This window comes from Diceros bicornis, chromosome 9, assembly GCF_020826845.1.
Source record: "Diceros bicornis minor isolate mBicDic1 chromosome 9, mDicBic1.mat.cur, whole genome shotgun sequence".
In the NCBI taxonomy this organism is placed as follows: Eukaryota; Metazoa; Chordata; class Mammalia; order Perissodactyla; family Rhinocerotidae; genus Diceros; species Diceros bicornis.
Genome location: NC_080748.1, coordinates 54,355,134 through 54,427,222, shown reverse-complemented (window position 1 = coordinate 54,427,222; position 72,089 = coordinate 54,355,134).

Sequence of the window (72,089 nt, the reverse complement as noted above, 5' to 3'; positions counted from 1 at the left end):
TGGAAAGGAAGAATTGCCTTCAAGAGGCATCATAGGCACATCATTTTAACAGGGTTACATTATGAGATGTTTTAACATGCTTTCCTCTCTCAAGTTTGCTTTTCCATGACTTTCCCCATATTCAGCCAGACACAGACATTTGACTTAAGAATTATTAGGATTGTAATAGTAGGAGGGAAAGAGAAATAAAAAGGCAATGTGAGCCCTTAACCATTAAAAGAGAATGTTGACAATATTTTTAAAGACTAGCTCTGTTACACCAAGACTACTTATGAAAGAGAAATGGAATGAAACCTGGAAAGGCTGTTCACTTTTGCAAGAGAGACTGTTGTGAACTCGAAGGAGCTGCATTAAACAGGAAGAGGTTACTTACCTCAAACTGGTGATTTTAAGTACTCCCAACACTCCCCTCTCACCCACCACCATCACCAGAATAAGTTGTGAGATCAAAAGTGATACTAGAACTATATAGAATATAAAGCTACATGTTCATTGCACATAATCAAACTGCTACATAATCAACAGCATATGCTAACTGATTAGATGGAATGGGAGTAAAGAGTAATGAGTCAGAGGAATAAAAGTTACAGCAACATCCAGACTTTTGGACCTGGGTTAATCAAGTTAGGGAACAAGGTAGAGAAGTGAGACTGATAGAATCTCTTTAGAGCTGTTGACTCTAAAGTACCAACATGGCCCAGCAGGCAGCTGGAACTAGGAGTCTGGGTGGTGGTCTCTACTGGGGAGTCATTCCATCAAATTGGCGATTGAAGCTGAAAGTAAATGAAATTTACTTCTGTCTTAGTTCGGGCTGCTATAACATAGACTAGATAGCTTAACAACAAATATTTAATTCCTAGATCAAGGTGCCAGCAGATTCAGGGCTTGGTTAGGGCCCTCTTCCTGGCTTGCAGATGGCCACCATCTCTCTGTGTGCTCACACAACCTCTTCTTTTTGCACATGTGGAGAGAGATCTCTCTGTCTTCCTCTTCTTATTAAACCCATCATGGGGGCCCCACCCTCATGAACTCATCTAAACCTAATTACCTACCGATGACTCTACCTCCAAATACTGTCACATTGGGGGTTAGGGCTTCAACATATGAATTGGGGGGGACACAAATATTCAGTCCATAACACCTCCCCTGGAATAAAGTACAGGAGGAAGAGAAAAGAAATATGAGAGAATATTCATAAAAGCACGTCTTTAGGATGTGTGTGGGGTGGTGAGGTGGGGGATGGCCAAGATGAGACGCTAAAAAGGACTAAGAAGAATCAATCAGAGGAGGAACAGAGAACTGCAAGAGTGAGGTGTGAAAAGAATCAAAGGAAAAGAGAGCACTGAGTCAGAGGAGGTAGTTAACCGGGCCAAATGTTGCAGAGAAGGTAAATATGAAAAGGACTGGAAAAGGCCACAGGTTGTGGCTGCTAATAAGTCAGTGGTGATATTATTTAATATTCTTTAAACCTTAACACTGCCGGATGCTATCTTAATTGTTCTTCTTTTAATTATAGTATTATGTAGGCACCATAAAAATGCTTTACCTAAGTCAGCTTTGCCCTCTGGTTCCCTATCTCAGGGATAAAATATAACGCAGGTTTAGTCATTCAGCTAGCTTATGAACATGTTGGGAAATTAAATTAACGCTTTCAGGTCAGCGCTGCTCTAGTGACCAAAATAATGGTCTTGAGTCCTGTCCAAGTTAACCAAGCTTCCCACGTGCTTAATTAATGGACAGTTTGAATAGTGTTTGCAATCGGACATTTCCTCGTGCTCTGAGTTCCTCCCTGGCAATAAGTTTTCTACAAAGGTATCAATTAGTGACCTGCAACCAGTAAATGGATTTCTCATTCCAGCTTTCACCAAATGACCCCTAAATTTACAATTGCTATAATCAGTTACTATGTTGTATACATAGTACTTAGAAACTGTCTTCATGTAATATTTGGAAATTACTTCTTGCTGGCATTATTAACTTGAATTTGAAATCTTCAATTAAAATTTCAAAAAGCATTCCTTTACCCTTTTTAAAAAGCCAAACAAACAGGTCAATTGTTGAAGACAACCCAACAAAAGGAGAGCTTGCAAAATAATCCTATGGTTGTAGCATCACGTAAAAACAGCACTCGTGATTTTAGTTCTTAATGTGAATCATATTTTAAAACAAACATAAGGAGAGGGCTTGCTGTCATGAATATAAGATAGCAGTTAATTCTAGATTGAGTGAATTCTAGCTCAGCTGTTGAATACCTTCAGATAATTGTACTTACTGTTGATTTTTTACTAAATGAAGTGAAGAAAAAGGAGAAATATGCCTTAAAGTATTTTCAAAAATAGAAAACTTAACATCAGTACTATTTTTCAGGAACTGTAAATTGGATTTGATAGTTCTTATAGACAATATAAATAAGCCAAGATATGGTAAATATTCAAAACATTACAGCATTGCTGTTTTTAAACATTCTCGTTTGCCTTTTTCTCCACAAACAATAATTTTATGCTTATGAGGATACCAATTGTACATATTATCTAGTTGCTATAGGAATCAAATAAGATAATACTTATGAAGGCATTTTGTAAACCACAGCACATCATAAACAGGTAAGTTGTTTTAATCATCGTAACTTGGTTGGGACCATCCGTTATGGCATGAATTCTCAGAGGGATGGAGGTGAGGCGCTGTGAAACTATTGCTCTTGTGAGAAATACAGGTAGAAATTACAAGCTTCTCCACAGCCCAGTGAACCATGATCTTGGAGTTCACTCATCACTCTTAGAAGCTGCGTTCTCCCCCTCCTTTCTCTCCCATACCTCTTTCTCTTCCCCTGCTTTCTTCTCTATCTATAACTGATTGATTGTTAAGGCTCCAGTGACTTTAATTAGGCTCTCCCTCTGGCCTATCCTCCAGCTCTAAAATCTAGAGGAGTAGTTAGGCTATTTATTTATTTATACTTGGATTTTTCCCACCCTAAAGGGCTTAGAGTTCCTAAGAGGTTAAATTATTTGTATGAGCATATTTCATTATTCAAATTATATGCATGACACGGAGCCCAGAAAGGTATCACTGCACAGAGACTAGCTCTTGCATTAAACCCATCCAGTGACTATATCCCTGGGCATAGAATCACTGCCATTTTAATAAAAAGAATGTGCTGCCACTTTTGAGGCTTTTTTACATGTCAAACACCATACTAGATTATTTACTTAATTGTCTCAGTTGAAATTCTCAATAACCCTGCAAAGGAAATTTTATTAGCCACATTGTAGAGATAGGGAACTGAGGCTCAGTAAAACTAAGGTAATTTGCCCCAAACCATGAACCGGGTAATGAACAGGGACAAGATTCACACTTAATTCTGGCTGACATCAAAACCATTACATCACATTAGGGGAGTTTGTTTTTTTGTTTTTTATGAAATCATTCACTACATTTAAACTCTGATGGACTTATGAGCATAAAGCAACATCATAATCCTCTTAATGCTGCACAGAGGATCATTTGGTCTAATACTGTAAATAATCTACTGTGTGTGATAATTTCTAGATTTCTCTTTTCTTCCTGAGGCTTAATTTTAGTTATATCACTCCCCATAACACAATCTGTTGAACTTCCCTATTTCCTCACATTTCACCTTATGTGAGGACCTTACTAGTACTCTGCCTCCACTGTTCCTGCCCTCACTAAGGGCTCTCCCCGGTTTACCAGGGAGCCTACACAGAGCTTCTGTTCAAGGCTCCCTCGCCCTGAAGAACTCATCTTACCTAGAACAATGCTCCCCATTCCTCTCCACAAAATGTTTTCTTTTCCTGTTAGTTTGGCTTATCTTATATACAGACTTTGAAAATTCCGTTTTCTTGTAAATTGTTTGCTATTTCTTGAATCTTTTCTCTCCTTCTTTGCACTGTCACACAATTCCTTCAGAATTTTCTGTAACTCTATTCAAGGACAATCATTAGTTGATAATGAAACAGCAAATGGTTAGCCATTGATGATTAAGCAGCTAGTAACTATGGGGGATTGGAATTGGCCAACTCAAAATATGTCTCTGCCTGAAAGACACTTTGACCCCCACTCCCACTAACTGACCAAAAGAGTTTGGGATGGGATGCCTGCCCCCAGAACAGGTCATCACCATAGACATCTCTGGGTATCTGGGATAGTCCTCGCTAAGCCCATTCTTAGTTCTGGTTACCTCTTGTAAGAGACATTTACATTTGTAAAGGAAATCTCCATTTGTAAAGGTATCTTCTTCCCTGTACCAGGAAGAAGAGGGGGGATGGCCTTATCTAGAAACTTATCAGAATGGAAGGCGAGGACTTAAATCTGCATGATAATCTTACCCATTGTTAACTGTGTTGTTTAGGCAATATGCTATCTGACTCCCACTAGGTTCCTATAGATAACATCTCCCTGGAGCCTGGGTCACCTGGTAATGGGCATTTGAGCTATTTTTTTCAGGAATTGGAACCCCTTGTCCACTTCAGGCTGGTTGAGACCACCAACCCATCAACTGGGCCCATGCAGACATATGTCCTATACGCAACCTTTTGACATCAAGAGGTTGAAACTCCACTCTCAGGGCATGCTAATGCCGCCATTCTGTGAATATGCATCTTACAAAGAGTCATGAAGCCTGACTACACTTGCACGTATCACCAATTACCTCAGTTCTCCTCACCCCCAATCATTTCAGACCACATTGCTCCCTACCTCGTAAATATCCCTGAGTCCCTATTTTCAGGGAAGCCGATTTGAGATTGATTCTCCCGTTTCCTCACTTGGCTGCCTTGTGATTAATAAACCCTCTCTGTCTGCTGCAATCTCGTCATCTCAGTGTTTGGTTTTTTGGGTGATAGGCAAAAATGGATCTGGTGCAGTAACAACTATTCAATGATTTTGCATGAATTATTTTTATGTACTTTTATCTCTCTCATTTCTCCTTTTACCTGTGAACTTTTCAAATAGCAGAAGCTACTATTTCTGCAACTTTCCACGATTTCCAAAACATTTATTTGCCTTTAACGAGTACCTCAATGTTGATGACAATAGAGCAACTCACAGCATAAAATCATAAGTTTTATTTCTAATACAACTAACACTCAAATTAACAAGACTTGTAGGTATATCAAGGTTTTTCCAAATCTCATAAAAAACAAGGAAAAAAATACATGCAGTCATGGGGTCTACTTCTCTTTAAAAATTTAGCATGCATTCTATTTGAATGCAATATCCAACTTGACTACCTGAGGAACAGAGGGTATTTGTCACTTTATATATTACAAAAGAAGATAAACTTCTCAACGTCTGTATTCTCCTTTCTATTGTCACTCTTTTGATGACATGAAAGATACTCAGTAAAATTTGACATGATTTTCCAGATATTGTCATAAAAACTATGGGGTTAATTTTTTCCCATTTGTTCAGGTAAAGTGAACTGAGTCTGTTTTCCCATTTTGCAATTTTCTAACTTAGTTGCAGGGTGATGTCAAATTGTAGAAACTCTGAGACATAATCAGCCACTTAGAAAAGCAACCCATGTAAAGTTATAAGTAGGGTGTAAATCCCTGACAATATGAACTACTTCATCTAAGCTTAAACTGATGGTAGACATTTACCAAGAACAAAACTGGCTGCCAAAAAAGCATCTCCAGCCCTGGTAGGAGTAGGGTATGCTGAGTCAGGTTCACCACCTGTATGTACCTTCCCAGGATGCTCATATTCCCTCTACAGGTCTTTTTTTTAAAAAGCCACTGAGTCATCCACCCAAAATCTGAGCATTGAACCAAAACCACAAATTTTGAGTTTCTTAGACACACCTTTCTCCCTCTATCCACTCCTTCCTCAAGCAATGTAATTCACAGTAGTTAGCCACGGCTTCACTAAATGTCTATTCAATTTCACACAAGGTAAAGAGGTGTGCTCAGGAATAGACCCCTCCACTCCATCCTTTTTTTCACTGATGGTTCTCCTGAGATTGTCCTCCACTGGCCATGATGACATCTGCTGGTGAAGGGTAGTTGAAATAAATAATAGTTGAGGAAACCCCACTGAAAAGCTAAGCACACAAACTAGGATATAGTAAGAAATAAAAAAAGTGTCCATTTGTTTTGGAAAAGACTAGCTCTTTGTTCACAAAATCCATTCCTCTTTCCTGGTAACACATATAGAACTCATTTTCCAACTCTCCTTACTGCTAAATTTTACCATGAGACTGAATCTGAGGCTCTAGAATGTGGTCAGAAATAGTGTATACCACTTCCAGGTGTCTCCTATGCAATTCCCCATGGCTTTGCCCCACCAGGTAGCTGGAATGGAGATGACCTTCCAGGGCACATGTTCAATATGATAGATCCACATGAAGGCAGGAGCCTGGGTCCATGATTTATCTCTTCAAGGGAATCCACCCAATAGCAAGAGCCACACGGGACTGTTATATGAGGAGAACTAAAACTTTTAAACTGTCTTAAGCTATGGAAGTGAGGAATTTAGTCTATCAGAGTCTACTATTTTAATTAATACAAAATTTGTACCCTGAAGTGAGATGCTTCCATAGCAAAAATCTAAAATATGAGGCATTAGCTTAGTGCTCAGATGTTGGCAGGAAACTGATATCAGAGACTTGGAAAATGGAGACCCATGTTATGCAGGGGCAAAGCATTTGGTAAAGATGCTTCTGCTTTTGAATGGCCAAAGTATATTGACCCATTCCTCAGATAAAAATGAAAATCCAGACAACAATTACCTGAAAGCACTAGGGAGTGAACAAAAGTGAGTAGAATCTGGAAAGGAGTCAACACTTGGAAGAAGAGAATGGCCTCAAAAAGAATGTTCCATTTTTAAGGCTTTTAGCCTAAGAATAGGCTTCAGTGGGTGATGTGTCGAGTAACTAAAACTGTGACAGAAAACTCACAGTCATTCTAGGATGAAGAACCAGTGGAAAGATTTGGGGCAACCACACCTGCTGCAGAGTGAGGAGTAATCTTGGGAAGAATAGATCCTGAGAGGTGGAACCTCAAATTCTGTTCTGCCCAAATATCTGACTCACCTCTGAACCATACATATATGGGGAAGACACTAAGCAGCGAAACTAATGATTAAAGACCTGGAATTTTAACTTCTACCCAAGAGATGGAGTTTTCAGTTTCAGTGCAACCAAAATACCACTATCAAAAAAAAAAAAAATTGGAAAAAAAAAATCAAGATTTGGCAAAGCAATATGATAGCATCCAGTGTCTCCACACAAACCATTCAAAATATCCAAGATACAATCTCAAAATATTCAAAATATAAAGAAACAAGGAGACATAACCCATTCTTAAGAGAAAAGACAATCAGTGGAGACTGACTTTGAGATGACCCAGCTGTTAGATTTAGCAAACAAGAATTTTAAAACAGCTATCATAGCTTAGCTCATAGATGTGAAGAAAAATGATGTGAAGATAAGTAAAAGTATAAAAATCTCAGCAGAGAAATAGATACTATAAGAAAGACTCTATGGAAATTCTGGAACTGAAAAAGTTATCTGAAATTAAAAATGCACTGGATGGGCTTAACAGCGGAATGGAGAGGGCAGAGGAGTCACTGAACTTGAAGGGAGATCAACAAAAATCATTCAATCTGAAAAACAGAAAAAAGATTTAAAGAAAATGAAAATAGTCTTAGAAACCTGGAGAGCAGTATCAAAAGGTAGAATATATGTGTAATTAGAGCCCCAGAAGGAGATAAAAAATAGGACAGGGCAAATATTTGAAGAAATCATGGCAAAAATTTTCCTAAATTTTGTAAATTTTCATAAATTTACAGATTCAACAAGTTTGACAAAGCCCAAGAAAGATAAATGCACATATAACCACATGTAGGCTTATCATAGTCAAACTGCTAGCCACAGAGAAAGAGAAAATCTTGAAAACAGCCAGGGAAAAATGACACATTACATACAGGGGAACAACAATTCCAATGACCTCAGACTTTTTATCAGAAACAATGGAGGCCAGGAGACAGTGCAACAACATTTTTAAAATGTTGAAAAACGTGGCAGGATGGGGGTGGTGGTAAACCTGTCAGCCTAGAATCTAGTGAATCCTTCAAGACTGAAGGCAAAATAAAGACATTTTCAGATAAAAATAAACTAAGAAAAAACATCCAGTAAAACTGTCATCTGTGATGAAATGGAGGGCAGATCACATGCCTACTATGCCTAAGACCTAGGAGAAGTGGTAGGAGTTAGAGTAATAATGTATACCTGCTCTTGTTTTATTCTTTCAGCAAAGTATTACAAGGAAGATATAAACTCAGGAGAGAATTGGCTGGTTTGCAAGCAAAAATGAAAGAGAATAGGAAAAACCTAGAAATTTAAGACTTTTAAAGGTTAGAGCAGCTAGCTGGAATTTGAGTGGAGAAAGAAAATTCTATTTCGTTAAACCACTGAGATTTAGAAATTTTTCTGTAACAGCAGTTAGATGTACCATAATTAATAGCAATAATAAATTTCTTTCACTTGAAGAGTGTATGTCTGTGTGTGTGGATAAATCAGGGTAAAGAGTTTAGAAATTCTAGGTTGCTTATACCACCTCATTCTTTGACACTATTTTATGTTCATTTAGTACTTGTGAGAATTGAGACAATTTTATATAATCTTGTAATAATTTTCAGATTTATGTTCCTATACCCCTATTTAAATCACTACTGTATATAGAAAGACACAGTTTAATATATGGTGTTGACACAAATATAATAAATGAAAAAAAGAAACCTATTAGACCTAAAATAAGAGCAAATAACCGTCTTAAGATGGGCTTTTTACTACATCATTACCTACAGGGTAAACGGTGTTTTCATATAGACTTGCCTATTGAGATTTAGACTAAAAATGAAGGCTCAACTTTGGAAAATAGTCGTAAAAGATTGTGTTAAAAGCAAAGGAACGGACTGTTTTGTTGATGCAATTTGTTTCTTCAAATAAATCTGTTCTTCAAAGATAATGTGAATAATATATTCAAATTGAATAGTTTTTTTCAATTATTCAAAAAATAATCTTATTCCTTTAAAAATAAAATTGTTTATTTTTCAAGTACAGTGAATAATCATGTTTATTCCTACATATTCTCTCCTCTTCTAAATAATCCAAAGCCCTGGACATTTGTAAGAAAAATAGCTCTCACTTTTAGCGTCTATAAACTGCTTTCTCCAAATGGAAGTTTAGTTAATCCTCACTATTCTGTGAAGCACATAAACCAAGAAATAGTGTTAAACTACTATATAATAGAAGAGAAATATGGCCTCATCACTTAATAGGGCTCTAATTTCTAATTAATCAAATATCACCAGTTGAGTGACGAGTCTGAATTCATGAAACATGAAATAGTTTTATTTTTCTGTAGTGGCTGCTCTCTTTCCTCCATCAGGTAGCTATAATAGCTGTCCAATCAGGTCTAGTATTAAGAACTAATCTAATGCAAAATCTCACTTTCATCTCCTCTGATCTCCCTGACTCAAGCTTTGCCTGTGCTAGAGGAAATTTTCTAAGGGAGGAGGTATAGATGCTTCTTTTACAGTCCTAGCTCCTCCATGTTAGCAGTGGGGAAAACTATAGGCGGAAGGCAAAAAGCCTTTTTCCTTAAATGAGAATGCAATCTGTTGGGTTGCTCTTGTTTCAAATGTCCATTTATAGCCCATCAGTGACAGATACGGAATGCTCTCAAATTTTTTTGTAGAAACCTTGTGGGTTTCCCAGCATGGGACATGTGACTGTGCCATGAAGCTCTCCACTCATCCCTTTTGAATTACCTGCTACCTAACAGTCCTGGACACTTGTAAGCCCCCTGGCATAAAGGATAGTGTAGCAAGACAGCCTGTGGGAGTGGAGGTACGAGGCAGAATCCCTTGCCCCGGACCAAATTGCAAGTGGATTCAACAAATAGAGATTTTCCTAGTGGACTCCAGCTACTGCTTAGTGGTGAAACTAAATTTCTGTTTGAGCTAAAAATTCCAAATTTACAATGCCAAGATGTTTCAATTTGTTGTAAACTATTTTTAGAATTTTTTTCAAAATGTTGTGCCAAAGTGCTAAACTAGAAAAATGAAATATTTTAAAATATTTCCTGTAATGACCAATAAATTCAGAAATAGGAATTCACAAAATTCATATAGAAAATCTAGTATTTATATCATTATCAAACATTGGAAAAAGTCATGTCTGATACACAAACTTAGAAAGAATACTTTTTTTATTTTTGACAATTATGCCTTGATTGCAAAAAAAACAAAAGTTGTATAAATATGAAATATGCTAACATGATCAATAGTGAATTGCATATTTTACATTAAAAATCTTTCAATTTTTGATCAATAATTAATAATATCTACTATTTATAGAATACCTTTATGGGCCAGATACGTAGTTCCTTTTTTGTTTTTAACATTACTCCATTAACTTGTATTATAATTTTGTGAAAAAAGCATTATCACCTCCATTTTCTATCAAAGTAATTGAGATTGTAAGGAACTTGCACTTATTTGAATGAGTAGCTCAAATTAGGATTTAAATTCATCTTTTCTGACACAAAAACCTATTCTATTACCACTATTACATCTTATTTTCAGATAAGTTGAATAGACCAGCTTATTCTGAAATGCACTTCAGTTCTTTTCACATCGATTCAAGAAATATTTATTGAAAATATTTTGCTCAGCTAGGCACTAGGCAAATGAAGAAATTACCGAGTAGACTGCAGTTGAGTGTGAAGTGCTTTACTGCTTCGAGTAAATCTGAGCTGCCCATCTAAATCTGTGCATCATTGCCCCACTCGAGAGGAGTCCCCGTCACATCCTGGCACAATGGAAAGGGCATGGAACTCATAGCCTAGCAGACCTGGAGATGAATCTTGGCATTGTTACTTACTATTTGCATGACTAGATTCATACTTCATGATGTAAGTTATATCATTCGTAAAGTGGTGTTATGAACTCCTACCTTATGGAAAGGTTAGAAATAATATAGTATATAAATCACGTAGTATAATACCTGAGATATTGTGTGGTAGCCCCTCAATTGTTCATAGATACTATTATTATTATTATTAATTATATTAAACATGTAGTGATAAGCTTTTGATACAAAATAAAACACACCCAAACTTAGTTGCCTAAAATAAGAATTTTTTTTAATGATTCTGTGGATTGGCTTGGCAGTTCTTCAGGGCCAGATCAGCTTGCATTAGGGTGTCCAAAATAGCCTCATTCACATCTCTGGCAGTTGGTACCTTATTGGTCCTGGAGGACCCCATCTTGGATGGCTCATTTCTGCTTCCTGTGTTATCTCATGCTCTAGCAGGCTAGTCTATGCTTCTTTACATGGCAGTCTCAGGATTCCAAATAGGATCACTAGAGCAAGCCCTGATATGCAAACACTTAACAAGCCTCTGTTGATGTCATGTTTGCTGGTGTCTCCTTGACCAAAGCAAATCACCAGACAGATCACGAGGGTCTAGAGTCAGTGCAGGATGGCACTACCAAAGACATAAATAGAGGGTATGAAATAACTTCTGGACATTTTTATGATCTGCCATGATGCCTAATTATAAACTTTCTTTGGAACTGATGGCACAAAACCAATTTGTGAGACTGCTTCATAATTGAGCACTTGTTTTGTTTAATCCATTTCGTTTGGCATGGATATGTCTTATTCTCTCAAGCCTAATTCTGTTTTCCACCAAATAATGCTAACCTAAGGTTGTAATATTTGTGTGTGTCCTTCTATATACCTACAACTCATTCCTTCTGAAAATGAAAACAATGTACTAATGATTTTTCTACCTGGATGCAAGAATAGTTAAATATACAATATCTGACTTTAAAGCCATATCACATTGATAAGACTTAAAGCTTTTCCCTAAAATCTGTTGCTTATGACTATGCTATGGGCCTTGTTGCTATTTGAAGAATGGTGCTCTTGTGCTGTAGACAGCAATTTTGTTCAAACTAAGTCACTCTGTCCTTGACTGCCACTAGCACATTCTCTCCAATATCGCTGTTTCTCAGCTCTCTCCCGTGATGTTACATTGCTTCAGGCTGTGATTCAGTGAATCCTTGAAATGCATCCTCAGGCACTCATGCTCATCTAACGTCCTATAGCTTAATCTAAGCTACTTTTCAGTGTACTTTATTCTTCCATCACTCACAATCATAAAGTGTCTGAACCAGTAAGGGTGGATTTCCAATATTTGAGAACCTGGCTACCAAAAGCTTTCCCAACCAAATGTTACGAAGAACCATTTCTGAGAGGGAAGAATAGAACTTACCCAAATAACAAAAAGGGGCATTTATAAGTGTTCCAGTCACATAAATAAGAGTGGACTTTGCCGCATCACACAGCTGAAAAACGGTAAAGCGTCAAGTTCTGGACCAAAATCGACTGTTCCTGTCTCCTCAGGGATGCAGTGACATATGAATTTCAGAGACAATTTTAAAAATTAGATTACCAGCTTTCTAGGTATGATGTAGTTTCCCATAGCTCAACTGGCAAATATCGTCTTAAATAAAAAACTGGCTTCTTTCTGGAAGATTGCTGCATTATTTATAGAATCTGAAACAGTGATGATTTTCTCTTTCATGTTGGTTTATTTTAAATTTTGAAGCACTTTACTCTGAGCATGACCCAAGCTTCCTCTGTTACATAAGTTGATTTAACTTCCGGGTTTTACTGTTGCAACCATTGCCTTGTCTGGGAATCCCTAGGCTGCTTTGAATCACAAGCAGTCAATCAAAGGAACTGGTCACAATAACAATAAAAGGGAAAATAGTCTTGAGTTTGTTCAACCCATCAGGAGAATTACCAAGACAAGCCAAATGTTCTTGCTGTAGTTACAAGAGCTAAGCTCCCTCCACTTCTCCCCCTGCGGTCTTCACTGGTGCCCCTGGCCTGTCACTGAAGGAAGATGTTTGACTTGCCTTCACTGTGGAACGGTCACGCACCTTCATCATCCGTGCTGTTTCCACCAGATAGGCAGATATGGAGCACATTCTCCCTAAGTGCATTTTTATTCCTTTGAGGGACTCCCAAACAGGCTAGTTTTGCTCTCAGTTTTTTATAAACACATCATTCTAGTCTTAATCCCCTCTCCTGGGTACCATACCGCAAATCTTTTCAAAATCCTCAATATCATTTATTCTAAGAGATCTACTAGATCTCCAGGCTAATAGGACTCTTATAGCTGAGGATTATTATTACTAATAATGATATTAATATTATTGCCCAATATTATCATGCAGATTAGCTTCTCATGCCTTGAACCCTGCTGTACCATTAAGGGCCAAGCTTGTGCCTTACTCACTTTTCTCAGCCATTAATCTCTAAGACAATTTTATAGATTAAAATGTCTTTTGTTCCTTTAATAATTATATTCCATTGGATGAGATTTAAAATGGACTTCTTACTTTGTAGCAAAGAAAAGGGTCTTTGTAGCAAAGACTTGGGGTTCTATGTACATGTTCCGCTGGACCCCATCTCTAGATCCTATTCTGCCCTCCCACCTATGTACATCATTCTCTCTCTCTTTTTTTTTTCTCTCTTGGTGAGGAAGATTAGCCCTGAGCTAACACCTGTTGCCAATCCTCCTCTTTTTTGGTGAAGAAGATTGGCCATGAGCTAACATCTGTACCCATCTTCCTCTACTTTTACATGTGAGACGCCTGCCACAGCATGGCTTGATAAGCAGTGCATAGGTGCACATCCAGGATCTGAACCTGTGAACCCCAGGCCGCTGAAGCAGAGCACGCAAACTTAACCACTACACCACCGGGCCGGCCTCCATCATTCTCTTTTTCCCATGCATTCATATCCTCTCACAACTTATCCTCATTGTCTCGTGTTTTTTCTTTTCTCCCCACTTATCTGTTTTATTTCCTATTCCTCATCTACCTTTACTAGTTATGGTTTCTTCTCCCTCCAGTCCTCTTATCAGCGACACATACTTTTCTCTTTCTGGAGACATTTCTGTACAGTATATCCTCACTTTCTGTATGTGAGGCTGTGTGTATTTGTACACATATGGGTGAGTACCTTAGTTCATTCAGGCTGCTATAACAAAAATACTATAAACTGGGTGGCTTAAACAACAAACATTTGTTTTTCAGGCTAGGAAGTTCAAGATCAAAGAACGGGAAGATTTGGTGTCTGCTAAGGGTCTGCTTGCTCGTTCATAGACAACTGTCTTCTTGCTGTGTCCTCACATGGCAGAAGGGTTGAGGGAGCTCTCTTGGGTCTCTTTTATAAGGGCGTTCATCCTATTCCTGAGGGCTATACCCTCGTGACCTAATCACCTCCCAAAGGCCCCACTTCCTGATATCATCACCTTGGGGGTTAGGATTTTAACATATGAATTTTGAGGGGACACAAACATTCAGTCTATAGCAGAGCAGGCGTGCATGTGTGTTGGGAATGGGCATGGTGAGGAATGGAGATTGTGATGATGGTGGTCATTGAGGCAGAAATCTACTTCATGGTTTTTATAAATGAGACTGAGCATTCTTGCCCAAAGTAATCCAATCGACCTACGTTAGCAGATAATAATGAAGAAGGATTCCTTTCAGCTTTAACTCAGAACCTTTAAACATTTAGTGAAACGTATATTTGTCCTTCCAAGGCTCTTAAATACAGAATATTTCAGATTATATAAAATACATAATTTATTCAAGTAATGACTACTTAATGATTTATGTAAAGTAAATTTTATATTATCTTGCTCTCATTTTCTATTTTCTCTTTATTTGGGCAACAGCATTACCCACCTGATCTGTCATGTACATTTTCAATGAGGCTCCCTGAGGTTGTTACAGTGATGAATAAAGGAATCTGTACGTTTGTACTACACAGTCCTCGCTGATTTAATGAGCGCCATGCCAGGGGGACAAAATCAAGCCTATCATTTCTGAAAGGCTTTCATTTTCAGACATTCATACCAATTACCATGTTGTTGTTGACAAGACAATGAAATATCCAGGATAATATTGGTCAAAATTATTTTTATTGAAGAGAGAGGACTAATGTGTGTGTGGACCCAGACGTAGTAGTAGTTTTTTCAAAGGGTAAAATTTTCATGGAGAAAAAGTTAAAGGGAAAAAACCTTTTGGCTTTCATTGGAAATGAAACATATCTATACTTTGATTTTTCATTTCGTTCAAACCAGACTGGGTGGAACTCAGCAGGGTAGTGCTGGGGACGTTCTCCAATTTCCTGGTCTTGTTCTTCAGAACCATATTAAGCTTTCTGAAACATCAATCAGGAGTCAGAGAATTGATTTTTTTGAGGTAAAACAGAAGGTATTGCCTTTTCTACTTCCTGTGTTTTTTCCTCTCCTACCTACTACCTGCTGTTCTGTTTCTTCTCTTCCTCCCCTGTCAGATTCCACAATCACCAAGTACACTCTGTCACTGCTCCTCTCTGCTCTCATTCCAGGATTCAATATTGAGGTACCTATGTGGTTATCTGGTCATTCATTCATTTTCATTTATTCAGTTAGTCAGTTGTTCATCAAACATATGAGTATGTATGTTGGGTGAGATATTAGTATCTGATTAGTATTTATGTTAGTTGTATAATTTTATGAAGTAAAAGCACAAATACTTTACGATGTGGTAGACGTATAGCAGATATCACAGCAAAACTGTTTCCTATCCTGAAAAGCTTGCCAAAAGACTTTCGTTCTATGAAAGCTAGAATTTGGGAGAAATTCAGTGGAGTTTGAGAAATAAAAGAGTGAGCATATTGTTTGCCAGGACCAGTTTTCTTTCTTCTTCCCCTGAAATTTGATCTTCAAGTTTGCTTCAAGGAAATTCAATGGGGGCCACAGCGTCCAGATTCATTTCAGTTCCAGGTGGGCTTTTTTTGTCATGAGCTCAGGTGAGCTGGGAGAGAGAGAGCAAAGCGAGCTGTCACATGTCTGAGTAGCCAATTAAAGCAACAAGTCAAAGATGAAAGAGTTAAACCCTTAACTACTTACTGTTGTGGTATAGGCAAGAGTCTAAAACCAGAGGCAGCACTGACTCTCCCTGTTTCATTTCTTCCTGTGGAATGGTGCATGGGTCCAGGATCAGGTGGACCAGCACAAACATGGGGGTCATCTCACTATTGAAGGAGCTCCAAACAAAAGGTTCCAGAAGTTTTGTGAACTCTAGGGTCATGGAGAGGGTGAAGGGCGAGGACTAGGAGTGGAAAAGTACTGAGTCAGAGTGGGGAAAATTGTCTTCAAGTTTTCTCCCTCTTCTTCTAGGAAGGAGGCCCCAGCAGAGACTCCTGAAGAAGACCTCTGCTCAATGCCACAGATGAAAAGACCTGGGAATGAAGGCATTGGGGCTAGGAATGCAAATATGTGGAAAAGCATGACGAGCCAGAGAAACCTGAGTCTGTGACTGCAACTCCCTTCAGGGTCTGTAATGCATTGGTGGTACACCAAATCTGGTGTGGGGAGAATAGCTTTCCCACTGAGGTTTGCCAGGTAAAGCCTTTGTCATTGCCTAGGGTCAGGCCTGAAAAATGACACATAGGTTTTTAACTAGGAGCTGGACTCCTCACCCTTTTTTTTTTCCATTTGTGACCTAGAAAATGGAGAAGGAGCAAGAGAAGCAAGATTAGTGGGTAGGTTCCAGAAAGTCTCAGAAAACAGAGAAAGGAAGCAGTGAGTTTGAAGGATTGTGGTAAAGCATTCCTACCCCAATACCACAGCCTCACTAAAGATAAGCTAATTTAAAAAATTAGAAAGATTATTTGTTTCAAGATCCAAAGGGAGAACATAAAACAGACACTAAGATGTAAAAGATTCCAGTCTCTTATTAAAAGTCCTGCTTCCTTCCCACCCCATTCCACTCCAGAAGATCCTAATCTCTTGAACTATCTCCAGCCCTAAGGTATATATTTGATTCTATCTTCTCAAGGATGGGTGGCATGGATGGATGGAAGCATGTGGCATTATGAGAGAACATAAATTTTGGAATTAGTGTTGCAACCTTGGCCAAGTTAATGAATCTCTGTGAGTCTTGGTTTCCTCACCTGTACATTAATAATAGTAATACAGAACTAATACCTATGTTGTAGTGGGGAATAAAGGAGATAATGAATGTATCTTTCACACTGCACTTGATTATTTAATGGTAGGTTTTTCTCCCCTTCCTTTTAATGACAACTCCTTAGTTCACAAAGTACCAAGTAAATTGCCATGTGAAAAGTTTCTAGCCATATATCATGAGTGTAGGTGGCAAGAAAGAGATAGAAGAAGAGGGGATAAAGGTATTTGCGATCCAAGTTTTGATCCCAGCTTGAAGAACTGTTTTCCAGAACTCAGGTTGTGAGGGCTCTCTGGTGATCTTGAGACTATGGTTGGAGACTGGATTAACTAGGAATGCCTGATGATATCACTAGTGACATGGCTTTAGAAGCTCTAAACACAAGATATAGCAGTGTCCCTGTGTATAAATAAAATTAAAAATACACTAACCTGCAAAATAGATGTAGTGAAATGCAACTTAGTACTTTGGTACTTTTTTAAAAAACAATATTAAATACCAAGTTCTTTTAGAAAAAAATTGTTTTTGCTTCACTGGTGCATGTGAACTTGCTTAGTTTTATTAATTGGAAATTCAACCAAGAAAAGATCCTTTTCCTTGACTTCTCTTTCCATTCACTCCACTGCAGCTGCTTTTTTTTTTTTTTTCCAATGTTTTGGAGATTCATCCACATTGGATCATGTATCAGTACTTCATTCTTTTTTTTTTGTGAGGAAGATCAGCCCTGAGCTAACATTCATGCTAATCCTCCTCTTTTTGCTGAGGAAGACCGGCTCTGAGCTAATATCTATTGCCAATCCTCTTTTTTTCTCTCCCAAAGCCCCAGCAGATAGTTGTATGTCATAGTTGCACATCCTTCTAGTTGCTGTATGTGGGATGCGGCCTCAGCATGGCCGGAGAAGTGGTGCGTCTGTCGGTGCGCACCCGGGATCCGAACCCGGGCCGCCAGTAGTGGAGCATGCGCACTTAACCGCTAAGCCACAGGGCTGGCCCCAACAGCTGCTATGTTTAAAAGTCCCTTGTTCAAAACCCTTTAGCGCAGTTCTGGTTCCAAGCAAGACTGAGTAACAGACTCCTTGCAGCTTCTCTCACTGAATGCAAATATAAAATCTTGACAGAATTCAAGGAGCAAGTATCTGAGGACTTTGAAAATAGATGCTAGCACACAGATTGGGGAAGGAGACCAGATTTCAAAGTACCTTCAAACCAGCAATGAGTTTCCATTTTTCCTCCTTCTTATATCACCTAGTTGGAATCAAAAGCAACCAGGTGTGGACAGAAAACGCTTTAAGAGATATCCTCACATTCTGGACTGAGGAGTAGGAAAAGGGACTTCTGAGGGTCAGGGAGAGTGAAAGAAATCTCCTATTGATTTTTTTTCCTTTATTGTTCTCTTGTGCCTGAGCCCCCAAGGAATCAAGCAGCAGCAGGGCAGAAACAGAGGCTAGATATAAGTGTGAAATTCTGAGAGAGAAGAATCCTTCCCTCTGACCAGAGCACTTGTGGTCCCAAGATCATGGGGAGAATATCTGTTGAGTTATTCTCTCTGTTCTCTCACCATCTAACCCCAGATCTGCAGACACAGTTGCAGGAAATGGCAGAGTGGAGAAACTGAAGCCTCAGATTTTTGGCCAGAAGAAGTAAAAAGGATACCCCAGGGAACCAGAAGTGTCAATGAGGTCCTGGAGAGGAGGGAGCTCAAGAGAACTAACCCATAGTGTGGTGTATAAATTTCTGGGCTCATCTCTGGATCAAATCCTAAACAGCATGCCAAAGGCTTTAAGAATGGAAATATGGGCTAAAGCATTTCTAAGTCCCCAGACTGCCCACTGGTGGCACATGCATGGGGCAGATCCAAATAACAGTGCAAAGGTTTTGAAAATTGAACTCATATCAAAACCACAGAACACAGAACAAGCAGTAAAATGAGAAAACAGAGTTATAGCAAGTAATCCAACAAGTGAGATAAATGCAAATATGAACTAGTACTAAATTAATCAAAAAATAATAATAAAAGGCAGAAAAGGAGGAAAAGGGAACAAAAAACAAATGGGACAAATAGAAAACACTTAGCAAGCTGGTCGATCTAAACTCAACCATACTAGTAATCACATTAATTGTAAATGGACTAAACTCTCAATTAAAAAGGAGAACTATTGGATTAGAGTAAAAAGTATGACACAATTTACTGCCTATAAGAAACCCACTTCAAATATAAAAACACAAACAGGTTAAAAGTAAAAGGATGAAAAAGAATATACCATCCTAACACTAATCAAAAGAAAGCTGGAATAGTTATATTAATGTCAGACAAAGTAGATGTCACAGCAAGGAAAATTCCAGTCATAAAGAGAGATATTACATAATGATACAACAGTCCATTTAACTGGAAGATGAAAAAAAATTCTAAACATGCCTGCATCTAAAAACAGAGCCTCAAAATACATGAAACAAAAGCTGATAAACAGAAAAGAGAACTAGACGAATTCACAATTATAACTGGATGTTTCAACACTCTTCTGTCCATGATAGACAAAGCAAATAAAGAGAAAACCAGCACAAATGTAGAAAACTGAACTACATCATCAACCAATTGTATCTAATTGACATTTATAGAACACTGCACTCCACACTGAATACATATTCTTTTCAAGTGTACATGGAATATTCACCAAGATAGACCATATCAAATAGGTCATGAAACAAACCTGAAATTTTTAAAAAGAACTGATATACAAACTATATCTGGACATAATAGGATTAAACTAAAAATCAGTAATAGAAAGATAACTGGTAAATCTTCAAACACTTGGAAATCAAACAGCACACTTATCAATAATCCATGAGTCAAAGAGGAAGTCTCAAGGAAAATTAGAAAATATTTTGAAATGAACAAAGTTGAAACACAATATATCACAATATGTTAGATACAGCTAAAGGAGCGCTTTGAGGAAAATTTATAATATTAAATGTTTATCATAAAAAAGAGAAATATCATAAATCAGCAATCTGTTTTACTTTAAGAAACTAGAGAAAAAGAGCAAAATAAACTCAATGTGAGCAGAAGAAAGAAAGGAGTACACATAAGAGCAGAAATCAATAGATTTGAAAAGAGAAAACAATAGAGACAATAAATCAAACCAAAAGCTGTTTCTTTAAAAAGATGAATAAAACTGATAAACATCTAGAAGACTTACAAAGAAAAAAGACAGAAAACATAGATTACCAAGCCAGAATGAAAGAAGAGAAATCAATATAGTTCTCATATAATGATCTTAAAATAAGGGAATTCTACGAACAACATGATGCATAAAAATTTGGCAATTTGGATGAAACGGACCAATTTCTTGAGGCCCACAACCGTCCAAAACTCACACAAGAAGAGAACTTGAATAGTCCTTTATCTATAAATTAGACTTCCTCAGAAGTGAAAAGTTTGCTGTGTGAAAGCCACTATTAACAGAACAAAAAGACATACTGTAGAGTCCGATAAAATATTTGCAAATCGCATATCCAACAAAGGATTTGTATATAGAATTTTTTTTTAACTTTCAAAACTCAACATTAAGAAAGCAACAAAAACTGAAGCAAAAAAAAAGATCACAAGGCTTTAAGAAACACTTTACCAAAGAGTATATTATGATGGCAAATAAGCACATTGAAAAGATGCTCAACATCCTTAGCCGCTAGGGAAAAGCAAATTAAAACTATTTTGACATACCATTACATACCTATTAGAATGACTAAATTTTTTAAAATTTGATAATAACAAGTGCTGGGGAGGACATGGACCAATTAGACCTTTCATATACTGCTGGTAAGTTATGGAGTGAATGTTTATGTCCCTCCAAAATTCATATGTTGAAACCCTAATCCACAGTGTGGCTATATTTGGAAATGGGACCTTTAAGGAAGTAATTAAGATTAAATACAGTCATAAGAATGGGGCCCTGATCCAATAGGATTAGTGTCCTTATAAGAAGGGATACCTGGATGCTCCCTCTCTCTCTCTTTTTCTCTATGTTTTCTCTCTCTCCCTCCTTCCACTACGTAAGGACACAGTGAGAAGGCAGCCATCTGCAAGCCAGAAAGAGAGCTCTCACCAGAAAACAAATTTACTGGAACCTTGATGTTGGAGTCCCAGCCACCAGAACTGTGAGAAATAAATTTCCTTTGTTTAACCACCCAGTCTGTGGTATTTTTTTATGGCAGCCCAAGCTGACTAATGCGTGGTGGTAATGGAAAATGGTACAGCCACTTTGGAAAAGAGTTTCGGAAATTTCTTTGAAAGTTAAACATACTCTTACCATGTGGCCAAGCAATCCCACTCTTCAATGGGATCCTATACCCTAGAGACATGAAAATTTATGTCATACAAAAAAATCTGTACATACAGAAAACCTACACAGCAGCTCTATTCTTTGGGTTCTATTCTTGCCCAAAGCTGGAATAACACAAATATCCTTTAAATGGTGAATGGGTAAACAAACTGTGGAATGTCTATACAATGAAATACTACTTAGCAATAAAAAAACAACGTACTATCATTATCCACAATGATGTGAATGAATCAAAGATATTATGCTGAGTGAAAGAAGCCTGTTTCAAAAGATTATGTACTGTATGATTCCATTTATATGACATTCTGGAAAAGTCAAAACTATAGTGATAGGAACGGATCAGTGACTGCTAGGGATTAGATATGGGGGAGGATGGGATTACAAAGAGGCATTGTGGGGAAGTTTTTTGGGATGATGGAACTGTTCTATATCTTGCTTGTGATGGTAGTTCCAGTAATCTATACATGTATTAAGACTCATAGACCCCACACTCCAAAATAAGTCAATTTCACTCTATGTTAACTATAAAAATTAAAATAATGCCATCATTAACAAGCTGTGGTAGATATTGCTAGTACTTAGTAATATCTTATTCCTCTTTCCTTTTGGGCATGAAAGTAATATTTCCCCTCCCCTATGGTTAGATAGTACGTTGTAGCCAATGAGCTGTGCGTGGAAGTGGCATGTATTATTTGAAGGCAAAACATAAAAGACTTGGGGAGAGATCTCCAGATGTTCTGCTGCATATATTAAGAAAGGCTGCATGTTCCAGATGGTGCAATTTTAACATAGTGGAGCCTCCATCAGCCTGGGTGCCTGAGTGACTGTAGACCAGAGACATGCCCCCCTCCCACTCTGCCAATCCATTATAAATTTAACGTGAAAGTAGAATAAACTATCATTATGTTATGCCACTAAGTCACCCTGGCTAATATAGAAATTAGTAACACAAACTGAGTGCTTCGCAACAAAAACCTAAAACATATCACATTGACTTGGCCATCTTGTGTCAGCAGCAAAGAAAGTAACATCAGAGGCTGTAATGACAAGACATTAAATAAAAATGATGCCTAGTATATATAACTCATAGGGCAGACAATATGTCTCATGTGCTGTGGTTTTCAATCAGGGCGATTTGTGTCCTTAAGGGCACGTTGGCAATTTCTGGGGAATTTTTGATCGTTAGAACTGGGAGAGTGCTAGTGGGTAGAGGCCAGGGATGTTGCTAAATTTCCTACAGTGCACTGGACAACCTCCCACAACAAAGACTTTTCCAGCCCAATTGTCAACGGTGCCGTGGTTTAGAGACTCTGGTCTTGAGGAAGATGTTGGAAAAAAGACTGGTTGCTACTGTGTGTGTTTGTTAAGATTTTGCAAAATAAAGAGAAAAAGCTTGACCAGTTTGCAAACAAACATGACCAAAAAGAAAGATACCAGCAATCAGGATTTTACGATATTGAAAGGCCAACTGCTTTGAAATCCCCCACAGGAAGAGATAAAATTAAGAAAGGCTCACTAAAACTAAAACTTGTGGGAAAGATTAGGCTAAGAGTTTGGCCTTCACAAACCAAATGTTGAGACCTCTTAATGCATAAAGAAGCCACAGGTGAAAAATCAGACTATGGGACTAGCACCCAGTGAAACCTGACAGTAGGTAAAGAGGCTCAAGAAAAAAATGAGATTAAGGGCATAACTTTTTCTTTAGAAGGCCACTATCTAATGTTAAGAGAGAAAAAGCAAAAATATATAAGAAGTCTGTAAAATGTATCTCAAAAAGAATTGCAGTTATAGTTTCTGGAATTTGGAAATGACTGAATCAAAATAGATTATTTAATAAATTTTGTGAGATTTGTAATGCTGAGAAGTGAAGGCCTGAACAAGAGAAGTAACTCCTATGACATTGAATGTTTAAAACATCTCTTGAGTTCTCAAACATCCTTGAGCAGGAAGTGGACTGAAAAAGTTGCACAGCCCCCAGGGTGGCATATTATCCAGTGCCAACTTCTAAGGAGGCCAAGAAGAATAAAGGCAGATAAAAAAACTGCCAAGAAGACAAAGTCAGGGATGATAGAGTTCAACGGATAAAGGAGGTCCTCCCAGAGAGTAGAATTATGCCAACACATGGAACAGTCCTGTTCCTGGATATATTCTACAGTGAGATTAAGAATTTGTTGGGGCCGGCCTGGTGGTGCAAGCGGTTAAGTGCGCGCACTCCGCTGAGGCGACCTGGGGTTCACCGGTTCAGATCCCGGGTGCGGACTGATGCACCACTTGTTAAGCCATGCTGTGGTGGCATGCCACATAAAGTAGAGGAAGATGGGCACAGATGTTAGCCCGAGGCCAGTCTTCCTCAGCAAAAAAAAAAGGGGAGGATTGGCATTGGATGTTAGCTCAGGGCTGGTCCTCCTCACAAAAAAAAAAAAAAGAATTTGTTGTTCTGAGCAATTGAGATTTTGAGGGTTTTTTTTTTTTTTTTTATGTATTTCCTTTTTTTTTTTTTTTTTTTGCAGGGAAAGATTCACCCTGAGCCAACATCTGTTGCCAATCTTCCTTTTTTTTTGTTTTTCTCCCCAAAGCCACAGTACACTGTTGTATATCCTAGTTGTAAGTCCTTCTAGTTCTTCTGTGTGAGCCACCACCACAGCATGGCAACTGACAGACAGGTGGTGTGGTTCCATGACCAGGAAACAAACACGGGCCGACAAAGTGGTGAGAGTGCCCAACTTGAAACACTAGGCCATCAGGGCTGGCTCAAGGGTTTTTCTTAATGCCTCGTTATCACAGCAAAAGCTAACATTTCCTCACCGCCCTAGTGCCTACCCAATGGGATTTCAGAATTGTTTAGACCGGTGATTGTTATGTGTTTCTATTCTTCCTTCTCAGGGAAGAGTGTTAACGGTGGTTACTCTTTCTCTGTTCTGCCACCGTATTGTGTGTGTGTTTGCAGGCAATGGGGGGTGGAGAGTAGAAGATAGCTTGTATTTTTATTTCAGAGGCTCCAGACCAAGATAAACCATACTCACACCTGATGTAAGGACCGTTGCAAATCACCCAGAACTCCAAGGGCTTGAGTCCAATGCTATGACTGCATGGACCTGGGCTGTCTCGAAAGAGGAGACAGTGGTCTCCTGGAGGAGTTCTTGAGGAAGAGATGATTACGTTCCACATATCATAGGAGGAGCCAACTTTACATTTAGTGAATAGAAGACAGACTCCGGTAAACGTGTGACTCAGGCAGAAGCACACAAGAACAGGTATGAGATATCCATGCATTCTTTTCTCCCACTGTGATGACTAAGGGGACTGTGTGTTCCAGGTGTTGCAATCAGAAGATGGTGGATCCCTGATAGTCTGGATCCCTGGGTGACTATATGGAGCAGAGACCTCCCCCACACTGATGCCTACCAACCTGCTATAGACATATAGCAGGATTAACGTCCTGACTAACGTACACTTCCACCTTAATTTTGGTGTAAAATCTGGTAAACTGAGACTCCTCTTGGCCATTTGTACCATATTGACTCCATGAAGGAAAGGGAGCTGATAAAACTAGCATATCAGTGAAATAGAGAGCCCAATTTGGTCACTTGAGGGTGACACAAACATCCATTCAAAAGAATATCGTAGTGCCCTCATGCCACAATACTAATTGTTCTACATACCCGTATGTGTAAAAATGTATGACCTTGCATTACATAGCTCATTCCTGAACTATTTCCACTGCAAGCCAACAACATGGGAGATGTATGATCACAAAGCCAAAGCTTACCGAGTAATTTTTCTCCCACAAGGTAACATGAAGAGAGTAATTCACAGTGCATGCCACTATTCACCAGTCCAGTGTATGTCCACGTTTTAACTTTTAGGTTAAATCCAATATTTACCAGCAAAGCTCTGCTTATAGAGGAGTTTAGTCCTTCTGCTCTTTCACCTGTGTTAATTCTTCAACTCAATGGAGTTGGGTGTGAGGGGAAACTGACAATCAGCACTCTTTTGGGTAGATATTAGTTTCTACTGGGTTGGTGTGGGGAAAAAATGTTTTTTCATTTTTCTACTGCTGCATCTGGGACTGTTTATTAGTTTCATTTTGATAGATGGAGAGAAGATGAACAAATCACAAGATTTATTTTTCAGGGCATATTTGATAGAATCGGAGACCTTTACCCTTCTATATACTGCCTGGAAAAGTCAAATCAGACCAACATAATATGATTTGGTTTCCTCAGACTTTGTTAAAGAAGCTAGGTATGATAGATAAAACTGTATTCAGCTGCTCTTTTTTTTCTTTGATGAAACACAAGTCTAAGACAAATTCATAGATCAAAGCCTACATGAAATATAACATACCTGGTTTTTCTTCATTAAAGATTTTCTGTTATGGTATGGATAATATATGCAGTCTGCACAAAATACATAAAATCTTGACAAGTTAACTCAACAAAGCAGCATCCTCGAAAGATTTATTCAGTTTCCAAAATTGATTCACGGGGAATAACTATTCCACTGTTAAGAACTGCAAAAACAGGTAGCAAAGACATGTTTGGAAAGCATATCTCAATATTGCCCCTTCGCTATCCCAGAGTTCCAAAGTCAGAGAGTTAGAATTCAAGACCCGTAAGTCACTACTGGTGGCCTAATAACAGTTTCTCATTTGAAAATCTGATGAAATTGGTGGCTACCAGAGTGGGGAACTAGGTGGTTAGGGTACAGAGTGGATGGATAATTTTTTTCCTATCTTTCTGTTAATACCTTTAGGTAAATATATTACCGGAAGAAAAATTAACATAAAAGTTAAAATTTTAAAAATGAATGAAACAAAATCCAACCAAAACACATTCAATGTTATTAAGCATTACCCAGTATCATATCCAGTCCCCTGGCCTCTATTGTTCATTCCATACTTGCCATAATCCTCCTGGCTGAGACCTACTTTGGATGAGTAATTCCAGGAATGAAGCTAGGGAAGAGGGTGAGGCCCACAGTCCACAGAAGATTGGTCTTTCTTCACTCTACCATGCTCTCTCTTCTTTCTCACTCCTCTCTCCTCCTGATTCTTCTCTCTTCTCTTCTCTTCTCTTCTCTCTTCTCATCCCCAGGTGTTCTGTAACACTAATAGTTCACACTTATTGAATGCTTACCATGTGCCAGGCACCGTTCCAAGTGCTTTGTATTAAATAATTTAAATCTCAAGGGCAGCGAGGACACCAAGTGCAGGGAAGTTAAACTGCCCAAGGTCACACAACTAGTAAATGGCAAAGTTGGAATGTGAGACCAGGCCCTCTGCTTAGAGTGTTGGCACTTAACTATTATGCTGTGCTGCATCTTGCAAGTTAATGTTATCGACTGGTTCTTTCATTCACAAGAAATATACTCGATAGATGAACTTCTCGAGGAAAGAAGTAAATAGGCATTCTTTTCTTTTATGAATGTTTGTTCCACTGGCCTAAACAAATTTTTTTTCCAGAATAATTTATACTCCCTTTTTCAAACTTCAAAAAGAGAGGAGGAAAATTTGAAAGGAAAAGGCTGGTGCAAACAAATGAAGGATGAAGGAGGTTGGAGAAAGTCCTATTCTCTTGCTTGGCTGTACCAACCTATTGGGAAGAAGCTTAGAAAGGTGGATTTCAAATATGTATGAAAAACTAACCACTCGACTGCCTCAATATTGGTCTATCTTAAGGAACAGCATGTTCCCGCACGTGGAGGAACGTGAGCAGAGGCTGGATGAACTGGCAGGATGTTGTAAAGGGAGTGTATGTATAAATGCTGGGAATAAAGTCCCTGGAACTAATTCCACTTTGAGATTTAAAAATAATTCTATAATTCTTATGGTATACTTTATCTCTTTTAGAATCCCCTCAGTCCATTTTCTCATTGTAACCACTGGTCCTGATCTGGTGTAAGACTAATACCTCTCTGCTAAACTGAGTGATTAATTAGGTACAGGAATCTCTGACATTGGCCCCATTGTTTATAATTCTCAAAATATTATGCTACTATTCAGAGGTTGTCCATGTACCACACTTTTATTGACATATTATAATTGGATTCAATTATCTTTGTGCTTCAAGGAGACAAGATTTCACTATTCTAAAATAGGACTTACAGGTTTAAAAGAATAAATAGCTCCTCGTTATATGACCACCAAATACTTGGGCAAAATTAGATTTTAATCACAATTGTTGTAAATAATCAGATGACACTGGAAGAGAAATATTAGCCGATAGCTTCTTAAGTAGTGCCTTAAACTGTATCAAGTTTTTAGTTTTTTATTTTATTTTTTTTTTGTGAGGAAGACCAGCCCTGAGTTAATATCCAATGCCAATCCTCCTCCTTTATTTTCTTGCTGAGGAAGACTGGCCCTGGGCTAACATCCATGCCCATTTTCCTCCACTTTATATGGGACGCCACCACAGCATGGCCTAACAAGCGGTGCGTCGGTGTGTGCCCGGGATCCAAACCAGCAAACCCCAGGCCGCCGCAGCGGAGCGCGCGCACTTAACTGCTTGCACCACTGGGCCAGCCCCTCAAGTTTTTAAAATGTATAAACTATAATTATAAAATTACACTATAAATCCTTAATTATTTTTCAAAAGAATGAAGACTTTGAAAACTTACCAAGTAGTTGTAACTACCTATTATATTGTTTTTGCTGTAGTTGCATGAAGAAACTGAAAACGAAAATAATTTTTTCCCGTTTCATGAAAAAGAAAATTCATACTTACAGTAGGTTACCTTTTTAGACATTTTGATTTGTAGGGGAGCAAAATTTGCTACACCAAAATGTGTCTCTTTAGCTTCATTATTTTTAAGAACAAAAGACTCAGGAAGAAACTTTGACCTCCCTGCTAACTGCCTAAAAGAATTTAAAATAGAAGGCCTATTCCAGGAAAGAGTTATCACCATAGATAACTATAGTATAACATGAACTAGGTATGGTAGACCAGGAGGAACCTAGCAAGGTCCATTTGATCAGAGTCCTCTCCATGTCCCATTGTCTCTGCAAAGCATGGCAAACATTTGTTTACCAAACATTTGCTTTTCCATCTCCATGTGAATTGCCTTTCTCCCCTTTGAAGTCCCAAACCACCACCCTCAATATCTTCTTTTGTCTTTAGCTGAAGATGGTATTTAAGGTGGTGGCTTCAGCCATCTTGGTGAGGTACTCAGTTTTCCTGAGTTTCTCCCATGTCTACATGTTATTAAACTCTGTTTGATTTTCTCCTGTTACTCTGTCTCATGTCAGTTTAATTCCTAAACCAGCCAGAAGAACCTAGAAGTGTAGAGGAAAATTTCTCCCTCCTCTACAGATTATAGACTTTTTCTTCTTATCTTTGTTTTATTTTGTGGTTATTTTTGTTTCTTAGCATATTTTGTGGTTATTTTTGATTCTTAGCACCTAATATATATTTGTTGAGTCATATAATCAAAATTATTCAACTCTATCTAAAAAATTCTGTCATATAAATTAATAGAAATTAGTCTAAATTATAGTATTCAATGGATGAATTAGGGCATTGTTATTTAGTTTGCAGAAGAATTCTTTAAAAGCAAGATTCCTTTAAAGATCATATTCTCCTACTTCCCTTAAAGTAGAATTCCAGCTACTTTCCATTTACATCCAACTTTTCCAGGACACTCTGTCATATAAGATGAAGAATATTGGTAGTTTTGGTGCTTAAGATTTTATAATTACCTGATAGAATTTCTTTCTTATTTTCACTTCCACCCTGAACTTTTTCATTTTGTCAAAAATGATCCTATACTACAGCATCTTAATTTCAAACTTGCTGCCAAAGCTGAAATCAATTGGGTGGCCTACATTATCAGAATTTATTCCTATGGAAGGATAAAACTGTTTTTCTTTACCTTTTTAGTCCCCAACTGTAATTCAATTTATGTTTATTTGGAGTTGGAACACTCTGAGAATGATGTCACCATTATGTCAACCAGCCCATTAATGGAGGCCTGGATGGCTTTTCAACTTCTTTGGAAAGGACAGAAGTCTAGTAGGAGTAACATAATTATGACTTGAATACTGAAAAGAGAGTTTTGGCAGAGATGTTACCAACAAAGAGTTCTTTTAATGAAAAATCATCACAAGGATTCTTAAGAAAACCAAATTTTTTATTATTTTACATTCATCTATTGTAATATTTTATATGTAAAAGGCTCTATATATATGCTTTGTGTGCCTCAATGTATCTTTTCTTTAGATAAAAAAGTAGATTAACTTTTTGAAATAAATGTGCAAACTGTTGGAAAGCATATGTTTCAATTAAACATGACTCAAAGTAGGTTTTTACAGCCATGAACTGAGTACCAGAGCCATTAAGCATTTTATATTTCCTTTGCTCATTATCCTATAATTCATTGTCCTAATTGTACTTGCAAGCACTGAATACTGGCTAAAATATTTACTTCTTTATTCACTGTTAATTTAATCCACCTTCATTCTTGTGTGTGTGTGTGTGTGTGTGTGTGTGTGTGTGTGATATATTATATATAAAATATACTTTTGAGAGAGATTATTTGTTTTTTATTCCAGCATTTATAATCTTAACTCTAAAAGGAAAACATTTTCTTTACAAAATAAATGTTTTCCATTTTTCTATATTGCCCATGGAAAAAACTTATATCAGAAATATGCCAAAAAGAGAAGGAGCTTTTAGAAAACAATCTATTCTAAATTAGGCTTTCAGTATCCCTATCTTCTGAAAATGAAAGCTCTCAACATCTACTTTAGTAACTTTTACTCTTATTTTGTATTTATTATAACAGTAGATTTGGGTTTTGAGGAGTTTAAGTTCGGCACACAGTGCCACTCACACCATCATTTTAATCCTCAGAGAACTAGAGACCATACAATATGAAATGAAAGAATACAATATTCTTTCTTCTAAACCAGAAGAATCCTTCTGAAGTCAACCTGTTAATCTAATCTTGAAAGAAAGATATCCAGAAATCGTTGAGTCCACCATTATTCTAGCTGGAGCACAAATCTTTTATTTGATTTGACACATTTCAAATAGAGTTGTGGCCTGAGAACCCACCCCAATGTTAAATCCCACCTCCAGCAACAATTAGGTAATGTCTTGACCTAAGCTTGGGTTCACCTCATGGCATCTCACTTCTCACTTTTGAATTTCTATTCGCTTCATAGATCCTCATTTATTCTGTGATTTCTTCATCATGTACTAGTTTGTTAGCATATTTATCTAATAAACTTTTGTTGAACATCTGCTTTGTGCTCAGCATGGTGAAGGATGTAATCATGAGACTGAATGGCTGAAGAGGGAATGAGTTGAAGGTCTGGTGGTCAAGAAGCTCCAAATACTGAACTTATGGATCAGAAAACTGGCCTATAAGCCCCACCACTCAAAGTATGGACCATTTACTGGTCCACAGTAAGATAGGTACAGAATTTGAAAGTAAGCTGTTAGAAACTCTTATAGCAATTTGACATGGCTCTGATGTAATCAGTGGACTCTTCTTGTTGAACAGGGTATAGACCAGTTTGGTGTGGTTGAATTCATGTGGTTAGTCACCTGAAACATGAGCTGTGTACTAGTTACACATGGTAAGATCACATGTAAGTCCTCAATGGTTCTTCAGTAGATAATTCACAAAGCACTGGCATATAAGAAGTATAGAACAACCTTCAGACTGCAAAATCTCTTACTCTCAATTATTCTATGGTCCCTAATGACTTTTAACAATTGACCTGATGTTTAGAGATCTGAAGAAACCGAGTAGACTACATAGAAGGCAAGATATTAACAATTTTTGCCCTTTTACCAACAATTAACTTCAGGTGAGTTGGCAGAGCCTCCTAGATCCACTATAATAACAACTTTCTAGAAAAATTGACTAAATAATAGTAACCAAAAACAAAAACCTACTTTAGATCCAGTGTGTTTTAGACATACTCTAGATCTATGAATGTGCGTATTTTAACGTGTACTAATCAGTTAGACAAACCCTACCAAGGGCATACTTTCCTTTACATTTGGTTTGAAGTCAACAGTTTTACCTAAAACTTATCAGGACATTCTTGATTCAAATAGTGACAGGAATCAACTATTTATAGTGAATATTTATCAACCTTTTTGTTTTTTGAGGGGCAGAGTTCAAATATCTTTGGTCTTCTACAGGTAAAAATTCTGAAAGTTATGATTTAGTCCTTGTATTCTTTAATGATCTTAGATACAAGAACACACGAATGTGGAAAGTATATGTTGTTCCATATACTTTCCGTGTAAAATTTCTGAGATTAAGTAGAAGGTATTTCTTTCATTCAATCAACAAAACTTTTCAGAATCTGCTGTGTGCCAGTTACTATAGAGGGTTTTGGGGGAAATATACAAAAGATGTCCTTCCTATTCCACAACAGCTCAATTATCCCACGTGGGAGACAGACACATATAAATAATGCCAACCCAACATGACAGGTGTTATGACGGACGTGGATACAAAATGCTATCTATAGACATCTTGCTTTGCACAGTCATGTGGAACTGTAAAAATGATTGTGCAAGCTGAAACTGTGCAAAGCAATCTTAATAATCAATAGGAAAAACTACAATTGTTATGCAAACATTAAATTTTTTTCTCAAAGCATTAAAGCTGTCTTACTGTTGGTCATAAACATACAGGTAAATGAAAAAAATAGTAAAATCAATATTTATTTAGTACACTGTAATTTTAAATGTTAGAAACTTTGAGATTTAAAGTGTTTCATCTCATTGTAAAAAATAATTGTCAAAGTAGTTTTAACCTTGCCTTCCTTCTTCTCATCCATATGGAGCAACCATCTTTTTTACGCCTTGGTGAGTTGCCACATTTCCTTCTAAGTGTGAATCAGCTTCCACTACTTTATCCTTTGTGCTTTCAATGTCATGAAATTTCTTCAAGAATTCCTTTAATGGGAAGGTTTTTTTGCCGGTGTCACTTCTTCTGAGACATCTTCATCCTTTCATCACAACCACTTTCCTTATTTATGTTGATAAGTTCATCTTCGCTAAATTTCTCTACCAGCGTTATCTAGAGAGTCTCGAACAGTGGCAATGTTCAATATTCCCTTGGTCATCTATTTCTCCCGTAATTCTATTTATGTTCAATTCAAATTTGACTTCCAGCATTATTACTTTTCATTTCTTTGCTACACTTTTATCATTGATAGCCAATCCCTCTTTCCTTACCCATTTTGTAAAATATCGTGTGGATTTATCACTGAGAGATAAGGAAGCAATGCAACTATACGTTTTGCAGTCTGTGCATGAACTGAATAACAGATGTGTAATGACCAATCAGCAACAGATTTTAAAAGAAGATGCATGATTGGTCACTGATCATGATGCACATATGTTATTAAAGTAGTGATTTCTGCACTGAAGAGCCAACAGCAAAATTTGTACTTTGTATAATTACTCATAGTTTATACACCCTGGTACCTGAAATTTGAATTGTGTTGTTGAGGGCCTGATGTTATTTAACTAAACTATGGTAGCTGAATTCATGCATAGTAAATATAAAGACATGGAAAGCTTAAAAAATAAGTTAATAAAAGCATAGTGCATCTGGGGATGGCCAGTCAGTCTAGCTGGAACCAAGGTTATAGGAGGAAAGTGGGGGTCAGTCAGAATCTGTAGAGATGAGGCTTGAGACAAGATTGTGAAGGTTCTTTGGCATAAAACTCCCATGTAACCATCACTGCCCTGCCTGGAAAGAAACTGCTCTTAATTTCATCCCTACCTTACCTAGTTCTTTCCCACTTCTCACCAAAGGTTACCCAGACTTCAAAACTGCAGTCCCTAGTTGCACTTTCTAGTCTGTCATTTTAACCTGGTCTTTCTGTCAGGTCTGAGAATGCCGGCTAACGTTTACTCCTCAGTGCCAGCATGTAGCTTCCTCTTTACAGACAGCTAGAAATGATAGCAGGAGCCAACTCTGAGCTGTCTCAACATTTTTGTTACGGAAACTTCTTTACTTTTCCCTCCTATGTAATGAGAATCACAGACACTGGCGATAAGTGTGGTCACCTATATCTGACTCTGGCCATGCAGTGGAATAGTGAAAAGCCCAGTGGACTCAGTCAAGCTGTGTGTTTCAGTTCTTATTCTACCAATTACTTTCCATGAGAAACTCATTTCACTTCTCTGGGCCTAAATTTCCACAATGATAAAAAGATCTCAGACTTCTCAGATTGACTTCTCTAAAGGCTGTGACTACCTCTGGTTTATCATGTTTCCTCAAACATTATACTTCACTTATAGGCATGCAACAAGAGGGAAAAAGGAAGATTAAAAAGCCAAATAGAACACCTGTTCTTAAGAATTGATGAAGGCTCATTTGACATCTATTTTCAGAAGCAATGGCTTTTTCTCTAGAGCAATCTTGAAGAGTTTTTGTGATCTTCCTTTTCCCAACAACTGCTGAGCAGCTGAGTCTACTGATCTACACCGTCATGAAGTTCTGCGTTAATTCTTGACTGCTAAGTCCCTTTAGCAATTTCCTAGTAACAAAATGCAATCGCAGATCCCCACTACAATCTCTACCAGATCTTTTCACAGAACATGGGATATAGGCCAAATACAATTTTTTTCACTTAGTATTAAATAGCTTAATTGTAAGGTAAATACACATATACATTCATAAAATATATACAAACAGACTCAGCTAAGGGACAGAGGAAAGGAAACAGGAATGGTTTAAAATAAAAAATAAGAATTGAAGTTTTCAGAAGACAGTGAGAGAAGAAATTCAAGTGTGGTAAAAATGAAGAGCAGCAATAAAGTTAACCTGGAGAATTTGTAGGAGATGGAAATTGAAGGCAGAAGTGGTGGTATATGAATAAAGACTAGAGATGGTCATTCAAAAGCTACCCCTCTGTCTTAGCATTCTCTGTAGGACATTATAATACCGTTATATAAGGCACTGAAGTTGGAACCCAAAAAACAGAAAGCACAGACATTATCCTTGACTGTGTCTACATACATGTGTAATGCACCTTGAAAATAAAAGGCAGAGTATTTGAACAAGTAACTTGAATGGGATGGGTTTAGTAATCCCACATGATGAGCTAAGAACAGCCATGAAACTAAAGAGATTTTTCTCATCAAGATCGATTCTTGATTTGAGGAATTTCTCAATATAGAACCAAAGACAGAACATAAAGTTTGCATTTGCTTTCGCTGTTTTTTTTTTCAAACTTATGCAGTATAAATGCTGCTTTTTTTTCTTCACTGAGAAGGTCCGGCACTTGAAAATAGCACTGAGCGCCTGAGACAGCAGGAAGCAAAAGAACCACACCCCAAAATAAAGTTCCTCCACTCCATTTTTAAAGAAGTTTCCGTCTACCCTAATGCACCGTCATTTTTTCTGTTGCAGTCTTAATTTTTTTCAAAGTCTGACTTAAGTAATAGCGGCACCTGAATTTCGGTAAGTCTTGCCAGTTAAAGATTGGCTGCACAAAATAAGGAGAATAAACTAGAGGTCATTGCTATTCTTACTTATCAACAAACCAGATAAACCAAACAAACCAAAAAAATAAAATAAAAAAGTCAACTGGGAAGGTTGGCTGATTCGCAAATTGGCAGGGATGTTTAGTTTGTTTATATTCAGGATTTTCTAAAATTGCTCCCTTCTTAATAGCCTTTGGCCATTAGCATAGGAAAAAGAATAGATAGTACTCTGGAAATCTATTAGAATTATAAAGATGTACTCATTGAAAAGCTTTTGGGCACATGTACAAAATAAACATGTAATCTTTTCCTGAGAAACTGTTTTATGAATCCTCTCGACTCATTAGAATCTCTCAAGTGGCCTGAATGAGACCTCCTAAGAGGATCGTTATTGCCTCAGATCCCACAGAGGTGATTTTTACTGGGATGGGGTAAGAAGAGAATTTCAAAGCTTCATATCCTCCCAGAAGAGACTCGATTTCTGTTTTGAGAAATAGATCTCCCATAAAAGAGACCGTGAGTTGCAAACTGCCTTCAAGTTAGAGTATATCATACAAGTTATGGTTGGTATCTCCATTTTGTAGCCCTAATTTTACTCTGCGGTTAAAGTGTCAGGTCACTCAGAGTGCTATAATTTGTCATTGAAAAGGATGATGTTATTTGCATTTTGAGATCATTTCTCTCTAGGTTTCGTTGAAGTCATGATGATTATAATTAATTAATCAGTACTTGGGGTTGCAAGAAATTCCTTTCAATTCCACATATACAGGTCTACGTGAGTGAGCCAAGGAAAGAAAAGGATGGAAAAGTAGTGACTGGAAAAAGTCATTAAAGAATGGACAAATTTTACCCACACATGGGAAATCAATAGCTGTAGAAATGCTATGGAGTTATGGATTTTTTTTCTTCTTCATGAATCTAGGCAAATCTTCTTTTTAAACTTGGTTGTTGTCTGCTGATTGAAACTGCTTCAGGTTTTCCTATGGCCTGTTTTATCTCCTTACAGTCCTTTCTTATAAGTTTTAATTTGCCAAAATCACATTTTTTTTAAATTAAAAATACATACATTTTTGGGGCCCGCCTGGTGGGGTAGCGGTTAAGTTTGCACACTCCACTTCGGCGGTCTGGGGTTTGCAGGTTCAGATCCCGGACGTGGACCTACACATTGCTTATCAAGCCGTGCTGTGGCAGGCGTCCCATGTATACAGTAAAGGAATATGGGCATGGATGTTAGCCCAGGGCCAATCTCCCTCAGCAAAAAGAGGAGGATTGGCAACGGATGTTAGCTCAAGGCTAATCTTCCTCACCAATATATGTATTGGTATATTTTTAGGTATGATGTGAGGTCAAGATTAATTTTTTACCAGATGGATATCAAGTGACCCAGCACAACCTATTGAAAAGACCTTCCACTATACCGTAGTGTCACCCTTGACATAAATCTGGTGTCTGTATATGTAAGGACTGTTTCTTGGGAGGACAGGGTAGATCTCTCTCTTCTGTTATATTGGTCTAGTTGTCTATCCTTGAGCCAATTCCAACCATTTTAATTAGCTTTCAGAAGGTCTTGATACCTGGTAGAGTAAATCCTCCTGCTTTGTTTCTCTAATTCAAATTGACTTAACTGTTCTTTGCCTTTCCATTTCCATGGAACATGAACATTGGAATAACATTCCAATAAATGTTATTAAAGATTATCATTTTCCACAAACAACTTGCTGAGATTTTAACTGAGATTGTGATGAATCTATAGGACAGTTTGAGGATGATTGACATCTAAATAATTTTGTCTTCTAATCTGTGAACATGATATGTCTATTTCAGTCCTCAATAACTTAATAAAATTATTTTCAGTCATGTCTTGAATATCTTTCTTAGATTTATTGCTAGATACTTAATGTTTTTTGATGCTACTATAAGTGGCATATTTTTAAATTTTATTTTCTATTTATTATGATATATAAAAATAAAATTGATTTTTTATATCTATCTTTTATTCAGTAACATTGTTAAGTTCTAGTTGTTTGCATGTAAATTCTTTGCTTTTTCTTACATACACAATTGTGCTGTCTGGCAGGAAAAAAAAGACAACTTTACAGTTTTATTTCTCAATTATTTTGCCTTTTGTGGGGGGTGTTTATTTGTTTGTTTGCCTAATTGCACTGACTAGAACCTCCGACAAATATAATAGTGATTATCTTTGTTCTCAAGCTGAAGGAAAAGTTTTGGATGTTTCACCATTACATGTTATGTTTGTGGTAGTTTTTCTTAAATGGATTTTAAAACAAATATTAGACTATTTATGCATCCAAATGAATGTCTATTTTCAAAGTGGTTTAGGAGACAACATATTAAATTCACTACTCAGAATATTTTGATCTTCCTGGGGCTTGCTACTAGAACTTTATAAGCTATATATAATGACATTATAAGATATATGTAATAACATATATAGCAGCATATATATATATCAGCATCATTGTAATAAATTTAATGCCTTGTTTTAAATCTCAAAATGAAAGTGACTTCATTTGTTGTTGTTGTTGTTTTTACCCCTTCTATTTCCTGTAATTTCTCTTTAAAATTCTTGAGTTGCTCATTTTTCAATAAATTGTGTCAATTGTGTTAATTGCTTACAAATCAACTCTGAATCCTCTACTTCCCCTTTTTTAAAACCACATTTTCAACACTTTTTTTTTAATGTAGTTTACTGTTGTTCCTTTTTTTCACTTTTTAAATGCTGAGCTTCCAAAATAAGCCTTCCTCTTTTACTATATAACATCTAGTTATCAGCTATGGTCATGTTGTACTTTGAAAATAAAAAATTATTGGTTAGGCCCTTTGCCAAACACTACACTTAGCGCCGCCCACTGCCCCCGCCCCATACACTTTCAACTGCCATGCTGTCTTTTGGAAGTCCTGGGGTCTCTGAGAATTCCTGGGGGCGTAACTTGGTTACCTCCAACAACAATTTTTTATTCTTGGTGAACTCCTAGTCTCATTCATGTTATTGTTACCCTTGGCAGATACTGCTAATTGTCCCCCAGTATTTATTTTCTCTCATTATTTGAAGTAGAATCCCTTTCCTACCAGGTTTCAGCAAGGCACACCATTGGTCAGGTGGAGACTACATTTCCCAGCCTCTTTTGCACGCAGTTGTGACCATTTGACTAAGCTCTGGCCAGTGATATTTGAGAGGAAACAATGTTTGCAACTTCTGAATTATGTCCTTCAAAAGGGAAGCTGTTGGCCATTACATTCTCTTTCTCACTTTCTGCTGCCTGGAAAATGGTAACGATGGAATAGTTAACTTGGACCCAGGAATGCTTGCTAACTTGGGTCCCTTGATGACCTCAGCAGAGTTGCCTAACTTGGACTGGTGGCCTACCTATGGACTATAAGATGAGCAAGAATCAAACTTCTGTTTAATATAAGCCACTGTGTTTGAATTTTCTTTGTTACAAAAACTTAGCTTGTATTCTATATTATTCAACACTCAAACCTGTTCTCTTCTCTGTTTCCACTCTGGTTAAGGCGGGGAACAAAGATCCTTTACCTTGATTTTGTGAAAATGCTGCTCAATCAGGAAGTGGTAAAAGTTAATTGAAGATTTGGGGATAATAGCACTAGTAATGTTAGACACAGAACAGCTCTACTGAGAGCCTAATATAGAATATTAGACATCACTCTCTGTACAAAAGTATCCAAGTCATACCTGCTATTATGGGTTGAATTGTGTCCCTCAAAAAGATATATTGAATTCTTAACCCCTGGTACCTGTGAATGTGACCTTATTTGGAAATAGAGTCTTTGCAGATGTAATCAAGTTAAGGTGAGGTCATTGGCGTGGACCCTAATCCAGTGTGGCTGGTGTTCTTAAAAAAATAGGAAAACACCATGTGAAGATTCAGGCACACAGGAAGAATGCTATGTGACAATACAGGCAGGAATTTAAATGATGTAGCTGCAAACCAAGGAACACCAAGAATTGCCAAGGATCCCAGGGGCTGGAAAAAGGCAAGGAAGGATTCTTTCCTACATGTTTCAGAGTGAGCATGACATTACTAATACCTTGATTTTGGACTTCTAGCCTCCAGAGTTGTGAGGCAATAAATTTCTGTTGTTTTAAGTCACCCAGTTTGTGATACTTTGCTATGGCAACCCTAGCAAACTAACACACAGCCACAAGACGTTTCTCACTGGCCAACTACTTTCTTCCTAATGTTCCCAAGCGTCTCATCAAGATTCCACTCCTGTCTCTCCCAAAAATATTCTCTCTTCCCAATTCCCCAGTGTTCTTATATAGCAACAGCTAAAACAGAGATTCCAGAATGCCCTTTCAGTTTATATAATTCTGAGACAAAATTTCTGGAGTTTCATTCCTATGAGGTCACTAACAATAATAAAAAGCATTAATTTTATGATAGCTGTGATTAAGAAAACATTTGATTTCTCCACAATATCCCCAAGCATACATTTAGCATACTTTTTTTTTTTTATGGTGAGGAAGATTGGCCCTGAGTAACATCTGTTGCCAATCTTCCTCTTTTTGCTTGAGGAAGATTGTCCCTGAGCTAACATCTGTGCCAGTCTTCCTATACTTTGTGTGTGGGATGCCGCCACAGCATGGCTTGATGAGTGGTGTAGGTCCATGCCCAGGATCCAAAGCCACGAATCCTGGGCCACTGAAGCGGAGCGCCTGAACTTAACCACCACGCCACTGGGCCGACCCTTAGCACGTGCTATTTTTTACTGGTGCCATTCCTGCGGTAGGATCTCTTGCCAAAACGTCCAAGTTCAAAATAATATGTTTTCATACTCTAACGATGTAGTGATTAGATGAGATAGAGATAGAGATAGATAGAGATAGATAGATAGATAGATAGATAGATAGATAGATAAGTAGATAGATAGACAAAACTATGAAAAAAAATCAATTCTCTTCAAAACCCAAGATTTGGTATGACTTTGGCTTCCTAAACAAGTATATGTTTCTTGAACTGAGTTGAATACAGCTGAATTGGATTGAATTGAATCAAATCGAATAAAATTGAATTGTAGAACTATGCTTCACTTACTTAGTGAAGGTTAGCTGTAGAATAGAACTTTAAAAAATATTCTGTTTTTATCATAGGCACTGCCATTATTAAGTGATCAGCTCATTGCTCTTCTGTTATGTCATCATTGTTATCTGTTAGAATCCTAGCAGCTAGAGATAAATTTACTTTATTCCCTGGTGATTCCTTTTTTTAGGTACTGATATCAAACTGATGCATATTACACAGCCTGCTCATTACAATGAAGGTCAATGTCCTTCTTGGATATTTTCTGATCTCCACTTTTGTGCAGTTGAGCTACAGTTACGTAGCATCCCTGTGCTTTAAAGTGCTATGTCAATGCCATTAATCTTTAAACAAGTAAGACTAGAACATAGTAGATGGTTGTGGTATTAAAACTCAAATGCTCAGTTATGCAAAGAAGAAATGAATGGTATTTTTTCATGTCAATATGAATTCTGACAAAGCTGGAGACCAACTCATCTTTTCAGTATTTCAGCTCCGTTTCGATAGGCTTTTAACAGTAAATCTCTCTACTGTGTAAATAAATATATGTAAATATGTGTAGTATATGTAAATTTAAGTGTTAGTTACAATTCTCATCTCCCTCTTCCTATCTCTGATCATTCAAAATAATGTTTTCTTATTTATGGGAATATGACTTCCTTAGAGAAGAAAATGCCACCAGACTCAACCATGGGCATAATTATTCAGTAGAAAAAGTTTGCATTTTGCTCTCTCAATTTTCACTTTCTATGTGTGCCCTCCCCTTCATTGTTCTACTCATTTGCTCTGGACCGTCTTCATTCCCTGTGGCTATTCATCACCCTCAACCTGGGTTTATAACTCTGCACATCCATGTCTTTCTTGACCCTTTCCTTCATCACTCCACATTCTCCATGAAAAGTTATTTTCTTTGCTCCATTTTTTTAAGTCCCTAATTTCCTTATCCTTCACAAAATTCTCAGATGAGTTTTCTGTATGCATTCATGATTTCTGAATCTCCCACTAACTCTCTAACACATTTCCAGTCTAACTTCCTTCTGATCGCTTCATCAGAATCACTCTCATGGAGGTGAGACCTCCCTTGCCAAATATAAAGCACATTTTTTAATTCTTATGGGAGCTGACAGCTAAGCCACATCAAACATAACCGATTGTTCCCTCCTTCTCTAAACAATCTCTGCCCTTGGCTTCTATGACCCAACACTGCCCTGATTGAAGTACCTCAGGATTCTTTTCTTCCTGTCCTGTACGCTCTCCATGTGATCTTCCCATGTTCGTGCCTTCTGTTACATCTAAAATTTCTCATTCATATGATGACATGCCCCATGATGAAGGGAATAGGCTATAGCCATAGGCTGGTTGAGCAGAAGGAGTTAAGATTATAAAACCAAAAGCAGTAATGAGGCTCTAGTATCATGAGAAATAAGAATAAAGATTCTATGAAATGATGCCAAATAAAAAGAGTATCCAAGGTGGATAAAGGGTAAGGAGATAAAGAAGAGAAAGAGGAAGGATTGTCAGGGAGGGCAGGAATAGGAGTGGTGAGGTAGGGTTTTATGTTGCCTTTCCCTCCCTCCTGCTGTCTCACACATCTTGCCACCAACGAGCTCTAAAATGAAATGCTAATTATAGACAGGAGCCAGAAATATGTAGGCTAGGTAAGTATCGAACAGTGATTAGGACCTAAAAGAAGGTGATGTGGTCTAGGATCTGCAAAACAGGAATAAAAGGAACCAAAATCAATTTGTGGCAGCAGGATTCATGATAGAAAAAGGGCATCTCTGCAGGAGTAACCAATTATATATGAGAAATACACTGTATGTTAATTAGAGTAATGCCAGCAATTGGAACAAATGAATCCCAAAATGTATAACAGCTCACGTACAAGAGAAATTTATTTCTCACTTATGTAAGGACCAAAACAATTGTTCCTGACTAGTGGGCAGCTCCCTCCTAACAGGGACCCAGGCTTCTTGATATTTTGACTTCTCCATCTTCATAACGTGGCTTCCAAGTTCACTGTGCTCATCTGCATCAAGTTAGCAGAAGACATAAGAGCATGGAGGATTATGCATGGGAAGATTTCATGGGCCAGGTGTGAAAGTGGAGCACATCTGATTCACTCACCTTTCAATGACCAAAAACCAGTTATATGGCCATACCTAACTGCAAGGAAGACTGGGAAAAATAGTCTACCCATGTGCCCAGCAGGGAGAGGAAACAGGCTTATTGAACAGCTAGTAAGTCTCTGACACACTTTGTAAAATGAGAATGCATATGCTTCTAAAAAAAGTGTACTTTAAGTATAATGTGTTCATCAGCGGCCAGGGATTTATTTGCAACACAAGCACAGTTTAAATCAAAGGGCAGTGGCATGTTGCGCTGCTGCAATGAAAATGAGTCCATTGACCACATTCATATCTTCTTGAAATTGAGGCACCCCACACAGTTCTGTCCTAAGCCTTGGTGCAAAACAGCATGTCAAGTTTGATATTTTCCCTATTGTTCATCACACAGTATCGTTACAAACACAGGAATATTCGGTAGTGTGCCTTTCACTGTGTGTTTTCCAATTTCAAGCAAAAAAAAAAAAAGCCTTTTAACTTAAAAAAAAAAAAAGTTCTCAATCCCCAAGATTTCAGAGTTCTTTGCACTTCAGAGCCATATCTGTCAATGGATTAGCTGAGAACCAAGGGAGGCACCAGGTATTCATTAGCTCTAGAAGGAAATTACCCTGCCACTTCTGCAACTGCAAATGCCATCCTTCTCCTATGGTGATAGAAGATCACTTGAAGCTAGTTTCTCGCTAACTGAGATGACAATGAAAACTAGCTGGCCCTGCTGGCTAATTCTCTCTTTTATGTGTGTGTTTTTGTTTTTGTTTTTGTTTTTGTTTTGTGAGGAAGATCAGCCCTGAGCTAACATCCATGCTAATCCTCCTCTTTTTTTGCCGAGGAAGACCAGCTCTGGGCTAACATCTATTGCCAATCCTCCTCCGTTTTTTCCCCAAAGCCCCAGTAGATAGTTGTATGTCATAGTTGCTATGTGTGTTTTCGGCCACAAGGCGTTAACCTTTCCCGGTAAACATGACTTTTACATCATCTTGGAAATATATACGGTGAAAGCATACAGCTGTGTGTATGCATTTATTGCAAGTGGCATACATGTATTTTTAGACGAGCAATTGATTAGCGTGCCCTGCACAGAAAAAGTGTTGAAGAGATTATTAGTTGAGTGAATTAGGACTTAGAGCAGCATGGTATATCTTTCACTGGCTAGGAAATAGATTTGGTGCATTTACTTTCATGTATCTCTAAATGTAGTATAATTCATATGCTAAGATCTTTGGTACTTTTTTGTATATATAAACTACATTTACTAAAATAAAGTTTATCTTTCTTAATATTAAAACATAGAAATAATGAAAGGAAAGATATTCCAGAAATGAAGAGTTTAATGACAAAGGAAAACAATGCTTACACATTCTAAAAAAGGCATCCTTATCTTTTAATTATTCATTCCTTCCTTCAATAAATCTTTCAAGATCCTATAGAACCTTGTTAATCAAAGTGTAGTCTGCAGACCAGCAACAGGGGCATTACTTGTAGCTTGTTAAAAATGCACCACCTTAGGATCCAACTCAGATTTCCTGAATCAGAACTATTTTTAACAAGATCCCCGGGTAACTTGTATGCACGTTAAATCTTGAGAAGTACCGCATACAGAGCATTCTATATACAATGTACATAGAGTTTTTCATATCAACAATCACTGGTCAAGTAGCACTAAGCAATTAAACATAGAACCTGTGGAGAAGCACTGTAGAGCAATGGTTCTCAGCTGGAGGGTGACATTGCCCAACGTCTGGAGACATTTTGGATGGTCACAGCTGAGAGGATGCTACCTGCATCTAGTGGGTAGAGGACAAGGATACCATTAAACATCCTACAACGCACAAGACAGTCCCCACAACAATTATCCGGCCCAAATTGTCAATCGAGCACTAGTGAGAAGCCAAAGGCAGTGGTTCACAAACTTCAGCATGCATCAGAATGACCTAGAAGGCTTGTCAAAACACAGATTACTGGGCCCATCTGCAGAGTTTCTGATTATAGGTCTAGGGTGAGGCCTGAGAATCTGTGTTTCTATTAAGTTCCAATAATTCCAATGCTGCCAGTCCTGAAGCCATACTTTGAAAAACACTGGTATAGAGTGACAGGAGATGCTCCTTGGCCCATTGTGGCCTTTTGCTTCAGTCTCTTGATGGCTCTGGAAACTCCTGGCAAGTTAACTAGCGTCCAACGTGCCTTGATAGTTATGGGTTGACAAGAGAAGCTAGGCAGTGAAATCTCTTTGAGGGTTGCTTGGGGTGGGGGTGGGTGCACAGGCAGGGCTGAGTCAACAGAGAAGATACAGTGCCATTGTCATTTACAGATGATACCAGATGGCAGCTAAATTCAGGGTCCAGACTGCCTGAAGGGCTTGCTAATTACAAGAGACTTCAGCTGCAGGAAACACCCTAATCACCCCAGTGGCAGCTGGGCAGCCCCGGGGAAGGCCCGATTGCCAGTAGAAATTTTTGTTCAGTATAAAGTAGGACTTGAAGGGTAAAAATGACAAGTTCAATTTGGACCATATTTAACAGAGAAGAGAGTGAGAATGTGAGGGAAATACATTTATGATGGGGAAGGTAGGAAGAGAATAAAGGGGACAGGTAGGTCCAATTAGGTGGGAATCAGAGCAGGGAAAATGATGAGCAGCTGGAGCCCAGGCTGGGCCCTGAGAGACCCCCGCTGTCGCAGGCGTCCCTGCACACTCCACAGTGTAGGATGGCCGTAGCGGTTTTACAACAAAGACTTGAAGTTGGAATTTGTGGTTTCTACTTACCACCTGCTGTATGCCCTCTACTACTTGTTATCTCTTTCAAAAAAGCTATTGATTTAACACCTTTAGGAAGGAAGGAAGACATCTTCTGCTTTCTTTTATCAGTTAACTGCCTTTCTTTGGTTGGCAACCAGCACTGAGATAATTTTGTTCTACAGGCAGCATTTAGGAAAACCCCAGGACTGTGAATCAGGGAGAAGCAGCAGGGAGGGGAACAGCTACCCGAACAGCTGTTTCTGGGCTACACCCCAAGTCACAGGATTTGGGCCAAGTTCACGATATTCTCTTCTGCTGGAAATTTTATTAAAATTTCCTGCAAAGTGGGAGTAAATTGGAAAAATGCATGTAAAATGAAATTGTTTACAGTTTAATATAGTGGGATATGAGATTTTTAAATGGATTTTTTTCTTTCGGAATTTGATTTTACAATGAAAAATAGTAGCAATGGAATCCCAAGTATTTGAGAAGCACTTTCAGACTTTATTTTGTGCCTCTTTATCATACCCTGTAATTTTGTGAAGGGTGTAGAGAGAGGTATGATCCATTTCCAAAGAGAAAACATTAATTAATAGTCCTTTTCAGGCTCACCTTTTCTTTATTTTTCCTCCCTGGGCCCCCTTTCAGGGCATACCCAACACAGCACAATCCCAACAGTACAGCTGGGAACCTCTTTCCCTTCTCTGCCCCACTTCCCTTTTCTACCTCTCTGCAATGCCATCAAGATTCTAGTCACACTTTGGAAAGGTATAGAGCACCCTTCATCCCAGGAGAGTGGGGTAGAGATTCCTACGCAGGCCACCTTGCTCATAGGCGCCCATCTTTCAGATTCTTCACAAATGTGACTCTACTAACCAAACTAAGCTTTCTCTTGTTAACATGCGGCAATGAACTCATGGCTCCTGGTTTCGCCAAAAGTCCCCTTTCCTATTAGCATGAAGAGCAGTCTCCTGTGTGGAATGTAAAAGCCTTGGAAGTCGCCACTCTGTCCTGGCAACAAGTAAAAAGCGGAACAAACTGAAAGAGCAACAACTCCTCTTAGACCTGTAAAAGAAGTGAGTTCACAGGACAAACCACTGGCCCCCAAAATCGGAGACACCAACAGGCAAATATAGAGAATCACAACTTACTGGAACAGAAACCCGTGAGCTGAAACCTCCCTGGGAACCAGACCAGAGGAATTAGCGCAAGAGATGCAATAGAGGACAAGGGCCAGAAACCCCATCCTGCCAGCATTTTATGCAGTGATGGCCCCCTTCTCTACCTCCCGCCCCCTTCCTTCATCTCTATTGCAGATACACTGAGTGTTTCACTGTGGCTACTAAAACTTTGAATTTATCAATTTTGGACTGATATTCAAGGGCATTCTTTACACAAAAATGGTACTCTAATCAGTTTTTGCTTATGTAAGTCATTCTTAAATATACACTCATTTCTTTTGTGGGAGCAAACTTTCCTCACTTAGAGACGAGAACATGGTCGTTGACTGACAGACAAAACAGCATCAAATTCTCCCATCAAGCCCTTACTATAAAACTCCAGAAGATCCCTATTCACCGAACCCCACGTTCTTGCGTTGTTTACCCTAAAAATAACACCATGGGTACAAAAAAAAGCTTCCACCTCCTTTGCAGGCACATGCACATTGTGGGTATATCAAAGCAACTGGAAAAACAGCAAATACTGAATTACAGCTGGTACAAAACTCAGGTTGCCTAGCGAATTTTAGTATTTTATTTATAAAAGCACAGAGCTCACAGTTATCCATAGTATTTAATTATAAATACATCACACACATATCAATGTGATAAACTTGAACTTAATTTTCCGTTAATAGACACACTGCAATTTTTGATAACTATAGAGAATAAAGAGTAACTTCTGTGTGTTGCCACATATCTAACATAGTTAAAGTATTGGGCGCAGATGTAACCAATAAAGCTTCAAATTTTAAGCTATGTTTATTTTCAACTGAAAGATCTAGAAGTAAAATCTTACCCTTGTCTCGAAGGTATGGATACATTTTAAATTCTCCATTCCCTTTGCTAAAGATGTTCACTTACCTACAGTAGGTTTAATGAGTCCTGGCTCTAGACCTTACATATTTAAATGTTGTATTATGAATCCATCTCTGTGTACTTCCTTTGTCTCCCTACAAACTACTTCACACAGTCTCCCTCGAGTTAGGGGGAAGAACACATTAAGTTATACTTAGTTCGAGAAAGACATAGAAGGCAGGATAGCGACTCTGAAGAGGCAAAAGGAGGTCATTATTGGTGCTCAGCCAAGTTTAGAGTTCTGAGAATTTACAGTACTTAAATAATGTAAAAGCACATGGGAACATTTTTTAGAATAAAATGTATAATCATCATTTTCTAGTGTCTCAAAAGTTTTGTTCTAGTCATTCCCTCAAAATAGAAAAATTTTACCAGACTTATAGGTATAAAGTATTTCTGTGAAAGAGAAACTTGTTTTAGAAGCTAAGAAGGAAGAGGAAGGATTTATCGGAAGCACTGTTGTCTTACTATTAAACAGTAACCATTTGAAAGTATTTAAGGATTCTAAACAGTAGCCTGGTACATAATAGAGATGAAAAATACTTTCATAAGGCAAAGTGGGATAAAACAGTGGCTCAGTATGCTAATTTTCCCCAGAGGCTTAATTTTCTTACTCTTGTGAATCCAAATCTTTGTGTAGTCCATATCCCTGGGTATGTTTCATATTTGAATCTTTCCTTGGCTAAGGATAATTGACCTTAAATAATGGAATAATTTTGACCTTGCATACACTTATGCACATTCATAATTTTGCAGCAAAAATGAGGTATTACCAAAACTCCACATATCACTTATTAAAATGTTAAGGGGAAAAGAAAAGAGAGGAAAAATATGTTTTAAATTCAAATCATCCCATAATGATCCTATCTAGTTTCTTCCTAAGACTTCCCTGGAGTCCCTCAAAGGCCTCCTCTATCCTTTCTATTCTTCCACCAAGGCATGTCAGCCTCATTCCTTCTTCTCCTCACTTGGTTTCTCTTTAACTGCTTTCTTCTTTTACTCTTTGCCTCAAGCCCTGGGTAATTTGTAATTTTCATTGACATAGAGAAGGAGCATCAAGTAGGGAGCAGATAGAAAAGGGAGGATGGCCTGAATGAATTCCTGAAGCCAATCTGAAGAGCGCCTATCTGAAGAGTGCTGGGCTTAAACATTCGAGCCAATGCTGTCTGAGCACTCACCATATGCTAACCACTCTTCCAGGTGCTTTGTATTCATTCACTTAGCACTCATGAACCCAGAGGAGATGGGTACTATTCCCATTTTACAGATGAGGAAACTGAGGCACAGAACAGTTAAATGATGCTTATTAACTAAGGGGCTGTGCCTGGAGATATCTAGAAGCCAGTGACTCCTGAAGCTGAGAAGCATATAGTTTCTCTCACTTTTTTTCTTTTAACTGAGAGAAGAAGAAAAAACAATTGGAGATTCAAGAGTACAAATGACTAAAATGAGATAAAGCAAACTGAAACCTCATACCCTAAACCATGACAAGAGGGTTTCAAACTCACTGTAAGAACTTCTACCAAATAAAAACAAAACAGGTGATTTTTATCAGCATTTGTTTTTCCTCAGGATGTAGTTCAAATAAACTAATTATCTAGTTCCTGAAGAGCTATGGGGTCAGTTAACTTAGGTTTATTTCCACATCTATAAAATGAGTATACTAATCAATAATTCCTGCCTGGTCTACCTCCTAGAGTTGCTGGGAGAATCATGAGGTAAAGTGTGTAAAGCTTTGTGATTACAGACAATGTGGTGTAAGCTCCTCATGCCCATTACATAACATTTCTCCATAGGCGTTCCAAATTCAGTATTTACACAAGGCATTGCATGAATAAGATTCCTTAACTGTAGTAATGATAGTAAACAATTGTTGGGCTCTTACTATGTACCAGACACATCAATGTGTATTAATTCATTTAAGCCTCCCAACAATCCTCCAAGGTAAGTACTATTATCATCCCCACTTTATACATGGGGAAACTGAGGCATAGAGAGTTTACTTTGCCCAAAGTCACACTGCTAGGAAGAGTGAGAGCTGGTATTTGAACACAGGAATTTCAAAAAATATGATCTCCAAGGTTATGATCACAAAAGCACGATCAGCAAGACATAAATTTGTTTTTCTGTAAGAAGGAATTTTATTACAAGTAAATCATCTACATCAAACAAACAATTGAGATCTTGCTAGTGTGTCTAACTACCAGTATTCCAGAATTAATGATGGGCTTCTCATCAGCTTTGGAAAATCCACAAATGTTGATGGAGCACATACTATCCATCATGGAGGAAGCAAAGAAATAGGGCACAGTTCCTCCCCCAAGCAGTTAGTCTATCTAATCAAGATTTCATGAAGTCTTTAGTACTTGGTAAATTGTTAAATGTTAGATTTTTATTACCTAGATTGTAAGTGGAGGTAAAATGAGAATCTACTAAATAAGAAACTAAGTTTCTAAGATTCTAGTGACATTCTATGGACATTTGTTGAATACTTACTAACTGTCAGGAATATATACACGTGTCTCCAATCCTGAGAAATTTAAAGTCTAGTGAGGGTGATAGAATATTAAATAAATTATTTCAATAATATATGACAATATTGTATGTAAGTAATAAGATAGAATTATATACAGGTTGCTTATAGAACACATAAGAAGTGGAAGCTCACAAATTAGTTCTTAAAAGAATTAAGAATTAGTTTGGTTAACTAGAAGAAAGTTCTAGATGAAAGTCTGTATGTAGATTCATTTGCTCCATAGCTTTGGATTTGATATGTGACGAGAGAAAGAAGAAGGAGGGGGAGGAGGAAGAGAAAATTTTCAACATTAAATATCATATTAACTGTGGGTTTTTCGTAAATTCTCTTTATCAGGTTGAGGAAGTTCCCTCCTATTGCTAGTTTTAAGTGTTTTTATCATTAAAGGGTGATGTATTTTGTCAAATACTTTTTTTGCATCTATTGAGGTGATCTTGTGATTTTTGTCCCTTATTTTATAAATATGATATGTTATATTAATTGATTTTCATATATTGAACCAGCCTTGCATTCCTGGGATAAATCCCACTTTGTCATGGTGCATAATCCTTTTTATATGTTGCTGGACTCCGTTCAATAGAATTTTGTTGAGGCTTTTCACATCTATATTCATAATGCATACTGGTCTGCAGTTTTCCTTTCTTTTGATGTAATTGTCTGGTTTTGGTATTAGGCTAATACTGACTTCAGAGAATGATTTAAGAAATGTTCTCTCCTGTTATATTCCTTAGAAGAATCTGTTTGTGACAGATTGGGTTAATTCTTCTTTAAACATTTGGTAGAATTCACTAGTGAAATTAGCTAGGCTGGGCTTTTCTTGTTGTTAATTTCTAGAGTTCTTAAAAAGTTGATTTTGACAATTTTTGCCAGAGTCCTCACTGCTTTTATGGAGAAGTGGCTTTGAGAGGTTCTTACTCCACCATTCTGAAAGTGCTTTCACTATCACTGATTTTCATAGTCAAATAGCAGTAGCTTTCTTGCCCCTATAATGTAGGATAAAAGAATATATCCCTGGGGAAAATGGGAGGGAACCCACAGAAGACTAGAAAAGGTATGAGATGGGGTCTAGGCACCCAGTGATACAGTGTTGCTTAAACCACAAAAAAAGGCAACTTCTAGGAGCTCTCTCTGTGCATTTGCTCATTTCTGTTTTCTTTACTCTTAGTTTCTAATATAAGTTTATCGTTAAGAATTATGATCTTATGTCTGCTGAATTAAGCAGAAAAGATATTTTCCTCATTCCAGTCAGGTGATCATCAGCCCAAAACTGACTGTGGTGATAGCCTATGGAAAATTCCAGAAGCAAAAAGGGACAGACGTGCTATGGGCATCCAGGGAGGGCAGACAGGGCAAGCTGGGGGAGTTAGTTTCTTCTTATGCTGGTTTGTCCTTCATATTGTAATGAGAGAAATAATCTGTAGCATTCTTAGAAATAAGCATTGAAATTTTTTCTCACAGTGAATATAAACTTCGATTCTACGGCAGTCATTTTCTTTTTTTTACAGAATCTGAAATAAAACACTATGGGAGGAGTTCTGTTTTTAAAGTCACCTATTCTAGCTAAAATTAAAAACTTCAAATTTTCGCAGTGGACATAGACTTTTTGAAGAATTTGTGCACAGAAAATAAAAATAACAGCATGAGACAGTACAGAAAAGTAAGGATAATATAAGGTCAGAAGTCAGAAAGTTATTTTTAATCTGTTTATTAATCATCTTGCATGGGGCCAACCTTTGCTTAGGCTAGAAAGTTGAAAACGCCACCATTTGTGTTTAAGGAATTCACAGATTAGCAGGGAATAAAAGTGCGTAAAAAAACAATTACAATACCATATGAACAGTGCTAATAGCAGTAACGTAAGCCTCTAGGGTAACACAGAGGAGACGTGAGGAGGTGCTCAGCTTGTGGGTTTAGGGAGGAGAACACCTCACAGAGACAAGCTTCCCTTCTCTGTTTGGAGGGCAGTTTTCTGCACATGTTTCTGGCCCTGACACACAGGGCAGGATTTCAGTCAAGTTAGGTAGAGTGTCTCTTTGGACCTCATCACTTTAAAAAGCCTCCTCAGGGCTTCTACTGTGCTTCCTGTTTAAGGAAGTAACTGGTATTATAAGAGTTCAAATCAAAGTAAGATATCCATTTAGTATACTATCATCATCTTATTTGCCCTACTTCTGAGCAGTCCTGGCCATGTCCACTCCGGAAATGTTTAAGTGACTGGCCATACAGATTCTTTTGAGAGGGAGAGAAAGCGTCTCACTTCTGAAAGAAGATGTACAAAGGAGCATGCCCCCTTTGCTTGTCCCTTCCTCTAGGTCAGCTTCAGAGTTTTCCAAAATAAAACATTAGGACATTTGAGAACATGAATATTACAGTAATTATTTCATTACTTTGACCCCATCCTGACACAATTTTCTCCCTTGGCATTTAGAAAATATTTTGAAAATGATGTGAGCATAACATGTTTTCTCAATATTGAGTCATAAAATTATTTCATTCATTTCAACATCTTTGTTTGGAGAACTCTAGTGTATGCATACTGCAGGAATCTGCATAGGTTCCAACCACATATGCCTGTGTAAAGTTTGCCTTTTATTCTTGAACCCCATAATCTCCTCAAAATATTAAAATATTTTACCCACTGTGTCTTTATCACACGGTGATGCTCTCTGTCCCTTGTCCAGTGTCCTGTTATAAGGAATGGTAAATTTGCCTAGAAGATGAGATACATTCTAGTCCTGAGAGTGAGGGGCATGGTATACAAAGGGAGAACAGAGGCTCAGTCTGCAGCGTAAGGCCTCTTTTTCAGGGGTATGAAGACAACTTTACTAAAGTGATCACAGTTTTCTCCTGTCACTACAAAATTTGTTAAGAACATCCTCTCTTTCTTCCAGATGTAATAAAGATGGAAGAGAATACCAGGCTAGTGCCTTTATCTTCCATTCCACTATCTGTAGAGAGCTTATGGTTACAATCTGAGGAACAGAGGTAACTCGAATGTGGGGTGGAGTCCCCGGGAGGGGAACTGGGGAGGGAAGAGCAGCTGAAACTTGCCCTGGCTGACTGTGGAAGGCTAGGAGGGGAAAGGGCAAGCCAAGTTCAGCAGACACGCAAAGGGACTCGGGAGCAAAGTGAGGGAAACCAGAAATCAGGAGAGAGACGCGCTGATCTTTGGATGGCTGAGGCATTTAAGTCTTTACTGCTTGTTTTTCCAAGTCTGCCATGTGTAATGGTGTAAACGCCCCATGGCCTGGGACCATCAGCAAATGCCTGTGAAGAAAGATCAGCCTCCTAACCTTGCTACTAATCCTGTTCCCATCAACGGAGTACCTAGTATTGCCTTCTTGAAGTCTTTAGCTTCAGAAAAACAGTAATCTTTCCTGTACTTCTGTTATGAGAGTGAATGTGGGTGGGGGGTGCTTTCCCCCAAGCTACAGAAAATGACTCTAGCTAAGATGCACAACATGTATTTATTGGGTGAATTTCAGAAACGGCTTCTGTTCCGTTCAGTTTCTCTGTCTTTGCCTCACCCCACTCAGAGTTTGGAGTCCTGGAAGAGAGTGTCTGGGCAGCCCCACCTCTACCTTTTTCAGATACCAAGCCCACACACAATGGGACGAGGTCACCCCTTAAAGGAAATCATTACTAAAATAAGAAGGAATAGAAGCCAGCAAATAAAATACCCACTATCAAGAGTAATAGCAACACACTCTCCAATTTGTTGAATTAAATAAAATTACTTTTCTAACAGTAAGAGGAACTTTCTGGCAAAAGTCAGGCTTAAATGAGGGCAGTGGACTGTCAAGAATGTTACTGAAAACCAGGACCAGCAGAGTTAATGAAAGATAAGAATTACATGTCAGGTTGGGTGAATTAGCCTAGAAACCAAAGGCAATGGGTCAGGCCAATCAGTGAAGACACAACCTAAGACCAAATCAGCTGGGAGAATGGAGTAACATGTGGAAGACCAGTACACTCTTATGTTCATGACCAACTCTGGGGCCCCAGTGAAAAAAAGGTGACATTACCAAAGGAAGGTGATTATTTGGATGGAGGGAGAGTTTGAGCTGGAAATAAGAGCAAATCCATATATATAAATAAATGGGAGGAAAGGATAATTCTTTCTTATAATAGTATTCCAATTAATAAAAATAGACTCATAATAGAAATAGAAAAACCACCATTTATCAAACATCATTCACAAATCATTATTGCAAGTAAGAACCATCTTTGGATGCTAAAATTAGATAGCAAAATTATGATGATGAACAGGATATTTGTAGAGTCTTAAATTATCTTCCCACAAGGTACTCATTAATTACAAGTGGAAAATTTTAAATTTACGGTGGAGAACACCAGCTAACACCTCAACCAAGTCATTGAAGTTAATATCACCAGTAATAAGGTGTGTTGAAATCATGTACCATCTTGTGTGGTATATTGGAAAAGGCACAGAATCACTGTCATGATATTCTTGCCAAGAATGTATAAATTCAATTCTAGTCAAATTTTACAAAATAACTAGCCAGTAGTCTTCAAATGTGTCAAGTTCATGAAACACAAAGAAAAAGAGTCATTGACGTCACCAGATTGGAGTCTAAAGAAACATGCCACCTAAATGCAATGTGTGATCCTGGGTTGGATCCTGAACCATGAAAAAGACACTAGTGGGACAATTGTCAAAATTCCAATAAGGTATGTAAATTAGTTAATGGTATTGTATCAATGTTAAATTACTGGTTTGGATAACTATACTCTGACTATATAAGATGTTGACATTTAGGGAGACGTGTACAAGAACTACAGTATTATTTTTACAACTTTTTTTGTAAGTCTAAAATATTTCAAAATAAAAAGTTTAAAAGAATGTTCAGAATAGAAAGAAAGAAAAAGCAAGAGGGGAGAGTGGTGTTGTTTTCTAACTGGTATGCCGACACCATTGTTCTCCACGTCTGGGTACCTTAGCTGACCCTGTAGAGCTCCATGCACGGCTAAACTCACTGTTATGGACTGAATGTTTTTTCCAAAATTCAGATGTTGAAATCCTAACCCCTAATGTGATGGTATTTGGAGGTTGGTTCTTTGGGAGGTGATTAGGTCATGAGGGTGGAACCTCCATGAATGGGATTAGTGACCTTATAAAAGAGACCCCAGAGAGCTTTATCACCACTTCCACCATGTGAAGACATAGCAAGACAATGGCCATCTATGAACCAGGAAGCGAGTTCTCACCAGACACCAAATATGCTGCCTGATCAAATCACCTTGATCTTGGACTTCCCAGCCTCCAGAACTATGGAAAATAAATGTTTGTTGTTGAAGCCACTCAGTCTCTGGTATTTTGTTAGAGCAGCCGAACAGACTAAGACACTGTCTAAGACAAATAACTATTTATTCTATGCCTCAGGTTTTAATTGAAACAGCAATTAACAAAAGAAATGTTAATTTCAAATTAACACAATTATTTGTTAATTTTTTATCTTGTAAAAAGAAACTTGTTTAGTTTTTTAAGTTAGAAAGCTATTTTTTATTCTCCTTCATCTTATGATTATTAGTGATAAGTGTTTTTTAACACATTATTTTATGTGTCCCTATTCTTATATCCTGAATTAATGCCCAATTCTAACCTTTCTATGCAGAATCAAAGTACATAAAGGGATGGTATGCAAAATGGATCTGCCTATAAAACCAAGTTTGTTTTAATTGATTTCCATTATATATAATGTACATGTGTCCCTATAGAATAAAATTTAGCCTTCAAATGATAAGCACAGTTGGAGGAAGATTTGATCAACCTCATGACCACAGATTGACACAATAACTTACTTTGGTTTCCAATACCTTTCCAATGGAGAAATAGAAGGTCATAACCAGTAAACTAGGTAGCAATCTGTAGCTCAGGGATTTCTACACATGGGCTGTCCCAGCACAATTTGAACGTGTGCCTCATTTTTTTAAGAAATCTTTCCCAGTACCACCTTTAGAGCCTCTATCAAAATATTATTGGTTATATAAGATTTCAAAGCCAAGAGGAATGATTTCTGAATGCCTATGAATACAATGAAAGGCTTTCACTTAATATGTATAACAATTTGAATGGAATTTTTTTCAATAATATTTTGAATTTATTTGAGGACTTTGACGAGTTTGTTGTTTCTCAATGATTGAATAGCACCCCAAATGGGGGTGGAGGGTAGTGACACTTGTAGACTGGTAGAAATTTAATAAGAATCAGGGATTTAAAACTTAATTCCCAAAGCAATAAAATATCTTCATTAATGCAAATAATGTTTGCATACTAAAACCTTTCAGGTAGCAAGTGCCAAGCCACCCTCAGATTAGCTGAATTAATAGAGCTTTTTTATAAAGGATGCACAAGGAAGTAAGAAAGATTAGAAAGAGCTGCATAGCCAGGCTTCCAAGAGACTAGAATAACTTTCAGAATCCTTCCATAATAACAAAGTTGGGCTTCATGCAGAAAAAAGATGCCATTCAGTATATGACGTGGCTGTAAAGACCTTGCTATCATTTTATGCCCCCAGCGAAAGAAAGGCTTCCTTTATGCACTGCTCAGCATGGATATTCTGCTACTCTCTGTAGCTACTTCCTGTGCTCTGACTGCTCCTGATGAAATATTCTCTGCTCTGCAATCTGCCACACAATTCTTGCTAGCTCACAACATCTGCTACCTCATAATTTCTACTGGATTATCACTTCTCCTTACTATCTTCTCTTTGCATCAAGCTCCATTTCTGCATCACTCATGTGTTTGTGTCCCTCTCTGTGTATTTTATTCTTAAAACCTCCTAAAAGAGAGGATCTTATCAGATTTGCTACTTAATTCTTAGGTCCAGCTCTCATGGTAGGCCCCCTCATTAAGACCACTGACTAGTCTATAAGTGGTTGGGTTTAGTTGACATTCATTCCAGTTCTAGTTCAAGAATGCCAGTATCTCTGGGTCAAATGGAACAAGGCATAGATTCTATACATCCTATGTGTGTAAATCCCCAAGAAGGTGACAGTGGGCATGGCAAGTCCTCTGTGAATTCTCAAAAAAGGGCTATAAGCACATTCCATAGCTTATCCATTTGACTTTTTGTGCCTTCTTGAATCTAAAAAGAAAAAAATAGCTTAACTTTTCATGCATAAAGTTGGTTCTATTATTGGGATCATCAGTAGGATATGAGACTGCCATATAGGATCTGAATCACCATCAATCATCACTAAACAAAGCAGAGTTAACTGGTTTATGGAGTCATAGAGCTTTCCTGCTGCTCCTATTAGCACTGTGTGCTAACCAGCTCAGCTAACCAGCCCACTGGTTATAACACGTAAACACACCCTTATACCCAAGCACAGCCATCACTAGCAAAGTGCATCTGTGATGAATGAGATTCAATCAGCCTTCTGGCCTTCCAGGCTCATGATAACATTTCTGCTATTGATAGTATCAATTTATAATTTAATTTCAGGTCCTAGCTCTTAAGAGATAAGACTGTTTGCAGAGCTAAAATCTAATCTAGTAGAGGGTATTGGACAGAGTTCCATAAATTCTGATGACCACGAGATAGCCTGATTTCCTTAAGACTCTGCTCTAATACATTTTATAAACCTGAATTTCTAAAAGGAGTAATAGTGAAAATAGTAACACTGAATTTAATATCTGCTTTTCTATTTACCCAGATGCATGAACTCACTGATCAACCTAAATGAACTCTTTTGAAAAAAAAAGAAAAAGAAAAAAGAAATCCACTTGTGATCTTTGCAAAAGCACAGGCAAAACATGGCTTCCTCTGAGGGTAGTCAGCGAAAACTGACCCCATATCTTTATTAGTTTATTCTTTGTGTTTTATTTAAGAAAACAACACATGCTTGTTGTGAATGTTGCAAACAATACAGAATGATGAGCAGACGTCATTATTAATAGTTCCATATCTGGCTTGTTTTTTGAAAGTCTGCCTTCCGTATCTTTGTTTAAGAAGATCGGCCACTGTAAGCCCTGCCACCTTCCGCTGTCCTTGACTGCGCATGCTCCCTGCTGGTCCCGGATGGATGTAGGCGTAGGCTAAGTTATCAGGCAGCTCCTGACCGGTCCAAGGAGGATAATTTTATTGCATGTCTGTTTAGCCTCTGTCTTGTGCGCTCTTGAAGACATCAGTTCTCTCAGGTGAAGAACACAAATAAAATTTAGAAATGCTCCCTCAGGCTGAGAGGTTAGGAATTATGCCAAGATTTCTCGGAATGAAGTCACTCTGCATAATCTCTCCCTGCTCTGGCCATCTCTCCGAACCGCGTGCTGCCCTTTGATTAGAGGAGAATTAAAGGCAATGTAGAGTCACTCAGGGGTTTGATTGCCAGTCATTTTCTTCTCTGATCCAGTGTCTGTTTTACAGGATAATCCCAAGATGATCACTTGCTCTTCCCTTTCTTTTGCCATTTTTCGCATGCACGTGCGTGTGCAAGTGTGCTAGGAAACCTATGAGATAACAAGCAACCATAAAAAATAAGCATTCCCTCTGCCATTTTTTTACTGCACCACACCCTCCCCCTCTCCTAACAAAGAACTTTTGAGAAACTGCCTTTCTCCTCCTAGCGCAGAGCAAAATCATTAAATAAAAATTATAGGGTGGTTTAGCCAATTTCTCCGCTACACTGTGAATTCTTCAAAGCTGTTATCCAAGGATGCTGCCTGCATACTTCTCCCTATTCTAAGCTTCCTCCACCGAAGTATAAACAATAGTGAGTCAGTTCATCAAAATGATCGTAGCTGTAGAATTTAGCCTTGGAGATTCACCCTGCATTCTCCCTTCTCAGGCCAAGTTTCATCTACATTAATCCTAAAGCATTGTATTCCGAAATAATACACACGTAAGTTCCTTGTAAAATAAATTTCTTTTCTGAAAAACTGGGTAGGAATTAAAAAAAAACATTATTCACACTTTAAATGTAAATACTTAAATGTAAATCATAAGTGTAAAAAATAGTCGTTATTAATAAACAACAACAACAAAAAACCCACCCGAGTGGTGGGAAATAAAAGGAACAAACATTTTGCTAAGCCTGAATTTTGACTATTCTTTTAAAATACAGATTCATTTTTACCAGGTTGCCAAATACTTAATAGAATATCATTGTACTGACAGCCACAAAAATTGGCATCTAATCCTGGTTTTAACTCTTCCTCATTTTGAGTTCTTGGGCAATTTGTTCTCCCTCTTTTTCTATTCCAGTAAGTGAGAAGACTGGTTAAAGAGATCTCTCAAATCCTTCCCTGCTTTCGTATCTCATGGGCATCAGGGTAGAACACTCAGCTCCCTCCTCTTGCGTATCCACATGGAAGAACTTCCAAAAAGGATCATTCCAGGCCTCGCCCTCATATCTCTTCTGATTAATGAGTTTACAAGCTCAACCCTGTTGAGCATCAGCTTGACCCCAGGAAGCATACTTTCTCCATTCTTTTATGCCTTAAGTTTTCTAGGGCAGACCTCTGCTGGAAAAGCCTATGGTTTTCTGGCACAGACTGACTGAGTGAGTAAATGTAACTCTGAGGGTAAAGTGTGAGCATATCTCAAGCCACATTCTTCAGAGATCTTTATAAGTAATGAAGTGGGTAACTTGATGCTCATTTGCCTGACTCTCATGGTTATCTCTCCATTGGTTCTAAACTTGAAGGGCTAGGAAAGAACTGTTCTCTATTAAGCTCCCTGAGAAAACTCAGTTAGAGGAACAAGGGCTTGATAGAAACAACTAGAATTGAGGAAGGAAGGAAGGAAACAAGGGAGGAAGAGAAGAGAGAAGAAAGGAAAGTTGAAAAATACTTGTTGAATGGGTGAATAAACTGATGGACAAATAAATGAATGCTTGTTATTTGTTAGAAAAATTTTATAGACATGCTGATTTAAATGAAGCAATCTAACATTTACTGGATTGTTTCCTGTGAGTGTGTGTGCATGTTTTGTATTTTGTGTCTGTGTGTAAATATATTTTATTTTGACTAATTCCGTACACAAAGTACATTTTCAGATTACAATGTATAACAGTACAGCAAGATTTATTTGTAGTTTGTTTTATGCACAGTAAGCCCTAGCTTGCAAAATTCTGTAGAGTAGGAGACCTATTCCTTTTGGTTTTCTTATGCTTAAGATCTAGCTTGGCATTTACTTTTATTTGCTAAAATAAACATGGTGATGATTTGGAGCAGCATCCCTAGCCCTCTCCTAATTGAGTGCTTGCTGGATGCAGGAAGTTGGTTATTCTGAACTCTGAATACTAATTCAAAGGGAATCTTGACAGGACACTCGGGAAAGGAAGGAAACTAGCACTCAATTGTGTTTATTTATGAACCTAAATCATTTATTTAATGATTGAAATCACAAATACTACTTTTTTATTGTTGTTGTTGACAAAGATTTGCCCTGAGCTAACATCTGCTGCCAATCTTCCTCTATTTTGTATGTGAGTTGCCATCACAGCATGGCTGACAAGTGGTGTAGGTCCATGACCAGGATCCAAACCCACAAACCTGGGCCACTGAAGTGGAGTCCACCGAACTCAACCACTATGCCAGGGGGCCAGCCCATACAAATACTACTTTAATATGTTAATATTAGCTTGATTTTTCAAATTAAAATGTCTTATTAAAAATGGAAAATTCCTTTCTACATTGTTGGTGGGAGTGTAAATTGATAAAACCTGTTCTTAGAATAATTTAGCAATATTTATCAAAAGCCTCAAAAATAACCATTACATTTACACAGAAACACCACTTTTAGAATTGATGTTAAGGAAACCATCATGTCTGTGCACAAAAATTTATGTACAAAAAATTTTTAGGTATTTCTTTTAATAGTAAAATTTAGAAACTTTTAAAATGCCCAACAGGGGCCGGCCCCGTGACTTAGTGGTTAAATGCGTGCGCTCCACTGCTGGCGGCCTGGGTTCGGATCCCGGGTACGCACCGACGCACCGCTTCTCCGGCCATGCTGAGGCCGCGTCCCACATACAGCAACTAGAAGGATGTGCAGCTATGACATACAACTATCTACTGGGGCTTTGGGAGGAAAAGAAATAAATAAAATTATTAAAAAATTTTTAAAAAATGCCCAACAATAGTAGTTTTTCTTGTTTTTTTAAATAATAAATCTACATTTTGGAACACTATTTCCTATAAAATTATAGAGCAAAAGACACAATATATTCTTAAACTAAGGTTTTAACATAGTATTAGTAAAGGGTTTAACTTTTTAAAATAAATATGTTTGTCTATAAATATGCTTCAAGATGCCAATGTTGTTTTTCTCTGAGGAGTTGGTTTATGTACGTTGGGAGACAGTTTTTCATGGATCTTTCAGATTTCTGCTTATTTTGCAAGTAGAGGAACTGACTGCTCCTTCTTCCAGATTGTCTTTCAAGAATGTTTGTATTGTGAACAGCCTGGGAAGATAGAGATAGTGTCTCCCTCTGGAGCAAAAAGTATATTGTTTTACTGTCCAGTTTAATAAAGATAATGTCTCCCTCCAAGGCAAAGTTCAGGCAGGCTATTGCTCATAAGAAAAGATTTGAGTCCCGTAAGCTCAGCATTCGTCTCCTATAACACAACCCACTATGTATACAGGTGCCATCGGGCTCTCTGTGTCACCCTGTGGGAATTAGGGCTCAGGAACTGGTTCAAAACATGCTGATCCTCTATTGCTGTAATAAACCATCCTTTATTTCTGACCTGGGAGTCTCATGTCTTCTACCAGCATCTATAAAACTGTGGCAGGCTACCTTTACAGCTTGTGCTTCCTGATAATGTATATTTTTTAATTTGCGATTTTTTTATATGTTTCTATCTTACTATAATAAATATGGATAACTTTTATAACCAGATGTTTAATGCAGTTTTTTAAAAGAATCTGAAAGACAGATGCAATGTCACAATAATGTGCCAACAGTAGTACCAGAGGGTGCTGATCTACCATGGCAGAAGGCCTAGGGGTGAGTCAGCTAAAGACGCTTTATCTGTTGGTAAACTTGGACCTTCCTGTGACTCTTTTCACATGTCAAGAGCCTTGCAGGGCTCTGCTTTCAACTTAGAGCCTGTTGAAATCTCAGGCAATCCAGTGACTATTCTTTATGTGGTTCATGGAGCAAGGAACTGTCCGAACAAAATTACTAGGTCTCCTGGAAAAATGTCAGCTGCAGTGTCTGACAGGGAACAGGTGTTTAGTGCATAGGATTCAGAGTCAAGAGCCTGCTGCCTTTAAATGTAACTGTCAAGTGATCAGCGTCCGCTGGCAAATGGCACTGGGAACAGAGCCTTTCTTTATAGAACAGATGAGACTTTATAGTTGCTGGAGGTTATAAATGTTTGTGAATGTGGCTGTGCGTACATATGTTCTCTCATCAACATCTCTTGGAACACAGAAGTAAAGTGTTTATGAAAATGTCCTTATCTGGTGGTAGTTTCATTTCTATAGTTTGAAGTGAGAGGAAAAGAATGGAATGTAATTACCTAAAGATTTCTTTGGCGCTATATCTCTACTGTACCTTGGAACTCAGAGATGGTGGTTTAAGACAAAGGAAAAAGAAAGGAAGGGAGGCTCTGCCCTTGCCTCTAAGCCATTGTGTTATATTCTAAGGAGCAGAGAGGGGAGGGCTGAGTCCATGTCTGATTGATTTCAGAGAAAGCAGACTTAGAAAAATTAAGGTGGGGCTTTCTTTTATCCCTAAAAGAATTTTAAAGTAGCTATTGCTGTGTAAATCCAACCTATAAGAAGCCCCGTTAGGTAGAAGTTGACTCCCAACAATTAAACAGGTTAATCCATTGTAAATGAGTCCAAATAAACCTAATCCAGTCCCCTAGCCCAGGGTTGCCTCCCATTACTCTTCCATGTTTAGAGTGGATTTCCGAACAGGGCTTTGATTCCCAGCCCTCTTTCATTGCATGCTGGTGCCCCATAATTTATTTAGAACGCAATGGCAGAGGCTATTAGTTCTTTCTAACAACTTCATTCTCATCATCCACCTTAGTAACAAAACTCCAGTCTTATTCAGGGTGGCGATGTCTCCAGTTAAAAGACTACGTTTCCCAGATTGTTTGCAATTAGATGTGGCCATGTGACTAATTTCTGGTCAAATGAGAAGGCGAAGTGCCCTGTGGATTATCTAGGGAAGTTCTTTAAATGGGAAATAAAGCTTCTCCTTCTCCTTCTCCTTCTCTTTCTCCTTCTCCTTCTTCTCCTTCTTCTTTTCTCTCTCTCTCTCTCTCTCTCCTTTTTTCTACCCTAATGATGCAGATGGAATTCCTGCAGCAATCTTATACAGCACAATTATCTTGTAGATGAAAGTAAAGGAGAGCAGAAAGATAGAAGGATGCTAGGTCTCTAATGATTCTGTGCTTTCTCCAGACTATCTCCTTTGAACTTGGTTGTTGTTGTTTACATGAAAAAATAAACGCTGTGTGTAACACCACTTCAATAATTCTAACTAAGCAACCGGGTTCCAGGTGATACAGACTGGCTGCCCCCAGATTAGACATTTTTCATGAACTCTCTTTGGTGAATGTCTAAAATAGATTAGAAATTTTCAGGTTTTGAAAGAGATAAAGAAATGATATAAGAGATGGGGGAAAAAAAGCTATGCACTGAATTAGCAGAGAGAATTAAGTTCTTTTCAAATAACAAATTAAGCAGGATTCTACATTGTTCCATATTTGAAACTAATGGATAAATATATGTAAAAATATTTTCTTCAATATTTCATTCAGTATTATTCAGCCATATAAAAGAAGGAAATCCTGCCATTTGCAACAACATTGGTGGACCTTGAGGTCATTATGCTAAGTGAAATAACTCAGATAGAGAAAGACAAATGCTCTATGATCTCACTTGTATGTGGAATCTAAAAAAACTGAACTCATAGTTACAGAGAACAGATTGGTGGTTGACAGAGGTAGGGGATGGGAGGTAAGGAAAATAGGTGAAGGTGGTCAAAAGATACAGACTTCTGGTTATAAGATAAATAAGTTCTGGGGATGTAATGTACAGCATGGTGACTATAGTTAACAATACTATATTGTATATTTGAATGTTGCTAAGAGAGTAGATCTTAAAAGTTCTCATCACAAGAAAAAAACTATAACTTTTTGGGGTGATGGATGTTAACTAAACTTATTGTGGTAATCATCTCGCAATATACACATGTATCAAATCATTATGTTGTACACCTCAGACTAATAAAATGTTATATGTCAATTATATCTCAATAAAACTGGGAAAAAATACATCAATCAGTTTTTACCCACATCAGAGAGGCATTATGGTGACGTGATTTGAAATCAGACGGCTTAGTTTTGCATCTGGTCCCACATAAGGCCAGTTGTGTGACATTTAACAAGCTCCTCCCTCTCTTTGTTTCCCTCTCTTCATCTGGAAATAGCACCTTCTTCACAGATTGCTGTGAAAATGACATAATTTAATACACATACATGGACTTGGAAGTGACTGGCATATATTGTCACCTGTAGTTATTATTTTCATATATCCTCTATACTTTTAAATATTTGTGTGCAAAATCTATTAGAATGATAATCTTTATTTTATATCTAGCAAAGTGAGAGGGCTATACAGATCTGCAGGAAGAGAAAAATGAAGTTTATAGACTTGTGTGTGTTTAAGTGTATTAGAAGTGGGCAGGTGAAAATCAGAGACAATCAGACTGTCAAGAGCATGGAAAACACTCTCCTCACTGTCTCTCTCAACTTCTCCATCCATCACCAAGGAAGCAACAAAGTAAATGATAAAGCTCTTCAAGTATGTAAGAAGTAGGCCTCCTTAACAGGCAAACAAATTTTATTTCTTATGTCTGCATACAGACCTCAAAATAATAGGATTTGAGGTTCTATGGTAAATTCAATCTCACTTATCTTCTGCTATATTACTTTGGCTTATGACAGACTCAAGGATTCAATCTGCAGCCTAAATCCTTGAATATATATTAACATTATTCAATTTACTTCAAAATTTTCATTTTCATTTAGGGAAAGTCTTACTAATTTCCAGGAGTCTGTAGTTATATCAGTTGAATCTTTAAAAAATGAGTAACATATTCATTATATTTTCCTTGTCCACAGGAAATAAAATATTCTCCAGTCTCTCAGTGTTCATATTGTCTTCACTGCTGACTTTGTTCATATATATTGTACATGATAGGAACATCTGACAGCTTTTGAGCACTTTTATTTCTCTTTCCTTAATTTCACTCATTCCTCCCTCTCCTGCCTTTATTCTGTTGCATTTCTAATTCTTCCCTGTTAATTTTTATTCTCGGTTACTTTTTGCTATTTCTTATTCATCTACGTTAAGGTTGTATGTCCTCAGAATTTATTACTGGAGTTCACCCACAGAAAGGAATTATGTGTTCATCACCAAATTATTCCCTTTTTATGAGTTCATAATTGAGTATTACACAGTAATTCCCCTCTGGTCCTCATTCTTACAATTGAGAATGATAACACTTATTATTTGCTTTTTCTTATTTCTTAACCAGCTGGAAAGATATTTTATGTACTAACTCCAGGAACAATGAACCAGTTTAGCATATCGGTCAAAATCACATTTTAATAAAACGAGTCCTTATAAAAATGCTTTCTACCACCTGTCTCTACTCTGCCTATGTCCAATGCATGCATAGTTTCTTCATTTCCAAATCCCTACCTGTTGACGGTCTTTGCCTCTCATGTCACTGTTGACCACTGATCATATTGCTGGTACATCCAAAGACTCCAACCCAAGCCTCTCAGTTTCAGTAGATAAGATTTTAGTAGTGGAAAATGTTTTATGAACCCTCAAATCCTAATATATTTAGAATCCAGCTCTTTATTCATTATATCTCAAATCAAAGAAACGGGAATCACATTCACAAAGTGAAGAATCACTGAGAGAAGAAATTTCAAATGAGTTCAAAAAAGTAGCCATTTCTCAATTATGCTCAGTCAGGATAGACTAAAAACTTTGAGTTGCTAGACTTCAAAAATGATTTTTAAACTTTCGGTTTCACTTGAATCCCTCAACAAATACTTTTAACAGAATTGCTACTTTTCAGCAGATCTGAATGTACCAAGTTTTACTAAATTTTATTTTCCTTGCTTCTCTAACACCTTAGTTCTTCTGACCTAATTCTTTTCATAATTTAGTTAAATTGCCTCTATTTCTCTCTCTAGACTGTGCTTATACCCATTTCATTGTTGTAGCCACAGAGTAGGCACATAATACTGTTTCAATAAATATTTATTTGCGGGAAGGAATGAATGAATAAAGCAGAAACTAATGAAAAGACTAGCAAATCACCAAGTAGATAAGTAAAAGGAAGGAGGGGAGAGGTTATGCTCGTGATCATGAGCGATTGCCTGTATATTTAAGTTTATTATATACATGCTCAATGCTTTCTTCTAAAATAAAAATGAGGCACTGGCATTTGACTCTTGATAACTTTTAAGACATGCTGCCATTCCCCGTGTTAATCTCTTCTCATGTCTTTTTTTGCATTAACATGTTAATTTTTGTTCCTGCCAAAGAAGTCATTTGAGTAGGAACATTGGTTCGTTGGAGCAGAAGTATGTCAATATCGCTCTAAAAGAACAAAAGGCTGTATTCCATACAGAAGGGAACAAAAAGGCACGATTTACATCCTTTTTAAAACCTTTATCATTTGGAGCATTTATTAGAATAACAGTAAGGCTGCAGGTTTTTTTAGGGCTTTAAAAGGTTCAGGCACATTTTTAACATATATTATCATATCTAATCCTCACAACAACTGGGAGGCAGGAATTGCGGAGAAAGGTTAAGAGTGATGTCAAAACCAGCACAACAATATCTCTATTAGAAAATATGCTTAATTGGGAGTCAGTAGATCTGAGCTCTGATTCCAATCCCGCCACTAACTACTTTGAGGAATTAACTCAAGTGACTTGGTTCCTCTGGAACTTAATTTTTTCATCTTTAAAATGAAGAGCTTAGACTGCAAGCTTTAGCTCTAAAATTCTGTGCTTATTTCATCAAAGAAAATGCATTCCAATCACTCGTTTCAAAGCCGGAATTCTTATTACCAGAGATAGAAATAACACAGGAGTCTTAAGCATCATTGCAGAGGATGAGCTACCTTCTCTTTACCGCTCGGAAGGGCACTCCCTCTTCGCCCACCCACCTTTGTCCAAGAAAAGCACATTGAGTTACCTGGTCACATCTTACGTTGGAAATGGTCTCTTGCTATCCCCTCTGTTCCCTCTTTTCTGTTGTTAATGGTCAGTGTTTGACGTTCAGATAAGACACTGGAAAGGTAATGCCATGGGACCAACCTTCAAAATGTAAAATTGGGAGAAGGGTGGTAGAAATGTACAACAGCGTGGCAACTAGGAAGAATGCCATCTATATACCAGAAACTTTGATATGTTTAGGATGACTTGAAGGAGGCATCATTGGCCAGCTAACATACCTGGGAAGTTAGTAGAAGAGACACTGCAGAATATCTCCACATCCTCTAAACCAGGGGGTGAGGGCAGGCCACAGTGCAGGTACAAATCATATAGAAGCAGTAGAGGTTCCTCTCTGAGATGATGGCCAGACACACGGACAATGGGAAAGAGTTTCCTCCAGAAAGGACTGCTACCTAGGGACAGTTGCACCCAGCATATTTAAAACTTGGAGCAGAGTACTTTTTAATATCCTCTCTTCTATGCAACAAAATTATTTTTAGTAATAATCATGATATGATGCAAATTACAATAATGACCAGGAAAAAATCAGATATTGAAAATTTCCTTGTATTAATTTTGCCATATAAATGTTCCCAGAAAAAATAAACTAATTAATTAAAATCAAATAAATATTATAACACCAAAAAGGAAAATAAGTAATGGAGTAACATTTATAAATGGAAATAAAACATAAACTTACATATTGATCTGTATCAGTAATGAGTAAAAGCAGTAACAGACCTTAACAACTACAAATTAGTAAATGACATCTTCAAAACCATTTTTTCATCACATAATCACATTTATAGAGAGCACAGCCTTGTTAACCTATAGATGTTCACGGTTAATCAAATCCATTTATATTAATTTTAATTTCAAAACATTTTTTCAAAGGAAGGAACAGATATACGTATAGGGGAAATAAATATACAGCTAAGTTTTGCAGATATTTACAAAAATCTCATTTTACAATAAATTCCAGAACTTGCAATACCGTCGTCTTTTTTCCTTCAGAATTGATTCTAGTAGCTCTCAAATGTCTCTACAGTCAAAAAATTTCCACTAAAATAGGTTCACTAGAAAATTCACCACGTTCTGTTTCTTCCAATTTACGATTACTATGCTCTCTTGTTCATTTAGTATCTACTATGTACTTAAATGCAGGAATATCTAGTTCCTCAGGAGTTGGAAAACGGCTCCCCAAGCAAGCTCAAGTGATTGCGAACCTTTACGAATTTATTCTTCAAAGAAGCTCATATAGCCAATCTCTGTCTTAGGAGCCAACTGTATAATTTGGAGTTCTCTGAATTACCTTCCATAGGGAATATAATATTTATTCAGTGATAAGTAATTTTAAAATGTACTAATTTGAAGCCATGCATATGTTATTAAAACTCAACCATAACCTTGGCAATTGTTTAGAACGCAAACCCACAAAAGAATTTTAGGAGAGGCATATTTTATCATTAACATCGTTTAAACTTTCTGGTACATGGGGATAATAAAAAGCAGATCAAAGTTTATCAGTTATTTTTTTGTTTGTAGATTCTCTACGGTCAATGTGCACCCTCATTGCCTGCACTCAGGCTGCCCACTCCATTACCTCAACCTTCTAAAAGCTGAAAGGCAGCCCAGTGTCAGGGCTTCTTCAGGAATAAGCAAACACCAGAGAACTTAGTGTAAGTTAGTCTTTCATATCAAGGTTGCTGCGAGAAACAGGGAAATGCCTTTTTCAAATATTTGTATCTATATTAAGATATAAAAATAAAATAAAAAATGAGACACCTTGAAAATCACTCCATGGAATAGAATCCAGAACCCAAAACCCAACTCTGAGAGATTAAGAATTTGGTATATGATAAAAATGGCATTTCAAGTTGTTGGGAGAAGGAGAATTATGTGTTGGGGCAACTGTATAAACATATAGAAATATATGTTTATATATATATATTTATGTTTATGTATGTATATATATGTTATGTATATATTTATATATATTATATATATATATTATGTTTATGTATATATATACATAAACATAAAAGAAATAGATGTGGTCCTTTCCTTGTTCCACGCACAAAAATGAATTCCAGACACCCTAAAGAATCAAATGTGTAAAAATTTTTTAAAAAAAACCTAAAACAAGAAAATATAGATGAATTTTTATATGCTATTGGGTTGAGAGAGCAATTTCAAGGCATAAAATCAAAGATAGAAACCACAAAGGAAAGGACTGGCATAGTCAACAGCATAAAAATTGTTTTTATACTCTAAAACAGACCATAGGGGCCAGCATGGTGGCATAGCAGTTAAGTTTGCATGCTCCACTGTGGTGGCCCAGGGTTTGCAGGGTCGGATCCCGGGTGTGGACTGACGCACCGCTTGCCAAGCCATGCTGTGGCAGCATCCCATAGAAAGTAGAGGAAGATGGGCACAGATGTTAGCCTAGGGCCAGTCTTCCTCAGCAAAAAGAGGAGGATTGGTATCGGGTGTTAGCTCAGGGCTAATCTTCCTCACAAAAAAAAAAAAAAAAAAAACCAGACCATAAAAAAATTAAAAAGCAAATGATATCCTGGGGAAAAATACGTTGAGTCATGTATGACTGAAACAAAGCTTTCACAAATCAGTAGAAAAAAAAACAAGAATAAAAATCCTGAATGAAAAACGGACAAAAAACATGAAAAGGCAGTTCACACAAACAGAAATGTGAATGTCCAAAAACAAAGTTCGACATCATCATAAAAAGGAAAAGAAGCAAATAAAACAACAATGAGATATTTTACCCCTCAATTTGGAATTCATGTTACTCTCTGTCCAATGTTGACAAGGTATCAGCAAAATGAGTATTTTTTGACAGTACAACATATAAATCACACTTTTGGGTGGTTATATCTGCAGTACAAATCTAAGGCTAAAAAAATAGTATTGAAAAATATTATATTTTTAAATGTTCATAGTATAATGTTAAGACAAAAAGGCAGAATATAAAACTGTTGATACAAGGTAATTTCAATTTTTAGTAGACCTGTAACTCTACTTCTAGGAATCTACACGGAGAAATAATTAGAGATGCACACAAGATATGCATGCAAAAATATTCATTGCCATATTATGTTTAATATTAATACAGAAATCATCTAAATAACCAATCAGAGAAGAATGGCTAAATAAATTATAATGTATCCATTAACAAAATACCATGCAGTCATTAAAAAAATAGTATTGAAAAATATTATATTTTTAAATTATAATTATATTATATTTTATATAATTATAATTATATTTTAAATATAAAACTGTTTATATAAGATAATTTCAATTTTTAATAAACAAGATGATTCAATTTTTAATGCGTATTTAGGTATTGGGGTTATGGCTTTTCTTTTTCCTCCTCTACAATTACCTATATTTTCTACATATTCTACAATGATTGTGATACCAGCTCAAGACAAGGTTGACATGAGGGAAGCCATACTATTAAAAAGAAGCCCTATTGTAACTTTGAATGACCTCTGACGAACTAACCCAGCTGGATATGCAACCTCCAGGAGATCTAACTGCTCTGTAGGTTTTACGACCCCTGCTTGTGCATGTACCTCCCAGCTGCAATAAGATGATAACTTTGTTCTTTTGAGTTCCTTAGGAATGTGATGACCCCCAGACAGAGAGTCTATGCTGATAGCCATCATCAGTGAAAACTGCAAGATCTGGTGTGGCACTCCCAGTCCATAACACTAGAAGGTCAATGTTCCTAACCCCCTCCCCTATAACCCAATGGCCTATATAACTGCTGTAAGATTTTGTGCCCCCTTAAGATGGTTCTTTGAGACATTAGTCAGCCATCTTCCCCCTTGCTAGCAAGCTGTAATGAACTGCGCCTTCTTTTCCACCATCTTGCCTCTTGACGATTGGCTTTTGTCTCGCGGCAAGCAGATCGTGTCCTTTGTGTGGTAACAATTGCATAATGCTTTCATAGTCCAAAATAAAACAATGAGGTTATTAGAAGGAAAAAAAGGACTAAACTTGGGATAATTCCACCGAGTATGGCTGATAACCCTCCTCCTCGACTGCAAAGACTACTTTGCTGACTTCTTTATGGAGGGGGCAGGCAGCTTCGCCCAGCTTCCCCTTCCCTCCGGTCCAAGTACACTAAAGGCTTGGTTCCTGGTGATTTGTTGATCAAATCACTGTGTAAAGTGATATGATTCAAAATATCTCCTCCTCTAGGCACTCCAATTGAGGTAAGAATCTGTTATGGTTTGAATTGTGTTCCCCCCTAAAATACATATTTTTATGTCCTAACCTCTAGTACCTCAGAATGTGACCTTGTCTAAAATAAGATAGTTGCAGATGTAATTAGTTGAACTAGGATGAGGCCCTTACTAGAAAAGGGTGGGCCCCTAATCCACTATGATTGGTGTCTTTATAAAAAGGGAAAATTTAGACACAGAGACAAGCATAGCGGGAAGACGACGTGAAGGCATTCATGAAGAACACCATATAAAGATGAAGACAGAGATGGGGTGATGTTTCTACAAGCAAGGAAAGCCAAAGATTGCCCACAAAGCACCAGAAGCATGGGGAGAGGAATGGAACAGATTCTTCCTCACAGCCCTCAGAAGGAACCAACCCTGCTGACACCTCCATCTCAGACTTCTAGAATTTCATTTATTGTCTCCAGAATTGTGACACAATCAACTTGTGTTATTTAAGACACTCAGTTTGTGGTACTTTGTTACGGCACCACTAGGAATCTAACACAGACCCAAACATTTTTGACACTGTGACCAGGTGTCTGTTTCTCTAAAGGTTGAAACTATGCTGGTGGGCAATTATTGTTTTGTTCAGGGAGTAATCACTTTATGATTTTTTTGCCTTGGCAAATGTAAAGCACAAATCCCACCCTGTGATGGGCAGACCCAAGATCAAGAGGCTAAAATCCTCTGCAAAATAAGAGTAAGATGGCCTTCTCTGGGGATGGAGTTATAGGCCTGCAGGTATATTTCACTAAGAAACTCAGGCCGGCCTGGGGCATAGCGGCTAAGTTTGCACCTTCCGCTCCAGTGGCCTGGGGTTCATAGGTTCGGATCCTGAGCACAGACCTATTCACGGCTCATCAAGCCATGCTAAAAGGACCTACAACTAGGAAATACAACTATGTACTGGGGTTTTGGCAAGAAAAAAGAAAAAGAGGAAGATTGGCTATTAATAGATGTTAGCTCAGGGCCAGCATTGCTCAAAAAAAATAAATAAATAAATAAATAAAACTGTTTAAAAAAAAAGAAACATGCATTTCTCTCTGGTGGCTGGAAGTGGACTCCTGGTGAGGGAGTAATAAAAAGACTTCTGTACCTTCAGGTACCCAGGCTGCAGAGGACAGGCTGGAGAGAAAGGGTGGTCCCTGCTGGGGAAGCTTGAGTTGTAGACTGAGAAGGGCTATTTATAGTTTCCATCT